We start from the raw sequence: 72,089 nt of genomic DNA on the forward strand, positions 1-72,089 counted from the left end.
ATTCAAAGAGAAGGAGGAGGAGAGTTATAAAACTGCAATTGCTGAATTTCAAGACTTCTTATAAAACTAAATTAAGGCAGTGTGGTATTAGTAAAAGAATAACCACACAGATCACTGGAGCAGAGTAGAGAGCCCAGATAGAGCAACACAAATCTTACCAATGGATCTTTGACATTATTTAGCCTTCTAAAAATAATGAAAGCCCCATGTATGATACAATATATTAATCTTGCAAACAATGTAATAGGTAAAAAAAGAAGTCACAAAAAGATAAATATGGTATAACCCAACTTATATGAGGTAATTAGAATAGTCAAAATAATAGTTAGAGAATGTAGAATAATTTCCATGAGCTGTGGTAGGAAGACTTAAGAGGTTATCAGTGGTACAGACTTTCAGTTTTACACATTGAGTTACAGAGGTGGATGGTGGTGATGGTTACACAGCATTATGAATATATTTAATATCACTGAACTCTTCCCTTAAAAATATTGAAAATAGGAATGCTTATCTGTATCTATATTAAGCTACAGTGAGTTCACATTTTTGTCTTTAACTCGATCCGTAACCATATAAATTATACTAGCTTTCTCTCTAACTTATATGTAATTTTGCACGCCAGAATCAAGGAACCTATATCCCATTATCTCCCGCCCATTACTTCAATGTTCAATCCCAGTGGAAATGTGTACTTCAGAATATTACATGGCAAACAACTTTATATGTATTTTTTATCAGGTACATCCTGATCTCCATACCACCCAAGATGCTTTCACGGTCAAAACTTGATAAATACATAAGACACATTCACCAACAGTAAAAACAGACAAAAGAACAGACTTAGATCTTCAAGAGTTTGAAATGTATAGAAACATCTGAATGAGAAACACATTTATTTAAAACATTGAGGCCAGGCATAACAACTCACTCCTGTAATCCTAGCTACCTGGGAGGCAGAGATAGGAAAGATTGCAGTTCAAGAAGAGTCTGAGTACAAAGTAGCAAGACACCATCTCAAAAAATAAGCTGGAAGTGTTGGTGTACTCCTCTAATCCCAACTATGCAGGAAGCATAGACAGAAGAATCGCAGTTCAAGTCTAACCCAGGCAAACACATAAACCTCCACCTGAAAGAAAACTAAAAATCAAAAAGGTATGGAAGTGTGGCTCAAGTGATTGAGCGTTTGTCCAGCAATCATAAGGTGCTAATTACCCCAGTACCACCAAAAATATAAAAAGTGAAATATGGACTCAAAATATGGAAATAGTATATGCAAATTTGAAAGGAATGTTCAGAGTAGAACTCAAGATGTAGAAAGTAAATATTAAAATGCAAAACAAATGACTACATTAAATGCCAGATGTGATCCAGCTAAAAGAGATTCATAAATTGGAAAATAAAAATGAGGAACTTGTGCAGATGTAATAAGGAGAGGTAGGGCATAGCACCTACTGAAAAAATGTTTAAATATACATGGGATAAAATGAGAAGAGCTGACATACACAATAACAATGATAAAGAGGAAGAGAATAAGCCTCTGAAATAAAAAAAGGACCACTTAAGTAATAAGTGACCAACATTAAGAAAAATGAGTCTTAAAGATGTTAAATGAATGCAATACTAAAATTAGACATGTTATAACGTGTTAAGATAATTATAAACTAGAATTCCTACACTCCGTTAAGTCATCATTAAAAACTGAAAGTAAATAAAAAGCTTATCTCAACAAAGATGGAATTTTTCACTCACAAACTTGCTGAATTAAAAGATTTACTTCAGGAAATGTGAATTAAATCCTAAGAAATAACTGTACTTAAAGAATAATTAATTAATAAGCATCAAAGAAAAACTAAAAGTAGTGAGTATTAAAAAGTATATGTGATGAAATAAAAGAAAGGTAATATAAAAATGCTAATAATTTTAATTTATATAAAAGATTAAATGAAACACAAGAAAACATTAGCATATAAAACAGGAGGGAGCATTAGAAATTAATGGTCAATTACCCCTAGGTCTTATAGACTGATTGTCTATGTCACCCCAAATTAAAGTATTGAAGCTTAATTGCCAATGTGATGGTATTAGAAGATAGGATCTTTGGAAGAAAATTAGGTCATGAATGTGAAACCCTCATGAGTATAATTAGTGTCCTTATAAGGAAATATGTGAAGCCTGTCATGGTGGCACATGCCTATAGAATCCCAGGACTGGTTAGGCAGAGGCAGGAAGATAACAAGTCTGAGGCCACGCTGTGCTACACAGTGAGTTCCAGGCAGCATGGACCACAGAGGGAAAAAAACCTGTTTCCAAGAGAGACAGAGGGAGAGAGGGAAGGGGAGAGAGAGAGAGAGAGTTAGGATTCTCTTCTCTCTGCCCTCTACCATGTGAGAATATACCAAGAAGTTGGCTCTCTGCAAAACAAGAAAAGAGCCCTCAGAATCTACTAGAGATCTGCTTGTTACTTGATCTTCATCTTCCTAACCTCAAAAATAATGTTTGAAATGTCTGTTGTTTAATCCATTCAGGCAGTGATACATTTGTTATAGCTGCTTAAGTCAACTAAGACAGTTAAGGGATCAGGAAAAGTGACTGATGGTGATGAACTTGACACATTGGTGAGTTATGGATTCTGGTTAAAAATGTGCATGTAGTCATTGTAAAAATATCAGTTAAAATATATATGCATCTGGGATGCCCCAGAGAAAGAGAACCATCACAGTGTGTGTGTATGCGAGTGTGTGACAGAGAAAGAGAGAGAGATTTTTCTGGGAAGGCCAGTCTTTATTCCATTGAGTTTTTCAACTGATTAATGGGAACTGCTTCACATTATGAAGGGTAATCTGCTTTAATCAAAGTCCACAGATTTAAATGCTAATCTCATTCCAGGAAAATACCTTCACAGAAATATCTAGAACAGTGTTTGGCCAAATGTCTGGGCATAATGGTCCAACCAAGTTGACACTTAAAATTAACCATCACAATGTTCAAATCCTTAAAAGAAACAAGAAATAAAGGTAATGCAAGAAGAGACAAGGAATGGAGAGCAAATATGAAGTAAAACTACAGCACTGTTTTAAGACACACTGATATAATGCCAAATATAATGTTATTACAAATATCTGTAATTGACTTACTATTTAAAAATAGAAATTCAAAGAATTTTATGTCGATCGTGTTAGTACATAAAATCATCATCTGAAAACCCTTCCTGAACAGCACAACTGGATCCTACATGAAAAAGGCTTTACATTGTAGCCCTGTGCTTTCAGAAACAAGGGAAATCCCTTAGGACCACTCACATACATTCTCTTTAAAAAGAAAAGTGGACTTCAAAATAGGTAGTGGTGAGCACAGTTGAAAGTTCTCTGAGGATAAAAACACCAAGTGATATGTGACTGGGTATGGCGACTCAAGCCTGTAATCAAAGCTACTTGAGAGGTGGCGATCAGGAGGATCACTCTTTGAGGACTTTCTGGGCAAAAATTTATGAGCCACCATCTCAACCATGGTGACAAGTACATGTCATCCTAGCCATGTGGGAAGCATGAAGCTTTTTGAAAAATAACCAAAGAGAACAGGGCTTGGGGCATCATTCAACTGAGAGTCTGTTTAGTAAACATAGGGCCCTGAGTTCAAATCCCAGGAAGATACAGGAAAAAAGACTAAGTACTACAAAAAAAAAAAAAAAAAAAAAGGAATGCTCATAGATTGGAGAGCCAAAGATGGAGCAAAGATTCAGGCTACTATTGCAGGACAAGAATCTTATAAGGGAGATAAATTGATCTTGGTTTGGTAACATCTCTATCTTACGGAAAAACAAAACACACATTAAAATCAACAAAATATGAATTTGCCACCAAAATTTTTTAAACAAGAATTTCAAATATTCACCAATCTGTTGAATGGGCCCAGGATCCCTGAGAGGAAAGGACCATATTAGATTAGGGCTGAAATTTCCATAGAACAGAAGGAACTTTCCAGACCATGGGATGGGAAAAGTAAGCATGTAGCTTCACTAAGGAGACATAGACTGCTTTGATGTGAGAACTCAAATTTAAATGATCAAAATTCAGAAGTGAGGAATATGCACAGAAAATTAGCTCTAGAAATCCAAATTCCTATGAATTTAAGCTAAAATCTAAACCATGTGCCCATAAAATGTAATTAAAATTTGTAGAAATCAGGGTTATTTGGAAACATTCAATTTCTAATCAGTGAAGATAGACAACATCATGTGAACATCGGGGCGGTAAATAGACCTTCTCTTAGAAGTGGAATGTTAAACTAGTTCTACGGCAAAGACTATTCTAGACCAACCTTAACCAAATTTCAAAAGAACCAAGTCAACATGCATCCAATATATCTGGCTGTCAAAACAAATCTCAAAACTCTTCAAAGGAAAACGATAAAATCCAGAATAAGCTTCAAAGCATCCACTACCCAATAAAATCATTAGATATGTGAAGAAGTAGAAAGATGTGACCCATAGCAAAGAAGAAAATCAGTAAGCAGAAAGAGCTTGAAAGTAACAGAGATGATGGAATTAGCAGACAAGAATTAAACAACATTTTCTACAAATAGGTTCAAGGATATAAATGAAAATATATACAAAATGTGAACGAAATAGAATATAAAGAATCAGCTAGGTGGCAGTGGCTCACACTTGTGTAATCCTAACTACTCGGGAGGCAGAGATTGGGAAGGTTGTAGTTTGAAGCTAGTCTGGGCAAATAGTTCCAAGAGAGCCTATCTCCAAAAAATCCATCACAAAAAAGGAATGATAGAGTGGCTCAAGGCATAGGTCCTGAGTTCAAACCACAGTACTGCAAAAGAAAAAAAGAATATAAAGAATCAAATGGAACTAATTGAAAGGAAAAACACAATCTCTGAATAAAAATTTCACTTGATGGATTTAGCAGCAGATCGCACATTGCAAATGAAAGGACCATTGCTAAGACATAGCAATGGAAAAATACAAAACAAAACAGAGAGAGCAAAAGGACAAAAAATTCAGACAAAAACAAACAGAAATTCAAACGTTTTAAAGGAAATCCAGAGGGCTAGCAATGTGGTATGAATAGTAGAGCACCTGCTTAGCACCTGCAAGACCCTGAGTTCAAATCTTAGTACTATCTAAAAATTAAAATAAAATAAAAAGTAAAAATAAATAAAAGGAAATTCAGAGAATCAGTGACTTGTAGCAGAATATAAAGTAGTCTATCATACAACTTAAGTTTATGAAGGAGAAATAGAAAAGAATTTGGGGGGGAGAAAATAATGTCCAAGAATTTCCAAAATTGATGAAACCTACAAAGCCAATTTCAAAATATTCAGAGAAAGAAAATCAGAATAAAACAAAACAAAACATACAGAGGCATATCATAATAAAATTAACAAATACAAGTGAATAAGTCAGAGAAAAAAAGACACTGCATAAAGTGGATCAAAGTGATGATTGACCATTGACTTTTCATTTGTGAAAAGCTAAAACACAGTGTGTGCATGCTTGAGCGCATGCATGCACACACACACACACACACACACACACAAATGACATTTGAAGGCATTAATAGGAAAAAAAGTCAAACTAAAATTGTATAACCAATGAAAATATCTTTCTTAAGTGAGAGCAACATGAAAATCATTTCTGACAAATGAAAGCTGAGAGAATTTGTGGCACACACACAAAAAAGCCTACAGGAAGTTCTTCTCTAGCTGCAGGAAATCAGCATGATGTGGACACTAAGATCAACACAGATGAATGAGAGCACTGGGATAATAGGTATATTATAGGTAGATTGTATTATATATATTATATATTATATATATATATATATATATATATATATGACTTCTCTTTAGATTTTTAAATTTCTTTAAAGAAAAAAAAATAATATTTTATGGGTCTTAAAATATCTTTAAAAGGAAAATCTACAACAAAACCAGTAGCCATAATGGGAAAATATAATAGTCTCTGATACTTCATTATAAATGAACTGGTATAGTTGAATTTAAAGAAAACTATAAAGTGAAAATAAGACATAAAGTCACTGTAGAACCACAACTAAAATATGAGACAAAACAGGAGCAGGGAATAGGAGAAGATATTATATAGAATACTGAAAAGTATTAAAAATAGCACTAAGATGAGGAAAAGGGCAAACGTGACAGGGGAAAGAAAAAGAAATCCAATGGAAGACAAGTCTAACAATATTCATAATGACAGCAATCATAAATAATTTCAACACTACAATTATAGATATTTTAAATTTTTTGTTTTTATAAAGCAAGACCCCCTCATATGTTATCAGAAAATGTACTTTAAATATTAAAGCACAGTAACAAAAAAAAATTAAAGCACATAACAAAATTTACACAGAATGGATGGCTTAAGCAGATGCTTATATTTTACCCTTTGTTGGGCTGGACGTCCAAGATTAAGGTGCCCAGGTTTTTTCTGGTGAGACTTCCTTTACTAGTCTGGAGAGGATCGCCTTCTACCTATAACCACACATTACTTTTCCTCTGTGCCCACATGAAAAGCCAAAGAAAGGTCTTTCATGTATCTTCTTTCCCTTACAAAGACACAAATATAATAGGGTTAAAGTTTACCCTTATCTCATTTACCCTTAATTACCTCTTTAATGGTCCTATCTTCAAATACATTCACTTTGAGGGTTAAGACATCAGCATAGGAATTTGAGGGAACACAATTTAGTCCACAACACATAGATACATTAAGATGAGAAAGATGGATAAAAGATAAAACATGCAAACAGTAATCACAAGAAAGAAGAAATGGTGGTAACAATACTACAAGACATAGATACTGGGGTAAAATATATTATGAGAGTAAGAGAGGAAGTTCAAAATAACAAAAGAAGCAATTTATAGGAAATATAATTGTGCATGCCCATAATTGTAGATTTTATTATTTTCAAAATAAATCAAGAAAAACTAACAGAAATTAATGGAGAAGTAGGTAAAATGATAATTTCTGTATACTTAAGGGAGGGGGTGGGGGAAGGGGGGAAGAAATGACCCAAACATTGTATGCACATATGAATAAAAGAAAAAATTAAAAAAAAAAAGAAAATCAGTAATATATAGAAAACTTAAATAACACTATCACCCACATCAACTTTGATATTTGTAAAATATTACACATGCATTAGGAGAAAAACATCAATAGCAAGTACACTTGGAATATTCAATTATAAAGGCCAGAGGCAAGACTATTTTAAAAAATCAATAAAGGATAAAATCATCCAGAGTATCTTCTGTCATCACATGATATTACATTAAAAATCAATATCACAAAGTAACATGGAAAATTCCCCCATTATCTGAAAATTAAACAACACTCCACCTTAAAAAAAAAAGCACCATGAGATAATAAAGCAACAGTGGATTCAGAGGATGTTTTGTGCTAAGTAAAAAGACCAGCACAATATACCAATATTTGTGGAATATACCCAAAGCATTATGGGGTAAGTTGAGGGAAAATGATAATAAAATAACTGGAAACAAGTGAAATAAAAACAAACAGTAGAGAAACATCATTCAAATCAAAATGTAAATTCTTATAAAGAGCAACAAAATTGACAAAACCCAAAGAGACTGGTCAAGAAAAACAGCAAGGAGATTTGATATACCAGTACCATGAATGAATGAATACACATCACTAAAAGATCCTACAGATTTTAAAAGACAGTAAGGAGTTCTAGGAATAACTTCATTCCAATTTATTTAAAAAAGAACAAATGGACAAATTCCCTAAAAGATGACAAACTGATTGACTACAGGAGGCCTAGATTGCCAAATATACTTACATCGTTTTAAACTGAATTTGTAAGTTTGAATTTTTCAACAGAGCCAGGTTCTGTGGTACACACCTAAAGACCCAGCTAATCTGGAATTTAAGACAAGAAAATCGCTTGAACCTGGTGTTCAGGGCTAGTCTGGGCAACAAAGCAAAAGCTCATTTCTTAAAAAAAACAAAGTCTTTCTATAAGGAAAACTCCAGGCCAAGATGGATATCCTCATAAATGCTTTCAAACATACAGGAGAAATAAATAAAATTTTAAACAAAATGCCTCAAAATATACCAGAAAAAGGCACTTCCTAATTTCTCATTTAAGACCAGCATTACACTGTTTGGTACCAAAACCAGGCAAAGCCATGAAAAGAAAAAAAGCTATAATAAAATGCAGACCAAAATACTTAAGAAAAATTAATAAACCAAGCAACATATTTCAAAATTGAATTGCAATGTATACTAAAATTTTAAAAATATTTTGACAAAGTAAAGGTTATATTAGAATTGTTAGGCTTTTTAACATATAAAGATCAGTTTTGTTATATAATTAAAAATAAAAGAACATCTACACGGTGGCAATTAAAGCACTCAACAAAGCTAAAAACTTATTCATAATTTAAATCCACAAACTGGGGAGAGTCAGGAGCTTCTTTATCCTGATAAAGGATAACTATGAAACACCTACTTTTAACATCATATTTAAGTGAGGAAAGATGAAATGCTCTCATCAAAAGATGACAAAAGATGCAAGGGTATTTGTTTTTGTCACCTAGAGCCAACTTCGTGGTGGGAACCAAGAAATAAGAAAAAGAAATAAAACTATCATAGTGTCTAAATGCTATTCCCCAATAAAAAGAACTACAGTCTCTGTGAAAGTTTGTCTGGTACTAGTGCTGGAACAGAAAAAGAACATTGTTGTGTACAAGATTTTAGTACCAGAAAGTTAGAGCGTTCAAAATAAGATGAGAGCATGTTAAGTGGCTTTATAAGCAAACTTGAAGGCAACCTTGAAAGATAAATCTTATACACATTGATAAATACTGACAGCAATGATTATAATGTATCAGTAAAAGAAATACTCATGAGTTCTTGCTGTTGTTAATATGCGCTATATCTGTGAGTCTCATTTCTCACTTGGAAGGAACTTACAAATTGTCCTCTCTTTGGTTTAATTAGATGATTGGCCTTTTGTAAAATAATTTGTGGTCTTATAGCATCTCATATATTTCTTCATTGTAAAGTAAAATGTCTAGCATGTGATCATTTTTTAGTAAAAATATAGATTTTTAATATTGATTTAACTAAAAATTAGCCTTCTTCTAAATTTAACAGAAGTCAACAGGTCAACCCACATACTGTTTATTATGTACAACTGAAAAGAAGATAAAATGAGCACTGTTTAGAATTTGACATATATTTCTGCAGCTTGAAAAATTAATCACTTTTGTTTCAGAAAATAGTTTATAAGCTACTTTGGTGACTTTTTTTTATTTAATGGAAAGCTTAATAATTCATTTTATTTTAATTTATACAAACAACTTAAATTTTACTAAATTGTCTAAACCTACCCTCTGCTTTCCATTTCATCATTCTATAACCGATAAATCAAAATTTAGACTAGAAAATTTAACTACAGAAACAGAAATGTCTTATTGCCTTTAAGAAATCACTTGTATATTCAGCTTACAGCTCAAGATTCTTTTAGAACTTTTTAAAAATTTCCTAATTGTATGAATTTAACTATACAAACTATTTACAAATGAGTTCCATAAGAATAAAAAAAAAGTTTTATTTCTCAAAGACTTTCCTCAGGAAGGCATAGTTTCTTACTTTGCCCATCAACCCATACAGACCATTTTCAAACAGTGTTTTGCTTCTGAAAATACAAACATATATGGAAACTAGAAAGAGAATTCAGCTGACAGGATTTAAAATAGAGTTCTCAGTTGTGGAGGATTTTGTTGATGGGGAAAGCTGGACTCTTTCCCCTTCTGGTCAGCAAAGCAAATTAGAATGGTGTTGAAATTATATCTGTCTTGTCATCCCCCTGGCAGGACACCTCTTGATAGTGCCTTCTGTTCCTCCCATTTCTTGGCAGACTCTTACTTTGGGATGTCTGGATATAATGGAACTTTCAAGACTAAATAATGGAGCCTGGCAGAGCATTTGTAGTTTTTACTTAAAGATCTAAATCATATGTTAGTATCAAGTCATTTAAAGTAAACTTGAGGCACTGGAATTGAAGCTTGCAATGCAACTTCCTAGCAATAGAATTCAGTATTATCAGTTATATTTGTAATTGCGGTTTCACCGGGAAAACAGAGATTGCAGTATATTGTTAAATGTCTCCTATTGCTTTTAAAGTATGCAATGCTGCACCCTTTAGGCAAAAAAGATAAAATATCCAGTCAGATGATTCAGTACCCATCACTGGTAAAGGATGAGGATCTGCCTGTGACGGTTTGGCTCATCCCTCACAGGCCTAATCTAAGCAGGAGATCTCACTGATTTCAGAGGGAATATTATGCCTTTGACTCCACTGCAAGTTCTTTGTTTTATTTTTTGTGTGTGTGATGCTGGAAATTGATCTCAATGTCTCACACATGCCCTACCACTGAACTGTACCCCTAACAAGAAGAGCAAATTCCTGCATGCACTTCCGTGGGACACGAGTAAAATAGGAATGGGATTTTGCTTTTTGACGTGAGTACAATTTATGTAATATTTCTGAATACATGTTCTCTGAGATGCTTACATTTTATCAATAATGTTTTCCTGAGGTGACAATTGTCCATAATGCCACTTTTGTAAACAGTGGAGGAACTTCCTTATAGTCTGCTTTTGTTGGTTTTATTTTAGTCTTGAAAAAATATGGCTGTACAAACTGAAACTCAAAAGCATTGTGCTGAGTAAAAGCAGCCCTCCAGAGTATGTATTGAATGAGTCTGTTTATGCAAAGTTCTACAACAAGCAAAACTAATTAATGGTTAAATATATGAAAAATATTTGCATGGGAATTACATGTGCATTTTGATTAATTTCTCAATTTCTTCACTTGTAAAATCACCTAATGTAGTAACCAAAACTCAAAAAGGATGCCCATTTTCAAAAATTATTACTTAGCTAATAAGTAACAAGTAATTTATATTGAAATTTTTTCTTTGATATTTGATTGCAGTAAAATCTACATATAATTTACTATTGCAATTACTGTAAGGCTTGTAACTTAATGACAGTGAGTACATATTTGCATAATTTTATATAAATATCACCAATATCTAGTTCCTGAGCCTCATCATGTCAGAAGGAAATCCCATAGCCATTATATAGTCATTCCCCATTCCCTTCTATCCCAGCATTATTTTTAAAGGCATCTTTTTTTTCACTCACTTATTGATTGACTATTTTTAAGTGTCTCCTATGTTCTGATCATGGGATAGACGAGATATGCAGTAGAATTCAAGACTGGCACACCAGATCCCTCTTTTGAGTGATTCCTTTCGTGTCTTGCCCCACGGGTAAGGCAGTGATCAGAAGGTACAGAATCCAGGCACTTGCAAGAAGTATTGTTGGCAACAAAAAATTAAATTGTTTGTTTTCTAGCAACACTATTTTAAACACATTTTTCTTTTTGAAGGTAAATTTTTGAAACTCGGACTTTCACAAAAAGTTTTCAGTTGACTTTGAAGGACTTTGAAGTGCTTTGACAAATTATTTAGTGGCCCCAGCAAAGGTAAGGAAATCGGGAACTTTTGATTCTATTCCTGTATGTTGAGACTTCCTCTGTGGGTTTAAGCAAATCACTTACTTTTTGCTGTGTTGCCTATTTGGTTGCTCTTATTTCTCAGAATGAGTAAAACAGTTAACTCTTCTAAGTTGGAATGATGTAAAGAATATACATTGCTGAATTTTATGCAACAAATATAATAACCTACTTTCTGTATGACTAACTGGCTCAGCCTTTCTCAACATGACCTATTTGTGTGGCCTCATCAGCAGTCATGCAAATCATGTTCAAAAGAGCAGCATCTGACAGAAACTGATCATAATCACAAACAAACCAGATTTTTCATGTATTCTTAAAGAAGAGAATTATCACATGTCAGGAAAGGGTGGAAAGGCACAAGAAACACCTACACATGCAGAGAGAGAGAGAGAAAGAGAGAGAGAGAGACTTTTCCTCATATTTTCCAGTTTAGCCCATCTTCTAATACCAAGTCTCTGATAAACTAAGCTTCAGAGCTGTTTCTTCCTCTGGATGGCTCTGTCATATCTTCTACTCATACTTTCATACACTCACATTCTATAGTTTCTCATAGTATCTCCACAAGGCAATTTTGAATATACAAAAAATTTAATTCAAATTGACTATGTCTTGATTCTGAATATTGCTAGTATTTACCTTAGAGATACAATTACTACTCACTATTAGGAAAAATGGGTTAGATGCTTTGTTATAAAATATTTTAATAGAAAAACAAAAATACAAATAGCATATCATATGAATTGTATATATCCATACAATAATTTATTCAACCATATAATTGAGAATAAAATAAGGTAAAACTTATACATAGTTCTATAAAAATCATTACACTACATTTCATGGAGTTAGTTTATTAAATTGTCAGATAATTATTGGGTACCTGATACATTGCAGTTACTTTTGTAAGTACTGAGATGTAGTAAGCAAAACAAAGATGTTACTATGTCAGGTGGTAATAAGTTATTGAGAAAATCATAAAGAGTTTAAGGAAAATGGGGAGAAAGGAGGCAATGTAGAAGCCAGGGTAAACTAGGTTATGCTGTGGTAACAAATCTCCAAACTCTGTGGTTTAAATCAGTAAATAGTGCTTCCACTCACATATTACTTAGTACAGGGATTTTTCGTTTAGAGAACTAGAGCTGTATGTAGTGATGCCTCATGGATTGATCTTGTTGGGGTCTCTTGCAGGTGTCCAGAAAGGCAAAGACGAGAATGGAGAATCACATACAGACTGTTAAATGCTTCCACATGTCAACTTCTGTTTACTCTCTATTGACCAAGGTAAGTCACATGGACGCAACTAACTCCAAGAAGGAAATACAATTGCATCCTGCTCCAGCCCCAGTTCCAATCCTGTGCTAGAATAGAGAGGAGAATCCAAAATATGGATGCAGAAAGCTAATGTCTACACAAGCTTATGTGGCATTAATCAAGCCCCTATAAAACATTGACATCTATGCTCTTGTAGGGATGTGAAGACAAATGGCAGAATTCCCTCTGTTGACATCTGAGCGAAGAGCGTTCTGGGCAGTTAAAACAGCAGGGCACTGATTTGAGGGGACGATGCCTATCCTATTTCAGGACAGCTCGGAGGCTGGGCTGATTGAATGCACATGGAGGGTGATGATAAAGATATTAAGATAATGCATAGAATTAGTAGAGAGTCTAGTCCCAGAGAGCCTTCTGGGCAACTTAATTTTTAGAAATCGGCTTTAATGCTGAGTGAGATGGACAAAAAAGCAAGAGCTAGTCACTGTCTAGCTTTTTATTTTTTTCTTTTATTATTCATATGTGCATACAAGGCTTGGGTCATTTGTCCCCCCTGCCCCCACCCCCTCCCAACCACCCACTCTGCCCCCTCCCTCTCCCCCCCACCCCCTCAATACCCAGCAGAAACTATTTTGCCCTTATCTCTAATTTTGTTGTAGAGAGAGTATAAATAATAATAGGAAGGAACAAGGGTTTTTGCTGGTTGAGATAAGGATAGCTATACAGGGCATTGACTCATTGATTTCCTGTGCGTAGGTGTTACCTTCTATGTTAATTCTTTTTGATCTAACCTTTTCTCTAGTTCCTGGTCCCCTTTTCCAATTGGCCTCAGTTGCTTTTAAGGTATCTGCTTTAGTTTCTCTGCGTTGAGGGCAACAAATACTAGCTAATTTTTTAGGTGTCTTACCTATCCTCACCCCTCCCTTGTGTGCTCTCGCTTTTATCATGTGTGCGTGAGCTACTTTAAAATATATACAGAATCTGACCATTTTTGATCCTCTTGGTCCACTTTCCTACACCATTATTTCTTCTGAATTATTAGACGAGATTGTGCACATTCAGGGTGGTATGGCCATAGATTCTTCTGAATTATTGAAGTCACTTCTTATGTCCCTGCTTCCATTTCTTTCTCCTGGCCCTGCTTTTTACTTCAGACAGAATGGTCTTTTAAAAAGCTAGACAGACCAAAAATGATATGTTCTCCATCATATGCAGACATTAGATGAAGGGCAAACACAACAATGGGATTGGACTTTGAGCACATGATAAAAGCAAGAGCACACAAGGGAAGAGTGAGGATAGGTAAGACACCTAAAAAATTAGCTAGCATTTGTTGCCCTTAACGCAGAGAAACTAAAGCAGATACCTCAAAAGCAACTGAGGCCAATAGGAGAAGGGGACCAGGAACTAGAGAAAAGGTTAGATCAAAAAGAATTAACCTAGAAGGTAACACCCACACACAGGAAATCAATGGGGGTCAATGCCCTGTATAGCTATCCTTATCTCAACCAGCAAAAACCCTTGTTCCTTCTTATTATTGCTTATACTCTCTCTACAACAAAATTAGAGATAAGGGCAAAATAGTTTCTGCTGGGTATTGAGGGGGTGGGGGGAGAGGGAGGGGGCGGAATGGGTGGTAAGGGAGGGGGTGGGGGCAGGGGGGAGAAATGACCCAAGCCTTGTATGCACATATGAATAATAAAAGAAAAAAAAATAGCCCAACACAAAACAGGGCTGGTGGAATGGCTCCAGTGGTAGAGCTCCTGCCTAACAAGCTTAAGGCCCTGAGTTCAAACTACAGTACCACCAATATCAGTCACAGATGCATCTGCTTAAAAACTGGCAGTGGGAGGGGGCAGGGCCATTTACTTGTATTTTACATTGTTTTATTAAAGTTTATCTTTCTTTTTTGCCATTAGCATTCTTAACTTTTAATAACTACACTGAACAAAATAGAAAATGTAGCCCTTGATGAATGTACATACTGTCAAAAAAATTTAAAAATATTACAAAATGAGGGTTGGAATATTGAAGAAATATATTTAAATTATGGGTATATGAGCTTTTTCTGTGAAAGAGAAGATTCAAGTTATAAAAAAGTAATAAATTATCAAATTGGATTTTTATAACAAACCTCAAACACATGAAATTTATTCATTAGTGCATTAATCAATTCATTCAACATACTGTTGATTATTTTACTATAAGCATAGAATTACATTAAAATCTCAAGGGGAAATTAGATGAAAGCAGAAAACAATGGCATTAAGCTCAATGGAAGCATACACAATTCACCGCTTTCAAAAATGATGAAGAATATTACTTAGAATGACATGAACAGAAGTAAAATTATTTAAAAACTCAGAAGCAACCAGTTTGCCACATTCAGCATTTAAAACTTTTGCTAAATTATTTTGTCCAGTTTGAGGCTCAAAACTATAGACAGATAGGAAATCTTGGAAACTTCATAGCAGAACCACAATGACAATTACAGGATTAGAAAGTAATGTTTATAGAAAAGGCTATAGACAGGGCATTAGTTAGCCAGCAAAAGATGTGAATGGTGGTTTAATATTGACCTTTAAAATAGCCAAAGGTTTTTAAGATTCTTCTTGTCTATCTCAACTGCAAAGAGAAAAATGAGGAAGTGATTTGAAGCTGCAACAGTTAAGTTAGACACAAGCAAAAAGGGTTGTTAGATATTGGTATGAAGTCATGGCATTTCTTCCGCAGGGGGGTTGGTCTTTAAAACGTAGATCAATTTTCATCTGCTTAAATGACTTCCCAAATCCCCTTCATCCTTCTGATTCGCTCTCTGGAGGAAGAGATTCCTTGACCTGGCTTAGCAATCCATTCCTAAGCCAAATAGCCTTCAAGGTCAGGAAGCGCTCTAGTATAATTCACCTAAATAGATCCGGCTTCAACTTGAATCCATTTCCTCTTGTTCTATCCTGAATGGAAAGAAAGAAACATTTGTCATGGAGCTCCATTTCAGAGCAGTTCAAATAATTCAAGTCAGCAATTTTGTGCTCTAGCCTTCCCTTCTCCATGCTAAATAATTTTAATTCCTTCAATAAATCACAAATTTTGTCCACCTTTTAATCCAGTTTGTTACCACATCAATCATAGCACTTCAATTTACAGTGGTGAATTGAAATACTTCTGTAATCTTTCTGTTCTTTGAAAGTCTTCTATGCAAGGGAACCAGCTTTGGTTAAGAAGCCGTATCTTCAGCCCTCTGTGTTATCAAGAGATGCATAAGGGAATCATGTTTCTAAATCCTACAAGTTAATCCATCTATTTATCAGAATAATTTAATTGCAATCATCTATATCACAGAGGTCAGACCTTGTATTGGATTGTCTGTTCTACTTAGTAAATCTTAAATGTTGGTGGCTCCTATATTAGTCAAAACCCTTTTTTTCTATAAATACCAAAACATCTATTTGAACTAGTTTAGAACCAACAGGGAATTTATGTAACTAAGACAGAGAAGCAACTATGCAGATGCGTCTCAGCAATTAGAATACAAAATTAAACATGGTCAGGACCCAGTCTCTTGACTCTGTTTCTCTCCCTGTTTCAGCTACAATTTTTCTTCCCACTGATCAACTTCAGGAGATGTTAATTCTTAAATATCAGTTATATGTGCCCCCTCCAATTTTTGATTCAACAACCACCAATCTGTTCCTAATTATCTCTTACCCAGATTAATGCAAGTTGTTCCTAAGAAATCTGTGCCTTCAGCTCCATTCCTCTTTATCTACTTAAAATGTAAATTGCATCACACACCTTCCCTGGTTATAAACTTTCAAAAGCTCTTATCCTTTGCCTGTAGAACAAAAATATAAGCTTTTACAGTATCCAAGACCTTTAATGATAAGCACCCTTCAAATTTCTCTAGTTTTAACCTTTCCTTACAATTTAACTATGGTGAAAATGATAAGCACCCTTCAAATTTCTCTAATTTTAACCTTTCCTTACAATTTAACTATTGTGAAATACTTGCGTTTTTTGATATCTGCCATAGCCTTCTAAATACTCAGAATTTTTCCTTCTACCACTTCAGTCTGGGATGCTCTCCTCTGCCTTATGTACTAGTTAAAATCATTGCTACTATTAAACTTGAATATGCAACTCAACTTACATGCTTCTTTTAATTCTGCTAGTCAAAACTAATAATTTCTGTGAAAAGCACTACTTACTGTAAACTTAAAATAGGATTTGATTCTCTTTCTCTTTTGTGTGCTAGTGAATTTTTTTGACTTTTGTTTGTTTTCATGATGATAATTACCAGCTTTTCATTTCTAGTATAGGACGAGTCCCTTAAACATTTCTTGTAGAACTGATGATAGTGACAAAGCATTTCTGCTTCTCTTGGAAATACTTTATTTCCAAGAATACTTTACTTCATTTCTAAAGGGTTACATTGGTGGGAATAGTGTTCTTGATTGTCAATTTATTTTTTTAAAATGAAAATATCCCCCATTCTCTCTTGGCTTGTAAGGATTCTGTCCTTATTTTTAACTTGACACTTTTCTCATGCTAATTTTAAACTTTTCTCTTTGCTTTGTTCTTTTGACAGTTTAACTTGGTTGCATCTACTAGGAATCATTTGAGCTTCCTAGATGTGGATGCATATATTTCCCAGGATTTGCAAAGTTTACAGCAATTACTTCATTGAATAGGTTTTCTATGCCTTTCTCCCTCTCTTGTCCAAGTACACCCACAATGCTAGTCTTCACTCAGTTAATGGTGTCTCTGTATCTAATGGGCTTTCGTCATTCCTTTTTTACTCTTTAAATTTGTTTTGTTTTGCTTTATTCTGGCAGAGCTATCTCAAAATAATCTTGTCAAGCTCAGAAATTCCTCTGCTTTATGTAGTCTGCTATTGAGCTTTTCAATAATATTTTTACTTCACTTAGTGAGTTCTTTGGCTCCAAGATTTCTACTTGGTTGATATCGGTCTTTTTGATAAATTTTTTATCAGATTATATATTTTATTCTTAATATTTTGAATTGTCTGTATTCTGTGGTTTAGGAATCTCATTGAGATTCCTAAAGTCATCATTTTGAATATTTTTTTTTTAGAAATTGGTCATTTTTCTTCTTTTTGAGGTCAATTTAAAGTTATTTCATTCCTTTAGAAACCTCACATTACCTTGTTTTCTCAACCTTCTTGTGTCCCTCTGTTGACATTTGCACATCTGGTAAAATCAGTTGCCTCTACAAATTTTAAAATGGCTTTCAAGTTCTAAATTATTAGTAGGGAAGGCTGCATTAGCTTTGGTTTCAGGTAGGTATTTTAGTGCACCATCAAGTGTCTGCAGGGGTCGAGGGGTAGCACTACCAGCTGGGATGTATCTCTCTTAGGCAGGACGGGTTTGTGAAGAGCTCTGAACAGAGTATACCCTATTCAGATGAAGCAGATGTGAGGTACCCATCAGTTCCCATAAGTCATACAAGGATGGAGCCATTCTAGCAGGCCCATAAAGCAGTAGTAGAGAAGGGATGCTCATCAGTTTTGTTTGCTGAGGGTGTGGACAACTCTGAGGGGCCCTGGTCAGTACAGGACAATGTGCTCAGTGAGGGGACAACCGTCAATGTCTGAGTGCTTCACAAGTGAGTTACAGAAGACTATAGTAGCTGACTTACTCAGAGAAGGATACCCAGCTGACTCCTGGAGCCAAGGGTGGATGGATAGGGCTTCCAGTCTGTTTCTCAAGGCCTTGACATGCAAAGCCAACAGGCAGGATGCTCAACTGCTTTCTGGAGTTGTAGGTGGGCAATTGGGGTCACCTGGCTGCTTCTGAAGGTCTTAGCAGGATAGGTCTCTCAGAGTATGTGGCCTGGGAGCTTCTGCAGGCTGCAGGATGATTGGCACACTGCCCATCTGCTTCCTGGGGCTTCTGCAGGCCATGCCACTGAAGTTGGGCTTTCTGACTGCTTTCAAGGGCAACTGTGGATAAGGCCACCCCTCTGATTTACAGAGACAGGTTCCCAGAGATCCTAGGAGCAACCCATATAGCTGCATACCCTTAGACCATTTTGCTTTCAGTTATTTTGGATAGTGTCTTATGTGTTTACCAGGGCCAGCCTGAACTGGGATCCTCCTATTTGCATCTCCTGCATAGCTGGCAGGAAAACCATGTACCAGCTTTTTAGTGGGTGAGATGGGGGTCTCATTAACTTTTTGCCCAGACTGACTTGAAACCTCAATCCTACTGATCTCTACCTGCTGAGTAGCTGAGATTATGGGCATAAACTGCCATGCATGGCCTAATAGTATTTCTGAGGCTTCAACTTTTCTCTGAAGTTTTTTAGTAGAAGTCCAAATTCATTATGAATAGAGAAATATTGGGCAATGTGTGAAAACAGAGTAAGTAATGCCACTCAAGTTTATATTAACATTACAAGGAGCTCTGCATTTATAACTGAACCAGCTGCCAGGAGAGCTCAGGTGTCTCAGAGCAAGACCCTCCATAGGGTCTCCTAGTCCGCTTCAAAGAGTCTTTCCTCTGTTAAAGCAAAGACTTACTGGATAGGAGAACAGGCATTTCAGTAGCATAAACTGAGAAATCACATCCTTTTTTCCTCTTAATAATCTTTCTACATTTCATCAGCCCTGGAAGTGGGGTGGGGAACTGGCCCTTTTTAATGAAGTATACACTAGTCTTTCTGCATAAGTATTGCAAATGGACTACATAGCTGAATGCTAATAATAATCCTGGGAGATAGCTTATTCTCAAATTACAAACCAAAAACTAATAAATATAAGCCCATGTCCTTTCCACTTTATCGTGTTACCTCTCGAAAATCTACTTTTGAGGACAAAGTAAGAAGATAGGAAGTACAGATGGTATTCATCTTGTGTTTGTACTCTTTAAGAATCAGAAAGATGGATTAAGAGTACCTTTAAAATTATTCTGGAAAAAAGCAAGTGAGGAGGAGGAGGAGAGAGAGAGAGAGAGAGAGAGAGAGAGACTTGCCAAGAAAGAGAGATCTAGTGTAGGGAAGTGAAGGAAAGTGAAACAACTTGGGCTGTGATCATTCCTACCTATCTGACTTGGAGTCAGATATTTTATTCTCACTGCTGCTAATGGATGTATGAATTCTGGCAAAATATTTATCTTCTCTGAGCCCCAATTTACTCATCTATTTAAAAAAGAATAATGTATGTATCCTAGTATTTGTGCAAGGATGAAATGAGATAATTTGTAGAAGTTAAGAGTGAGCACAAGTTCCAACAAAGAGTTTGTGGGTGGGTATAGGAGCAGAGTGAAAGGACAAAATATGTATGTCTCTGTGTGCGTGTATGTGGAGAAAAAGAAAGAAACAGAAAAGAAAATCTGTGTATATGAAATTCCTCCCTTTTCTCATGAATTTTCAAGATGTATCCATGTCATCACCAAGAGGAGAGGAAATAGGATATGCATATGTTGTAAATCTTATAAATCTTGTGGCTTGTATACTGGCAAATATCTTCAAGATAATCTACTTTTGTGTCCTTGTTTTACAGAGTCACAGTACCTGGAAAGTTAATCTTATTCATCTAAATGTGTCTGTACTATGTCTTCTCTCACCAAAAACAGTCAGAAAACTGCTTTCCTCCCAAACATGATGAAGAATAAGGGAATTGAACTGTTGATAGCATAGTTCTTTACTGCACATACATTCATAGAATTTATGTATAGTCAAGCCGTAATAAGCTAAATAGCAAATGAGAATATCCTCCCATCTCACAGTTTCTCTCTTTAATAAGGAGAATTATAATGACTTATAACAAAATCGTAGTTACAGATATATGTCTGAATGACTTGAGTGTCTTGCGCATGAAATAGTAGGATAAGGCTCTGTCCTCTCTTTCTTAAGTCTTATACTTACTGCATTATTGCTGATTCTCTACAGGTAAAACACTGTGCCAGTATTTGTCTCACAGGCAGGAGACTGAAGCAGATATGTCTCTCCTGGTACCTTTTTGTCCTATGTGTCTAAAGATTCTTTAAAGAGTTAAATTTCTCTAGCCTTTGAGGGAAAACATTAGCCATGCTGTGATAAATTTCTTAATAGAATGTTTGAGTTGGTCACAGAAATATAACAGAATTATAAAAGTTTCTCCCTTTTCTTAAACTTGCCAATCATTTCTTCTAGCTCTAAAAATGCTTTCAAGGAGAGTGGAAAATGTTGATGTTTTCCTCTAAAATTTCTTCTAAAGATTTAGCAAATTATTTATTCTGTTTCTAGTCAAATTAGAAAAAAAAAGTGTCAACTTCATTGTAAATGCATGCCTTAATCTTTTTATCCTTTTGCCTTTCAGTATCATGGTAGAAAGCCAACTTTGTGCTTTTCCTAAGGGAAAGCATTTAAACTTTTTGCCTATAAAATGAACAGCAATCCAACCAGATGGCATCTAAAATTATTCTATTATAGACATTCTACTTTCAAGTTGATTATAAACTTCTTCTGAAGAAAAATTTCAATGTGCTTACTAGGAGTCCCTCAAATTCTCCCACCCTACTGTCATTGCTCCTTCCCCAACAAAAATCTTCAACATGTGTGTCCCATTGGTTTGTCATCATTAGTCCCTAGATTTCTTTCAAAACAGACATTGTCTATATAAGAAAGACTTAGAGGAAGCCTGAGGTGAAGACAGAAGGTTTAAACTATCTTGTAAAAAGTGAAACAGAAGAAGTATGGTACTCACCCCTTCATCAAAAGCAAGTGTGACACAGATTTACAGATTACCCCAACCATGACTGTGTTCTGAGAGAACATGCTGGAAACGGAGCAGGAGGCCCAATGGCCCATCAAGTGACAATAGAACCTAGAATGGTTATGAGTTGTAATTAGCACAGTTTGATTAACAGACATTCCAGAAAGCAGGGTGGTAGGGCAGCTACTTGTTCTTTGTCTGCCCACGTCCACCTGGACCTCTGCAGTGTGCTATCCAGCTATAGAGATCAAGGCAAAGACTCAGCAGAGAAAGTGTGGCATGGTGGCCTTACATCCCTCCCTAGGCCCAGCCTATTAGTGTTTTTGTGTTGTGTTTGGTTTTTCATTACTTACCACCACAGAAAAGCCTTAAGATTTACTGACTGCTTCTGATCAATTTATTTTTTCTTTAGAAAATCCACTCTCTTCTCTAAACTTTTGTTTTATAACCTTCTCCTCACATTCCCTTAATCTTTCAATAACTTCTCACTCTCAACCACATAAACAAAACTGCATTTCATTTTTCATGCTCCCCTCATAAATGACCAGATTCAGACTTAGACCTGGTTTGAATCTGGAATGGTAAGTCTCTGCTCTTTAATGCCCTTGGCAAAGACACTCAAACTCTCATTTCACAGAATGAGGCAATCCAGCCTTGAGATGTGGGTTTCCAGAGAAGGTGTTATTAAATTCCAACTCTGCCACAACAGTCCTCAGATCATGAAGCTCACCCCACCTCTCACCATCTCAGTATAATCAGCCCTAAAAGTGAAAAACAGATCCCTTCTTTTGAGGGTTGCAATGAATGTTTAATTTGATAAAATAAATGGACTTACCACAGTAGTACATAGTAAAACCTAATGAATACAATATGCAAAAATAGAAAATCTAAAAAATATTAATCAAATGAAACAAAGAAAGAATATTTATTGTCTTCAAGGGATTTATAATCAAATAATGGTACGTTTTATATTTTCTTATGTACATTGCGGGAATGAATTAAGAAAAAATAAACTATTTTTATTGATTCTAAACAATATCTATGCCAAAACCATGTCTGTCAATAATAAGTGATCAATAAACATTTGAATAAATGTCTCTCCTTAAACTTGCTCTCAAATCAGGAGAGACTGAAAGGTTTCCACTTTATTCTCTTTCCTTGTGAGCAAATTCTACAAGCCTGACCAAAACTTCTGGTCCGAAGCTCCATTCCCTCCCTCTATTTATTCTCTGTGCTCTATAACTTCTGAAAGTGCAACCTTCTGATAGGGAAGCCAATTATCTCCTCTATTTGTGCACTTTGGTCCCTGTCAGGAGATTGAGGTGATTAGGCATCTTTGAAGTACAGCATTCTGGCCATGGCAGAGGTAATCGTGCCTCTCTCTTATAGACAAAATTGCCCACATTAGCACTCTCATGCCCAATCATGAGTGTCCATTTTTAAAAAGAGCATTTAAAAAAAAGGAAGAGAACTAAGTGCAATGTGTTATTTTGGACTGGATTCTGAGATTTTTTTAAAAAAAGGGATATTAGTGGAAAATCTTATGAAAACTTCAAGTATGATGTATTTGATATACTGTAAGAACTTCTGTAAATGCTACAATGTACCCCTACCCACCACAACAATATTTTTATAAAAAGCTGATGAAGTCTATAATCTAGTAAATATTGCACCAATGCTAATTTCTTTTAACAATCAGAGATTTGCTTACCATGTGAAGATTAAAGCCAGCTCAGTGGAAGGTGTACTTTAATGCTCTGTGCTATCTTTGCAAACTTTCTGAAAGTCTAAAGTTATTCCAAAACAAAAACAGCATTGAAAACTATCAAGGACAGAATCCTAGATGCTGGCCACTTGGCCAATATGACAGTAGCTACTGTAGGGAGCCACACAGATTAAAGACCAGTAGAAGAACAAAGAAGAGTGGAATGATGAGTATACTAAACACGTACAGAACTTGCAAAGTGCCTTATCTATATTAAATTTCTCAGTCATCACAATAACTTATAACATAGAAAGTATTTGTCTACACATTTTGTAGATAATGAAAGTGATGTTCAGAATACTTAAACTACTTCTCAAAGTTACTAAATTAAGGAGATGTAAAACCAACACTATCAACTTCGTTGGTTGAGCTCCCAATCTTGTGCTATTAACACTAATCATATTGTAACTGACTGAAGTTTAATAAAAAGTAAAAAGAGGCTAAAGACATGTGTATGAAAGATGAATCAGAAATAACAGTAGCAAATGAAGTAATGCATATTAATTTAAAAAGAAGCAGCAGCCTGGAGAGAGATGACCTGGGTTTTGATTCCTGCTCTACCATTAACTAGCTTTCATAACTTCATCAATCACTTACACATTTTAAGCTTCAATTTTCTTACTTTTGAAAAGATGATGGTGATGATAATTTTCCAGATATGCTGCAAAGTTCTGCTTGTACCATTTTAAGGTCTAGTATAAGTAGCCCCTTCACACCAAAATGGGTGGCTGTGTAGACAACATTAGCATAGGGAGTTCATTCATTAATTTAGTTAAAAGCCTAAGTAATTCAAATTTAAAAAGATGAGTCTAAGTATTTTGTAGAGTTATAGAAATAAAGTAATTATAATTAAATAGTAAATATAGCTAATATTATACTTAATAGTTAATGCCACAATAATTCATTAACTGAGTGAAAACTTTTGGATCACTTAAATGTGTTAGGAAGAGGATCAGAGCCAGAGGAATAGCTACTTAACAATACATGATGTCTAGCCTTGATATTTAGAAAATATTTATAGTTAGAGGGACATAAACTTAACAAATGACAATAAAAGGTGATAAGTGAGACAGAGAATGGGCTGAAGAGGAAGGACCATCTTAGTCACACAAAAGAAAAGTGAAGAACGAGAAACATTTTTTTAAGTGAAGAGGAGGGAAAGAACAGTTTAGAAAAAAGTATGCAAATAAATTGGGATGGGGGTATCAATATAAATTTAGCTTGATTGGTGAAAACCAAGAAAGGGAATCAAATGAGGTCTGTAAGCAGGAAGCTACTTTGATTAGATTTGATTTTGAAGAATGGCAGTAACTATACTATTGTACACTGGCCTAATCAGGTCACATCTGGAATGCTAGGTTCAATTATAAGCGTCCCATTTTGAGAAGAGCACTGATAAAACAGGAGCACAGGAAAAGAGGCTACTAAGATGGGAAATGTGCTCAATGCCCTCTTTAGTTATGATTTTTAGAAAATAATTTTAAGCTCTTTTTTGCTACTCTTTACCCTTCACTTCCAAACACATATCCCTGACAGTTAAAACTGGCATTTAAGCACATATCCCTGACAATTAAACTAGAACATTAAGTTCTGTTCATTTCCATGAATTGGAACTTTATTTTTCATAAGCAGGAAGGCAGAAAGTTGGGACCAATGCAAATGCGTAAATGAAGGAAAAGGTAATAAGAGAATGGAGAAGGATAAAATAACTTCTTATCCCACAGTCTTTTGGACTAACATGGGACCCCTTTGGGAACAGGAGACGAAGCTGATAGAACTATCAAGGCACACAGAATCTGAAGACAATTTAAAGTAGGAAGCTGAGGATCATGTCCCTTGCCTTTTCTTCTTGTGGACTTCACACAGTTGTTTGTTTGCTTGCTTGCTTGCCTTTTATCTTGGTAGTATCTGAGATATTTTCTCAGTGTGCTTTTGGGTTTTTCACGGTAGTCCAAACAGACATGAGACACACAGTTATATGGGTAAAAACTTGAAAATTCCTTTGAAAACTTCCAGATAGAACCAAGGCAATTTGAAGATATAGAGCAAATCCAGTCACCTCACAGATGGAAACAATCAAGCCAATAGACAGTGAGTTACCCACTGAATTTGGCTCACCCTAAAAGACAGTAAACTAAAAGAAGATGGTTAAACCCTGTTATGAAGAATGAAATACTGCAAAATATAGGTCAGTTACAATGGATAAAAATAAAACAGTGGCAGATTTCAGATGAATAGAAAATAAACTAGAACTTAAACTTGTATAACATCTAATATTAGAAAAAGGTCTCTTAGCAGGAAATATCACTGGAGGTATTTAAGAAATTGGTGGCTGTCCATTCAGCATTCTATGAGAGAAATCTTGCCTCTTGAAATTAGTCTGGATTTTATGCTCATCTACAGTGTACTGGCTGTGTAATCTTGAACAAATCACTTCACCTTTTAAGGACCTGGTTGATTAACCTATAGGATTATCACAACGTTTTAGTTATTTTTAGAATTAGGAGTATTTATGAAGCATTGACCACAGTACCTGACATATAGAAAGGGTTCAATTGATGGGTGTTTCCTGTTTCTTTTGCATATTATCATAATAATCAGTTCAAACAATGAAGTAGGAAATTTACTTCTCACAGTTCTGGAGACTAAATATCCAAGGTAAAATCAGTGTGCCAACATGGTCAGTTTCTGGTGATGGTGCTCATCTTGGCTTACAGATGACAACCCTCTGGCTATGCCTTCACATAGTCTCTTCTTGGAACATGTGTGTAGAGAGAGATATCTCTCTTATTATAATGGCACTAATCTTATGAGATTAGGGACCCACCTTTATGACCTCACTTAACCTTAACTACCACCTAAAAGCTTATCTCCCAATGTAGTCACATTGAAGGTTTAGGACTTCAATATAATTTTGGGAAGCTACAACTCAGTCTATAGAAACACTATGGACTTTCTCTAAATTTTCAAATTCCAAAGCACTTTTCAGCTGTCAAATCCCTTATTCCTTTTAATTTAATTGTTCCCCCACCCAGTCTTGCCACTTCTATACCCACTAACTGTCAGTTATCACAGGGTTTTATTAATCTCTCCCCAAGGATCACTTTCCTAAAGTTGTAGGCTAACCAAGATGTCTCCTGAGGCATTCACATAACACTCTGTATGTCACTTTTGCAGTACTTCACAAAATCATAGTAAACATCTTTGATATTATCTAAATGTTTCTCTCCTCTAGTAGCACTGTAAGTTCCATTGAGGTACAGGCAGTTTCTGCATTTTCCTCCTCTGTATTTCCTGAGTCAACATAGTTTTAAAACATAACATTTTCCATAAATACCAATTAATTAACAAAAACAGTAATGTAGTACAAATTCCTTTCATATCACTAACCCCCCTCACTCTTGTTCTTCCTGTCTATTTGAAACCTAACCACCAAAACTTTATCTCCTAAAATAAATCAACTGCTTCCAAGATCATGCCACTGATCATAATTACTGTATTTATGTACTGTCATCCTAACAACAAATTGTAAATGCATGAAGAGACTTGTGGGGGGATTCTCATTGACTTCTTTAATGAGATTAAGTTACTTGGTGTTTGTAGGTCAAATCTCAAACAGTCTGAACTTTACTTGGTTTTAAGCCTCCCAAATTTAAGCATGACCACTTGCTACAGGGTGGAAGAGTACTGCAGACACCCATTAGAAAAGATCCAAGTTCCAAGTGCCTGACTTTCAGTTAAAGTCAATGGGGGTTGAAAAATAGAAGAATAGTAGACTGTTGTATAATGATGAAAATGGTAACTTCATAAACATAGAAAAATGCCATTCATTAATCCTTTACAAAAACAAATAAACACACATGCATATGTGCATGCACACACACACACACACACACACACACACACATACACTTCTTTGAACTCCAATGGAGGCTTTTGGCCATACAATTTTCCTGGTTCCAAAAACTGACAATTCCTGACATATAAACTTATTGTATTAGTAAAATATTTATGTTTGTTCCTATAGTTTGACTACAGTTTGGCATGATCATCTCTTTCCAGCACTTTGCCAACTTTTCTGCCAAACACTCATAATTTTGATTTTCAGCAGTTAGACCAACTGATAGGAATATAAAGATAGGAATATACACAAAACAGTAGGGTGAATGCTTCCAGCTAGCAATCTGTTTATTCACTGTAGCACTAGACATTGATGTTTAAGTTTGTTAGAGTCTGAGACTACACATCTAAAACATTAGTTCCACTAGTCCCTCAGAGTACCAATGACACAGTGCAGTAACATCTCTTGAAGCATCTAAATCCTTGTTCCTAATACAAAGATGAAAGAGTATACCATGGGATCCTCTGACATACATAGAATGTGAGATTGCCAGTGTCAGCCTGTACACTATAGATTAGTATACTATACCTCTCTTACTTTCATTAAAAATATGAACTACAGAGCATTTCCAAGATGGCGGCAAGAGGTAGGAAGCAGAAAGCGACCCTCCTATAGTGAAATCTTGGAGAGACACTGGAGACACACTTTGCAGGCATAATCACTGAGAAAAGGCATAACTTTGACCCCTCCACATCTCCAGCTGGTGCAGAGAATCTCCACTTCACGTTAAACGGAGAAAAGAGGAGGGACCCCAGGGCCACCAGTGGCCGGCGCCCATACGGCTTGGGAAGACGCAGACCAGGTGAGCTTCGCAGTACCGCGGTACCCCCACAGACAAGCCTGGGCCAGAGCAGCATAACCCTCTGGACAGACTGACCTCCACCCGGGAAAACAAGAGAAACTGAGTAATAAGCAATAAGAACAGTTAAGACACGCTGGAAAGAAGGTGGGGCGCCCTGAGAGCTGAAGATTGGGGGAGGGAATCCTTCCCGGGACTGTAAATAAACAAGCTGGGCAGGCTGGAGAGCCTCTGGCAGGAGCAGGGCGCGCACCCAGCAACCAGGAGCGGGCAAGCTTGTGAGAGTGGTGGAGGGAGGAAAACTCCACAGGAGAGGAGGAAAGACCCACTTCCCACCTGAACTGTAAACAAACATGGCGGCTGGCAGGAGCAGCAGCACCGCCCAGTAAGCAGGAGCAGGAAAGCTTCTGAAAGTGGCAGTGGGAGGAAAACTTCAGAGGAGAGGGGGAAGACCCACCTCCCACATGAACTGTAAATAAACACGCAGGCCTGACAACGCGGGGCAGTGTCACCTTTCCCAGTGCTTGGAAAGGGGAAAGCCTGTAGCAGAGGCTCCCGCACAGGAGAACTCTGAGCAAACAAACCCTGTAGGACCAGGTGAGTCCTAGCTCACCCCTGAGATCTGCATAAATAATGCCACCAGCTACAGGCTGAGAGCAGCAGGCAGGCAAGCCACAGTTGCAGATACCACTCTCAGAACTGTCTCCAGATGCTTTTCTTTCTTTTTCTCCCTACCTTTGATGAGAGAACAACCGAATTACACCTGCAAGCCTGAAAAACTTACTGAAACTGTATTGCATTTGAACTTGGGACACTTGGTGGGGCTTTTGTGTGTGTGTGTGTGTGTGTGTGTGTGTGTGTGAGTGTGTAGTTTTGCTCTACTTTATGCATCCCCTTTGATGAAACAACTACAGAACAACATCTGAGGCACCAACTCCAGGACTGGAGATTGAGATGGACACCCAAATTATTAAGACTGAAACTGCATTGCATATAAACTTGGAAGTTTTTTGGGGTTTTTTTTTTTTAATTTTCTATTTTCCATTTTATTTTAATTCATTTTTATATATAGATATTTCTTTCATTTACTTATTTTTTATTTTTTTTATCTTTGATTTTCAATCCTCTCTCTGTCTCTCTAATGTCTGTTCAGCTTACTGTCGATTAGTACACTAACACTCCCTGTTTATACCTTTGAAACTCTCTTGTCTGATACCTTGTTCTGCTTTCTCCCTCTTGTCTGTATATTTGTTTTCCCCTTTTCTTTAACTTCTTGCTTTCCATCTCAGCTCACCCTTCCATTCTAAATATTACCATTGTTATTATTACAAGCTAGAAAATACTTAATTGCACACAGTACAGGGACAGTAACAACACCAAAGACAATGACAGGAAGACAGTAAATACAGGGAAACCAGTTTCCCCACATCAAAAAATTAGTACAGGAACCAGAGGGGAATGAAGAGAACAGAAACTCAGATCCAGACTCCAACAAAATGAAGATAAACTATGCCAAAGGACCCAATGAAGCCCACAAGAATAATTTAAAAGAAGACATACTACAAGTACTCAATGAGAATTTTATAGAGATGATACTGGATAGGGTCAACCAAAATGTACAGGAGACACTCAAGAAATTCCAAGACAATAAAAATAGAGAATTTGAAAAAGCATAAGAAGAAATAAAGGAAACCATAGAAGCACTGTATAAACACCAAAGTGAAAGAGAGAACACAATGAATAAATGGATAAATAAACTCAGGACAAAAATAGACAACATTAAAGAAGAAAACTGCCAGGATATGGAAAACCTCAGAAAAAAGGACGAAACAGAACTACAAAACAAAACGGAAGGCCAATCCAGCAGAATAGAACAAACAGAAGACAGAATCTCAGAACTTGAAGATGAAATGGTAATTAAAGGAAAAACCGAAGAACTATTAATTAAACAACTCAAGACCTGTGAAAAGAAAATGCAAGAACTCACTGACTCCATCAAAAGACCAAACTTGAGAATCATGGGCATCGAAGAAGGAGAAGAGGTGCAAGCGAAGGGAATGCGTAATATATTCAACAAAATAATAACGGAAAATTTCCCAAATCTAGAGAAAGATATTCCCATACAAATGCAAGAGGCCTCCAGGACACCAAACAGACCAGATCAAAATAGAACTACTCCACGACATATCATCATTAAAACAACAAGTTCAGAAACTAAGGAAAGAATATTGAAGGCTGTAAGAGAGAAAAAACAAGTAACATACAAAGGTAAACCCATCAAAATCACAACAGACTTCTCAACAGAAATATTAAAAGCAAGAAGGGTGTGGGGTGAGATCTTTTGGGTACTGAATGAAAATAAATTCAACCCCAGGATACTCTACCCAGCAAAACTATCATTCAAAATAGATGGAGCAATAAAAGTCTTCCATTATAAGCAGAAACTAAAACAATATGTGACCACAAAGCCACCATTACAAAAGATTCTGCAAGGGATCCTGCACACAGAAAGTGACACCCAACTTAACCATGAAAAGGCACGCAACACCAAACCACAGGATAAGAAAAAGCAAGACAGTAGAGAGTAACATCAAGTTAGGTACACACAATCAAACCTTCAAACAACTAAGACAACTAAATGGCAGGAATCACCACATACCTATCAGTACTAACGCTTAATGTTAATGGACTTAATTCACCCATCAAAAGACACCGTTTGACAAAATGGATTAAAAAAGAAGATTCAACAATTTGTTGCTTACAGGAGACTCATCTCACCGACAGAAATAAGCATATGCTTAGGATGAAAGGCTGGAAGAAGATTTACCAAGCCAATGGCCCCTGAAAACAGGCAGGAGTAGCAATACTTACCTCTGACAAAGTAGACTTCAAACCTACATTAATCAAACAAGATAAAGAAGGACATTCCATACTAATAAAAGGGGAAATAGACCAAAAGAAAATAATAATCATCAATCTGTACGTACCCAATATCAACGCACCCAATTTCATCAGACATACCCTGAAAGACCTAAAAGCATATATACACGCCAACACAGTGGTTGTGGGAGACTTTAACACCCCATTATCATCAATAGATAGGTCATACAAACAAAAACTCAATAAAGAAATCCAAGATCTAAAATATGCAATAGATCAAATGGACCTAGTTGATGTCTACAGAACATTTCATCCAACTTCTACACAATATACATTCTTCTCAGCAGCCCATGGAATCTTCTCCAAAATAGATCATATCCTAGGGCACAAAGCAAGCCTCAGCAAATATAAGAAAATAGAAATAATACCGTGCATACTATCTGACCACAATGCAGTAAAAGTAGAACTCAACAACAAAAGTAAAGACAAAAAACATGCAAACAGCTGGAAACTAAATAATTCATTACTTAATGAAGAATCGATCATCAATGCAATAAAAGAGGAAATTAAAAAGTTCCTGGAAGTCAATGAAAATGAAAACACAACCTACCGGAACCTATGGGACACAGCTAAGGCAGTCTTGAGAGGAAAGTTTATAGCCATGAGTGCATATATAAAAAGATGAAAGATCCCAAATCAATGACCTAATGATACATCTCAAACTCCTAGAAAAACAAGAACAAGCAAACCCCAAAACAAATAGAAGGAGAGAAATAATAAAAATAAGAGCTGAAATCAATGAAATAGAAACCAAAAAAACCATACAAAGAATTAATGAAACAAAAAGTTGGTTCTTTGAAAAAATAAACAAGATCGATAGACCCCTGGCAAACCTGACTAAAATGAGGAGAGAAAAAACCCAAATTAGTAGAATCAGGAATGCAAAAGGGGAGATAACAACAAACACCATAGAAGTCCAGGAAATCATCAGAGACTACTTTGAGAACCTATATTCAAATAAATTTGAAAATCTAAAAGAAATGGACACATTTCTAGATACATATGATCATCCAAAACTGAACCAAGAGGAAATTCATCACCTGAATAGACCTATAACACAAAATGAAATTGAAGCAGCAATCAAGAGTCTCCCCAAAAAGAAAAGTCCAGGACCTGATGGATTCTCTGCTGAATTCTATCAGACCTTTAAAGAAGAACTGATACCAACCCTCCTTAAACTGTTCCACAAAATAGAAAGGGAAGGAAAACTGCCAAACACATTTTATGAAGCCAGTATTACACTTATCCCAAAACCAGGCAAAGACACCTCCAAAAAGGAGAACTATAGGCCAATCTCCTTAATGAATATTGACGCAAAAATCCTCAACAAAATAATGGCAAACCGAATTCAGCAACACATCAAAAAGATTATTCGCCACGACCAAGTAGGCTTCATCCCGGGGATGCAGGGGTGGTTCAACATACGAAAATCAATAAATGAAATAAATCACATTAACAGAAGCAAAGACAAAAACCACTTGATCATCTCAATAGATGCAGAAAAAGCCTTTGATAAGATCCAACATCATTTCATGATAAAAGCTCTAAGAAAACTAGGAATAGAAGGAAATTTCCTCAACATTATAAAAGCTACATATGACAAACCTACAGCCAGCATTATACTTACGGAGAAAAACTAAAACCATTCCCTCTAAAATCAGGAACCAGACAAGGATGCCCACTATCTCCACTCCTATTCAACATAGTACTGGAATTCCTAGCCAGAGCAATTAGGCAAGAAGAAGGAATAAAAGGAATACAAATAGGTAAAGAAACTGTCAAAATATCCCTATTTGCAGACGACATGATCCTATATGTTAAAGACCCAAAAAACTCTACTCAGAAGCTTCTAGACATCATCAATAGCTATAGCAAGGTAGCAGGATATAAAATCAACATAGAAAAATCATTAGCATTTCTGTACACTAACAATGAGCAAACTGAAAAAGAATGTATGAAAACAATTCCATTTACAATAGCCTCAAAAAAAATCAAATACCTAGGTGTAAACCTATCAAAAGATGTGAAAGACCTCTACAAGGAAAACTATACACTTCTAAAGAAAGAGATTGAGGAAGACTATAGAAAGTGGAGAGATCTCCCATGCTCATGGACTGGTAGAATCAACATAGTAAAAATGTCGATACTCCCCAAAGTAATCTACATGTTTAATGCAATTCCCATCAAAATTCCAATGACATTCATTAAAGAGATTGAAAAATCTACTGTGAAATTTATATGGAAACACAAGAGGCCACGAATAGCCAAGGCAATACTCAGTCAAAAGAACAATGCAGGAGGTATCACAATACCTGACTTCAAAGTATATTACAAAGCAATAACAATAAAAACAGCATGGTACTGGCACAAAAACAGACATGAAGACCAGTGGAACAGAATAGAGGACCCAGATATGAAGCCACACAACTATAAGCAACTTATCTTTGACAAAGGAGCTAAAAATATATGATGGAGAAATAGCAGCCTCTTCAACAAAAACTGCTGGGAAAACTAGTTAGCAGTCTGCAAAAAACTGAAACTAGATCCATGTATATCACCCTATACCAAGATTAACTCAAAATGGATCAAGGATCTGAATATCAGACCCCAAACTCTTAAGTTGAAACAAGAAAGAGTAGGAAATACTCTGGAATTAGTAGGTATAGGTAAGAACTTTCTCAATGAAACCCCAGCAGCACAGCAACTAAGAGATAGCATAGATAAATTGGACTTCATAAAGCTAAAAAGCTTCTGTTCATCAAAAGAAATGGTCTCTAAACTGAAGAGAACACCCACAGAGTGGGAGAAAATATTTGCCAATTATACATCAGACAAAGGACTGATAACTAGAATATACAGGGAACTTAAAAAACTAAATTCTCCCAAAACTAATGAACCAATAAAGAAATGGGCACGTGAACTAAACAGAACTTTCTCAAAAGAAGAAATTCAAATGGCCAGAAAACACATGAAAAAATGCTCACCATCTCTAGCAATAAAGGAAATGCAAATTAAAACCACGCTAAGATTCCACCTCACCCCTGTTAGAATAGCCATCATCAGCAACACCACCAACAACAGGTGTTGGTGAGGATGCGGGGAAAAAGGAACCCTCTTACACTGTTGGTGGGAATGTAGACTAGTACAACCACTCTGGAAAAAATTTTGGAGGCTACTTAAAAAGCTGGATATCAATCTATCATTTGATCCAGCAATACCACTCTTGGGGATATACCCAAAAGACTGTTACTCCAGAGGCACCTGCACATCCATGTTTATTGCGGCACTATTCACAATAGCCAAGTTATGGAAGCAGCCAAGATGCCCCAGCACTGACGAATGGATTAAGAAAATGTGGTATCTATACACAATGGAATTCTATGCAGCCATGAAGAAGAACGAAATGTTATCATTCGCTGGTAAATGGATGGAATTGGAGAACAACATTCTGAGTGAGGTTAGCCTGGCCCAAAAGACCAAAAATCGTATGTTCTCCCTCATATGTGGACATTAGATCAAGGGCAAACACAACAAGGGGATTGGACTATGAGCACATGATAAAAGCGAGAGCACACAAGGGAGGGGTGAGGATAGGTAAGACACCTAAAAAACTAGCTAGCATTTGTTGCCCTTAACGCAGAGAAACTAAAGCAGATACCTTAAAGCAATTGAGGCCAATTGGAAAAGGGGAACAGGTACTAGAGAAAAGGTTAGACCAAAAAGAATTAACTTAGAAGGTAACACACATGCACAGGAAATCAATGTGAGTCAATGCCCTGTATAGCTATCTTTATCTCAACCAGCAAAAACCCTTGTTCCTTCCTATTATTGCTTATACTCTCTCTACAACAAAATTAGAAATAAGGGCAAAATAGTTTCTGCTGGGTATTGAGGGGGGGGGAGAGGGAGGGGGTGGAGTGGGTGGTAAGGGAGGGGGTGGGAGCAGGGGGGAGAAATGAACCAAGCCTTGTATGCACATATGAATAATAAAAGAAAAATGAAAAAAAAAATAAAAATAAAACTGAAGCTAGAAAAAAAAACAAAATATAAAAAAAAATAAAAATATGAACTACATACATGGGGTACAAATAAAGCATTTTGGAAGGAACTGCTCTCCAAACCTTTTGATTATCCACCACATCACTAAGCATAATTTAAATGCAATTCTCATGTGTTTATGTGGTGTATTTATTTTGTATAGATATACATAATCATGCCAGTAAGGAGCTTATATTATGAAATATCCACAAAAATATATCAAAAGAAATTAAATACTAGATGAACATTTGTGAATACTTTTATTGTATTAATGGTAAAACATCAATGATGCTCAATTTATATGAAAATGTAGAAACTTAATGATAAAAATGAAGGCTGTAATAAATATAGTAACTTAATATTTTTAATACCTAATTTTAAATTGTATCAATGCTTGAAAAGAAACTTTATAAGGGCATGTATATACAATGAAAGAAGTACTTTGTTAGCCATTTTTCATTCCCACCTACAGATATTAAAGGTTTGCAGTTTTAATTGGACTGGTGAAATTGTATCTTCTCACATATTAGATAAAAAAATTATTTGTCCAAATTAATACAAATGTGTTACATTTTTCTATTTCTAATGAGCTGATTTAAAATATACTGAAACAACTTTGAAAGATTTTTTAAAATTTTATTTATAGGTTTCAAGCTATGGAAATTTGAAAGTTTTCTTTTTTTTTTAACTGAATTCATATTTGAATGCTATTCAGCAGCAAATCTACACAATTCTAGGAATGCTTTTCAAAATTGTCTATAGTATAAGTGAATGTATACCATATTAGAGAGTATACCATGGGACCTTCTGACATAAATAAAATGTGAGATTGCCAGTGTCAGTCCATGCACTATACATTAGTATACCAAATCTCTTTTACTTCTGTTAAAAATATGAACTACATACATAGTAAAATTTCTTTCTCATCCTCACCTTAATGGAAAATCTTAAGTATGTGTATATTTTCACAACTATTTGTGTAACACCATATAAAAAGCTATTAGTCTTGTGCCTGCTTAGCACATACTCAGCTGTATCCCCAGACATTTTGTCCTAAAACTCTGTGTGTGTGTGTGTGTGTCTGTGTGTGTGTATGATCTGAGCCCACTAAAATATGATGGCATAGAGGCTGAGTCACATCACTTTATTATTCAGAGAGCCACTAATCTTTGGATGGGCACATGCACAAGTAGTTAATATTAACATTTTTTTTACTTTTCTTGCAGCTGGATATATCCATTAGCATAAATTCTGACAAATGGAAAAACAAAGTTTAAGTAAAACAAGAGACTTCCTGACTATAATGTCTGTTTCCTCAGATCTCTTTGTTCTATGGCTAGAGAATGAAACTACCTTTAATCAAGCAAAGGAGTGAAACACATTGATGATTATGTAAGGATACATACTGAACCCAAGTATTCACCATCAGTAGACTGCCTTACTAGCTGTGGATTGCACAATTTAGATTATTGTTTAAGAAACAGAAAAGCAGGAATAAAAGTTCCAACATATTCTTTGTGCCCTGAAATGGACTATCTTCAACAGCTGCACTTTGGAGAGCACAGCTCAATAAGACTCACTTTAAGCTGGGAGTGGTGATGCATGGCAATCCCAACACTGGGGTGGGGGGAGGCTGACATAGAGGATTGAGAGCTCAAGGCCAGCCTGGACTACATAGCAAGGTGCTGTCTCAAAAAGGGAAAAAGTACTAAAAATTTTTTAAAGAATATTCACTTTTTTAGGAATCCAGATATGAGCACCTGGTTTTAAAAGAGGAGTTAAAGAGAACTCATCTGAAGGACTGGTCTAGGGAAATGTTCTGGGTTTTTTTCTTTCTTATTGCATTTATATTATGCTTTTTCAAACTGTGTTTTTCCTGTTAATTTTACCTCAGAACTTAACTCTAAATAATACAATTTATTCAAATGTGACTTTATATGGTTTTATTTTTTAAAAACGTATAGCTTTTAACCAAAATTCTACAATGCAAATAGCTCATTCAAATATCTCATATTGTTTGAAGAACAATTCATTTAATACTTTTATTAGTAGAGGTTCTCCAAAGAAACAGAACCTACAGGGAATATATAGATAGACATTTATGATGTGACTTGGCTCAAGCAATTATAAAGGCTGAGAAGTCTCACAAGATGCCTCCTGTAAGACGAAAAGCCATCCAAGTTTCTGGTGAAATTTAGTATGCATTCTATAGGTCCCGAAGAACTTTGGAGAAATCAATATTTAAGAACTGATGCTCTGAAAATGTCCTTCCTTCCACAAAGGAAGCAGTGACACCCATTTGTCCGATATGTGTCTGGCCCCATGTTACCAAAGTAATCAAACACAGAGGCTAGACTCAAATCCAGACCTCTCTGCTCCTATTTCTCAAAGCTGAACTGGAAAGACAGGGTATATATATATTTTTTCAGCACACCAAAACGCAAAATGATGGAAAAGACAAGGGAAGTGTGGTGGCAGGCAATAAAGGCGAATGAAGGAGAGCAAAGAAAGATAATTTTGACTCTAGGTCTCAAAGTGGACACATGCCACATAAGACGTACAGAATATTTTTTTTTAAATAAAAGGATTCCAGAAATAAGCAGAATAACAGAAAATATAGTCCCTAAACCCAAGGCTGCTTTATTCCTAAAATCTCCATCTCCATGAAGTGAATGTTTTAACAAAGGACATAATCCTTTCAAAAGAAATAAATCATAAGTTACATAAACACAGCCTGCTAGTTAGCTTCCCGTTATTTAAAGAACTAGGGCACAACAGTCCACTTTGAAGGAGAGCAATTACAGCTGAGTGCCCTTAGGACACACTCAGTGCATTTCATCATAAATCAAAGCCTATCTCCAAAAGAGAAGTACTACATTCCTTTGTAGAAGTTAAGACCTCATGCTTGTTCATCATGTCCTAAGGAAAGGGGCAGGACAATTTTGAGTTAAAACTCCCTTATTTGTTTGAGTCAGTCCAGAATGTTTTTCAGATTCTTGTTTATTAGTCAACATTCCTGTGGAATTGTATAAGGTACAAGGTAAAGCTGATCAGGGGAGAACATTCTAATAAACCTGTATAAAATTTCTGAAGCAATCTGCTCAATGCCATCACCATTCCACTGGTACCTGGTGGTAGCTCACTTGAAATTCCATGTCCAGCAGGATTCATGGAAATGGAGAGTGTGAGACTGTCAGGAACAAAACAGACCACAGTTCAAACAAGAGACTGAGGCAGCACTCTTATCATATTAGTTGGTGTTCAAAGGGCTGGTGGAGTGGCTCAGATGGTAAAGCACCTACTTAACAAGTGTGAGGCCCTAAGTTCAAACCCCAATGCCACAAAAAAAAATAGTTGGTGTTTAGCAACCACCACTGGGTATGCAATAAAAAGAATATTTAAAGAAACTACTAACAATGCGTGAACATAAAATAGCCAACATAATTGAAACTAAAACACTCAAAAAAATTATATAAACATTTAGAAAGTCAAAATTTTCCTAAATAAATCAATTTTAGAACATCCTCTATAATCTTAGAATATCCTGAATAAAAAATTCCTCTATTTCTTCTATTTCTCCTCTCTAAAATATATTATCATATTTGGTTTTGTTTTCATAACATTGATTATGATCTAAAACATATTTACTTAAGTACACACCTGTAATCCCAGCATGGGGAGACGGGAGCAGGAGGATCATTACATGGAAGCCAAAATGGGCCACATAGTAAACCACTATCTTAAAAATGAATTAACTAATTGATAAATAAATAAAGTAGATCTATTTGCTTGCTGCCCACACTTAGAATATAATAAACTGCAAGAATAGGGCTCATATACCTACAATACATAACAATGCCTGCCACACATAGGACCTGAATAAATATTTGTTGAATACACACATTATGAACTCAGGATCAATCTCTCCTCTGTGTTCAGTTTCCCCTTCTCTTCTCTCTTCTTGCCAAATCTCATCAGACTGTCTCACACTGGTAGACACTAAACAGGGACCATATGGGAAAGAGGTTCTGGGAATACAGTGCCATATTTCTCCTCTGCCTAAGAATGTGAGCATAGTGAACCTAAATTGAAAATACACAATCTGTCTTAAGGGATATGGAGCTGTACTCTGGGTCTCCCTGCAGGCTCCCTTCATGTTACTTCACCAAAATACTTTTAAAAGTTCCCTAATATCTCCAAGAGGCCATGAAATATAAATGCACAAGTCCAATTGTCAAATAGCAAAAGGCTCTGAAAGTACACAAGAAAACAGAAGACCTCCTAGACAGGCATTATTTAATTGAAGTGGTACTGAGTGCCACAAGAGCAGAAACCAGAAGTAAAATAAAACAGGGCAGAGCAAAGACAGGTTGTTGTGGTTGTCTTTGTGACTATTGTTGTTTTAATCATTTTTCTAATGCTTAATGAGCAGCACTCCTATGTCAAAACAGGCAGAAGAGGAGCCTGGCGCAAGCTACATGCAGGTGTGTAAGCAGCTAATGGAAATGACAGCTAAGATGACATATAACCAGGGTGTTGAAAAATGAATTATCCATGTAGTTTAAATGGGCCAAATGATATATTGGAACACCATGTGGTTGAACACAAAGCATGGCATTCAAGATGGAAGACCCAAATCCTAACTCTGGCTCTAACACAGACCACTTTTATGAGACTGAATGAGTCATTTAAACCACACCATGCTGTGGTTTCTCCCTCAGTCAAATCAGTGCAGCAAAGTGTATTGCCCAGTCACAACACAGGATGTTGCGAGGAAACAAAGTAGCAACAAATGTAGCCACTGCAGCACACTACAAGGTGCATGTACTGTGCAAAATAATGGCCTGTGCATGATTGTCAAGCCAAGACTCCTGCAAATAAATTCTTTTCTCAATCTGAAAATTCTACTTCTCTAGACTGGTGTAATACATTAACAATATTAAACTTCATTGCCATAATTCTACATTCCCTCTCTTTATATGAATTTACATGACATACTACAAACACTCAGAATTGAACAATCTGTTTTTAGTTACACCAACTGTTGCCAATAATTTGCACTGTTTTGCCATAGCCTGCAAGATCCCCTCAGGCCAGAAATATGCGTCCTTGTCCCTGTATTCACAATCTTATATTTAGACTTTGCCAACAGGCCGTTTAGGTTGCTCCAAATCAAATAAACTCTGAAGCCCACACAGTAAGTATTAGATCATTACTGAGCTGGAGGTACACAGGCTGGAGGTGCAAACAAAACTCAACGTAAAAAGGAATCACTAGACATGAATTAGGCAAAGAGGCAATTACTGCATAGTGGAAAAAAGAAAAAGACAAGGAGTCAAAATAGCTGAGGTTAAATAGCAGCCCTGTCACTTATGGCATGACTTTGGGCCTCGGCTGTAAAATTGGAATACTAGATTAGACCAGATGAACAAAAGCAAGAGGGCATGCATTAATCAACTCAATCAACTCACCGCACACTGAATGCCTGTAAGAGGACAAGCTTAGAATCACATGTCTTGAGGCTTAATTATAACACTAACTTTAACAGTGTGAGATACTTAATCACTGAGTAGTTTTGATATCTCTAAACCAAAGACAATAATAGAGGCCTCCTTTCAGATGCTTTTGTGAGAATCAACTGAAAATCTGTGTAAACCATTTAGAACAGTTTGTGGCAAATAGCATCATAATCATTATTATCATTATTTGCCAGGCATAGAGAACATAAAGATATAATCAGCTGAAAGAAGATGCATAACCAAAAGAAGTCATAATATATATCAAATGATCCCCCAGATTCCTTCAATTTTAGACTTGCTATCTCATTTCTTTCCTTATAGCCAAGACAGTTTCATGAAAACTGGGAGTTTGTTGCAGGAGAATTTGCAAGCTTTCCCTCCCTTATGACACCAGTGGCAGCAACTCTAATCCTTCTAGAGTAATCACTGTATCACAGAAACAAAATGCCAGGGAACCAGGAGCAATAGCAATGATAGGTACACAAAAGTCAAAGCAGATTTAATAACCTTCTTTTTAAAAGTAAGAGAAAACGAGCCAAGAACAAAGAAAAAGTCTTTTTATTATTTTCTTGAATCTGCTTTTGGTTGAAAAGTCTCATGGGTTAGGAACAATAACCAGTTTTAATGAACTCTAAATTAAAGACTCTTTGAAAACACTGCTATAGTAAATTTCCTAATCCAATATTTCATAGTGATGATTCTTGTCTTAGTTTGTTCAGGCTACTATCACAAAAATACAATAAACTGAATGGCTTATTTAAAAAAATGCATTTTTTTCTCACAGTTCTGGTGGCTGGGAAAAGCAAGGTCAAAACACCAGCAGATTGTTGTGACTGCTGAGGTCCCTCTTCCCTATGGATGACACCTTCTAGCTTGTCCTCACATGGTGGAAGGGTCAAACAAGCTCCCTCAGACCTCTTTTATGAAAACAAAGATCTCATTCATGGGGGCTGTTCCCTACATGACCTTATCACTTCTCAAAGGCTCACAAACATTCAGTCCATGGTAACTCAAAATCCTTTATCCTCTCCTCAGACCTCCAGCCTTCGTACTACATTTCTCTCAGCAGACATGCTCACTGAAAGCCCACATTTTTTTGTGATAAGCATATTCTATTGACTTCCTATAAGCAAATCTACAAGTATACCTTCATCACTTCCTCTTCTTTATTTTTGTACATCTTCTGACTTAGATGGAAGAACTGTTCCTTTTTTCCACTAAGGTTAAACCTGTGTATAGGTACCATCTAGTCAAACCTGCTGAATGTCTCTAATATTTAATTATACACATCCTTCTCTGTAGCTACCACTAGCTTCTCCAGGCCAGTATATAAACTTAGTAAAAGGCCTCATATACCATAATGTAAAACAAAGAAAAGAAAAAAGTATCCCTCCACATGCTCCTCTGGCTTCAGCTCTACTTTTTCATCTTCTTAAAAGTTGCAGTTCTCAAAGTATTTATCTACAGTTGGCATCTCCATTTCTTCACTTCTTTTTTTTCTTTTTAACTCATTTAGAGCAGGTTTCTGTTTCAGTGAAACTGTCTTGCTGAGATACACAATGATCACTCACACACATATCACTAAATACAATTCACTCTTTCTTGACCTAGGAATAGCATTTGACATTAAACCACTTCCTTTTAAAAAACATTACTCAATATTGATACCACACTTTCTTGCTTATCCACCTACTTCTTTAGTTGTCTTCCCTAGTTCTCTGTTGGCTCTTTGTTGTCTATCCATTTCCTAAAGTTTGCAATTGATCAGCACTATCCCCATGACTCCATGCTGCTCCCTCTCTACACAGCACCCCAAAGGATCTCAAATATTTCCATGCTTCCAATAAGTCTCCAGTCTAGACTGATCTTATTTGACCTTTGAGCCCATAAAGTCAAATATGTGGTCCACATCTTTACTTGAGATATCTTACAGGCATCTTCAACTCAGCTTTCCAAGGGTGATAATAGTATCTCCATGATCACAAGTGCCCGACCAAAGAGCGATCCTTGACTGCTCCTTTTAATCATGCCCGCTATCCAATTCCTAATCAAGGTATTTAAAACTCAACATTTATCAGATTAAACATCACTTCCTAAGAATAGCCTTTCTTAGATCAAGAGATATAATCGTCTCCCTTCCCTTATTCTACGTATATGATCCTATTAGTAGTTCCATCTTCTTCAGCTCTTTATAAATGCAAACCACCATTTCCTTATGCCCATATTTACATTCATTAGAATAAAATATATTCAATATATTGGTAGGGCTTCCTACCAGTAAACTTAAATAGTCGGGAAGGAGAGACATGTGGAAGGGAGAAAAGAAGGATGCATGGAAGGAAGGAAAAGGAAGGGAAGGAATGAAGGAGGGAAGGAAGGAAGGTGGGAAGGAAAGAAGAAAAGAGGGAGGGAGGAAGGGAAGGAAAGGAGGGGGAAGAGGAAAGGAAGACAGGTGGAAAAGAAGGAAGGAGAGAAGGAAAGAAGGAAGGAGGGAAGGAAGAAGGGAAGGAAGAAGGGAAGGAAGAAAGAAGTATGAACAATAAATAATACAGAGGAGAAAGAATAATGAATGTTAAAAATCAATGGTTCAAGAAAATACCAAGAAAAGTCATGATCCTTGAATGAAGTCGTTATATTTGTTCAACAGTTTCATTATTTATTACCAAAATTAACACATTTTAATTATTGAAACATTAGAAAGTACAGTATAAAATAACACCTGCAATCTAATACCACCATCTAGAGTTACAAATGATAAAATTTGAGCTTGACATTATTTTTCTACTTCTTCATGTTATTGAGCTAACAGTCTATCATACCATATTTTTGACAACCCATGCAATAAACATTTTAATTAATTTAGTAAATTTAAAATATTTTGATAAACTTTAAATCTTTTTCAAACATGATTGATAAGGACTTTTTATCACATTAAATTATGTTCCATAATACAATTGTCCCTTTTACTCGATGTGTTCTAAGGCCCCCAGTGGATGCCTGAAACTGTGGATAGTACTGAATCCCCTAACAGTTATCTTCAACTGTTCTCACTTAAAATGAGAATTTGGCATAGAAATGGCAGAGGGAAGAACGTGTATTAAATGAACAGTTTTTACCAATAACCAGCATTAAACACAACCTGATGACTGACTAATCATTTTAGGCCCCTGAAAGAAAATGCACAAATATATACAATATTGGCACACAATAGTGGGTTTAAAATCCCAAAGCATATTGTGTTTCTGTTTTACAAAGATAAGTCAGGTGAGGAGGGATTTGGCTAAGGGAATGGGGTATTGAAGATGAAAAACATGTACACACCAGATATGCATATGCTTTTATGTCCTGATCAGTAACTTATCTTTTATCCTGAAGGCAATGGAAATTCAATAAATGTTTGCTCAATGAAATTGATTTACTCACTTAGAGTTTACTTCCTTAACAAAATTAGATTGATAATGGAATATCTAGGAAAGGCCCAGGTGAACTTGTTCTTTCTTCAAGATGTATACCCTATTGTCATAGCTGAAATTAGAGGAAGTCCTCATATCTAATTTAGTTAATTAATTCTCCTAATTATTAAGTTAATCAAAAAATGGTAGTCACAAATGCTTTTTATATGACATACATATTGAGTATTTATTTTTTAAATTTAAACAAATGTTTCACTTACAAACTTTTGGTTAGTATCAAAGCCTTTTCTTACATAGGGATTCATTTTTTTTTCTTTTATTATTCATATGTGCATACAAGGCTTGGGTCATTTCTCCCCCCTGCCCCCACCCCCTCCCTTACCACCCACTCAGCCCCCTCCCTCTCCCCCCACCCCCTCAATACCCAGCAGAAACTATTTTGCCTTATCTCTAATTTTGTTGTAGAGAGAGTATAAGCAATAATAGGAAGGAACAAGGGTTTTTGTTGGTTGAGATAAGGATAGCTATACAGGGCATTGACTCACATTGATTTCCTGTGCGTGTGTGTTACCTTCTAGGTTAATTCTTTTTGATCTAACCTTTTCTCTAGTACCTGTTCCCCTTTTCCTATTGGCCTCAGTTGCTTTAAGGTATCTGCTTTAGTTTCTCTGCGTTAAGGGCAACAAATGCTAGCTAGTTTTTTAGGTGTCTTACCTATCCTCACCCCTCCCATGTGTGCTCTTGCTTTTATCATATGAGGGATTCATTGATCAGAGTTCTACCCACTACTCTTTTGCATAAACCACACCTACAATTCATTATACATGTGATCCATTTTTTATGTATTTAAGATGCAGCAAAGGTTTTAAAATGTACAAAATCCTCTAAATGCAGACTCTAGCATCAAAACTTTCATGAATAATTCAATGATAATATTTGCATTACTAACTCACATCAGTTCTTTTCAAAAGCTAAACTCAGCTTTTTTATTTATAAAAATAAATTTTATACTCATATTCATTATTTTACTCAATATTTCATTATTTGAATTATTATATTAATTATGGAAACTGGCTTGATCAGGTTTGCAAACTATTACGGCTAGCTCTTAGCATGAATCACATAAATGGTCAGCTTGCTGTGGACTTCAGTCTCTACTGATGGAAAGCAGGGCATTGGGAAACCAGGTCCTGCATCCCATTGACAGTAGAATTCTGTCAAGGAAGTTACCAGGAGGACTGCTCCTTCCTTCAAACTTCTGAAATTCTTTATTTAAAACTCTTGTCACTGTCTATGCAAATAAAATACTTTGATGATGATTACCACACTTAAAAATCTTTTCCTAAAGAAAATGGGGATGACTGTGATGAAAGTACATTGCATTCATGTATGAAAATGCCATGATGAAACCTATTAAAATGTATAGAAAATCTATTTCTGGTATATGTTTGTGTCCAGCATACAAAATACATTTTTTATCTTATTCTTGGTACATCTAGTAAGTTGAGCCAATTCCACATGGACTTCAAAAATAGACATATTGGTCCATCGATAATGACTTTAATATGTATTTTATTACTACCTTGTAGAAGTGTTCCCACATGCACTCTAGTCATTTAAAGTCTTATGCAGTTAATGGTTATATACTATAGATTTTTATGGTTGGGTGACTTGATATTATTTTTAGGAAAAATATGCAATGATCCCAAAAGAGATAATAAAAAAATGTTTTAAGACAATTAAGAACAGACAGTCTTGTGTTAGTTGTTTTACCTTTGCTTACTTCTGTCTTATTATAATCTCTACACCTCTGTTTTGACTCCTAAGAGTTACTTCAACTAATGTGCCATATTCCAGAAGCCAGAGAGAGTTGGCCAACTGCAGACACTGCAGTCAAGGAGTTGAGGATTTAGCTCAGTGGAAGAGTACCAGCCTAACAAGCTCAAGGCCCTGAGTTCAGTTGCTCCTTTCCTTTCCAACCTTCCCTCCATCAAAAGAAAGGAATATTCAAAACTGAACAGGTATTGGCTAATTACCTTTTTTCAGGCACATTTCCAAAATATGTACATTCATAAGTTCAGTTAAAGTTCACAACAACTTTTATGAAGTAGCCCTATTATCTTCCCCATTTAACTGTTATGAAAATAAAGGTACACATGAGGTTAAGTGATTTTCCCAAAGTCACACAACTAACAAGTTGTGGAGCTAGTATTCAAACTATTAGTTTACATTAAGGACCCATATACTTAATCACAACAACACCACCTACATGCTTTCCATGAGATGCAATAATTCAGGAATGGTTTGATATAAAATAAGTTAATGTTACACAAGTCCTTATTCACAAATTATGCAAAGTGAATTTAAGGATTATTTTTATTTAAATTAAAATAGCTCTTTTTTACTGGGAAGCAAGCAACCCACAAAGAATTTTCCATATTTTTTGTGTAAATTTCTATTAAGACTTATAAATTTACAGATTTACTTCCATCCAAGCTAAAACAGCCAATAATTGTCTTTGAAATATTCAGCCAAGGAAACACTTCAGTTTCCAAGATGTCTCCTGGTAGATGCCAAAACCATGATTTAAAAAAAGGTCAAGGTCATTCTATCTTCTGTGGAAGGAAAAAATAGTTAGGATTGACTTTGTAAACTCAGAAAAGAATAAAGAATACCAAACAATTTAAAGGGCTTGTGCAATGGCTCAAGCAGTAAGAGCACCTGTCTGGCAAGCATGAAGCCTGAGTTCAAACCCCAGTACCACCAAAAAAGAAATCTTGAAGTCATGTTTATAATTTCAGATGTTTCTCTTGTTAAGTATGACCACAGTAGACTTGTTTATGAAGAATCAATCATTGTTAGGCCATACAGGCTTGGTACCCAATAAACAATGTGTTAGAACATGTTAGCTTGACTTCAGAATTTTCCTTCCACAAGTTCCCACACTTTTGTATCACTTCATCTAACATTAATCAAGTCAACATTGAGTTTTAACAAGAAGAAAGATTTTATAATTTTGCCATAAGTACTTTCCAGAGAATGGTATAATTATGGCAAAAAAAAAAGATCACTCTACTGTGCTCTAAGGTAAAATCACTATTTAAATTGTGACTATTTACCAGGGAATAAAACATGATATAATTTCCTAAGAAATTATAATTCTTACCCTAATTCATTCAATTAAAAATATGACTTTATCTCTAAGGCATTGTTAAGACACTGAAACAAATTATCCTTTGTTTTTAATTTTGCTTTGGGTTTTATTTTGCTAACAAGGGTAACTCAACATATTGCATATTGCTTTATCTGAGAAATTCCTGAAACTGTTAAAACAGATTCCTAATATGCCTCAAATATAAGAGAAGAAAAATAATACATGAAACTGTAACCCATTAGCAAATTATCAATTTCAAATTATCAATTGAATATATAACAAATAAAAGAGGAAGGAGACACTTCGGCATTTAATTTTACTAAATAAACTGAATTCACTAAGAGAAATGATGGATGGGACATCCAAGTTAAAACTGAGAGAGGGATAATTATTTAAGAGAATATCAGTTCTTTTGCTTTTTCTCTTCTGTCTGTTCTTCTCTGTGTAGTCATCCATTTAGGGGTCACAAAACATAAGACCATTTTCCAGAGGTAAGAGTATGTGGTCTAGAAGATAAAGATATAAAACTATCAGTTCTAAGATAAAATATTTACCTATACCTAGGAGCAAAGTGGTCAGATAGCCAGATTATGTTTGAAGCAAAAGACCAAGTTAAGAAAGAAACATCAAGAAACACTATGATTTCAGACTGACTGCTCAAGGCCATCTGTGATTCTTCCATGATGGAACTACTGCCTTGAATAGGTGCAAAAAAAAAGAAAAAGACACCAACTTTTCACAGTATTAGCTATGTCTTAGCAGATGATTGTTAAATTTCTGATGTTAACCTCACCCCTAAGGTTCAGAAACATACAACCTGCTGCTTTCTAGACATCCTAACCAGAATCCATAGGTACCTGGCTCCAAATTATGTGAACTATTTAAGGTATGGGATTAATCCACCCAAGCTGAATCTTACCTCACAACATGGAATCCCTCTGATTCTTCATAATACCTGTATCACGCCCTTATGTTGTGATAAGGCGAATACTTCGTACTGAATGCAATGCACTCAGTGCAATATTTAGCATGAAGTTCATGCCAAATGAATGTTAAGGTATTATCACCATCATTATTAGCACAATATTCATATTAATGATATTGATATTGAATTAATATTAAATTCAATATACATGAAGTAGAACTCTTCAGTCCCTAAAACCTGATAGTGTTTCTGCATTTTCTTATCTTGGTAGATTGCAGTATAATATACATACATATTTCTACATCAAAATCTTTGAGGTATCTTCTCAATCAGTTCCTCTCTACCCTACACTCACCTCTTGTTCTGACTGACACACAATTCTTTCTTACCAAGATTTCATTGCAATGTTCTGTGCTATCATACTATTCACATTGTACTAAAAACACATCTCTAACTATTCTCTCTACCTAAAATCCTTGTCCCATCTTAGTTTATTGTGAAGTCCTACTGTTAAAAAAAAACTTCTTTAGAAAGATTTTAAAACACCTCATCAAGTCAGGCAGAATTACTTATTCTTTTCTGCATTCCTTCCTGTGAATACCCAAAACACACACAATCTACATCCAATATTACAGTAACTGCCATACTAAGTTGGAATATTTAGCTTCTCATTTATATCTATGCAGAAGCGTTACGGCCTGTCTTGTTTACTTAATTTCTTAATATTCCCATTTATTTCAAAATGTGCTTCTCCCAAGAAGCACTTCTTGTATTTCACAGAGTTCCTTATTCACAAATACCACATGAATCTGTGATTTTGATAAAATATTGCTTACGTGAATATTTCTGTTGTGCTTTACACCTTCTGAGATAACATCTTTCATTGCCATCAATTTATAACCAAAAATATGAAATGTCTCAAAAGAAATGCCTCATACTCTATCTAACTTCCTGGCATTTGACAAAATTAAGTTACAGAGTTTAACCAAAGAGGAAAATATTTCTAAATTGAATCTATTTGTGATATACTAGTTTAAAATTCAAAACTGCCAACATATTCTGTTTACTCCCTTGGCTTCTGTTGCATCTGCCAACTGGTGGCCAAAATTTAGAGCAGACTTAACTAATTAGAAGGGTCCCCATCTGGTAGCTGAAATTCTTGTTTATGCTTCCTTTACATTCTAAGTACAGAGACTCGAACCAGAACTTTTGTGGTTTGCAGTGGAGGAGGCTCTCTTTGGCTAGCCTCTTAGCTATTGTCCTGCTGAGCTGAACTTGGCTCAGATGGAAGTGTTCTCTGTATTTTATGGCCTCCCTCCCTATGTTCCTCTTGGGATGAATCATCTTTGCCACAGGAGTTTCCATTGTCTCTCAGAACACTTTTTTTTAATTCATTTTATCTCTCTGGGCCTGAATCTAAGACTACAAATATTTTATTGAGAAAATGAAAGCTTCCAAAAGGAATCTATGATTTGGTAAAGTCCATACTATCTTTGCTAGGAACAAAATTTGTAGGAAGAATTAAACTAAAACATCTATTGTAAGTTTTTCCTGGTTTTTATTTAGTTATTATGAGCATAGTTTCACAATAAAGCCAATATTTTTCCTGGCAAAATTATGTAGTGGTTACACTCACAGATTAAGATAAAAAAAACTTCTATTAATACCCTAGACCCGGTTGCTATTGTATGTGTGTCCCTTGACAAGCTGACCTCACCTAGGAATACGTCAGTTTCCTCAGATGCAAATTTAAAACAATATTAAATTTAAAACAATATTTTAATTGCTGCTTTCATAGAATCATAAGAACTAAATAAGAAATTATGTGCAAAGCAACAGTACCTGGTAAAAAGAAAACTGGTCAAAAAAAGAAAGGAAAAGAAAGAAATAGAAGCTTTAAATATTTTTAAAGGATTATAAAACATATTCTTTTTTATTTTTTAATTTTAACTCACATAAACACAGAAAAATATACATACAGTGGGCTACACTGTATATATAATGCATACATAGTATTTTTACATTGTATAATTTGGTTGTTTGGAAGCACAATTATTTTGTTTTATATTTTAAGTTTCACCTAGAAACATTTTGATTTCCCTGTGCATATTTTATTCCATATGAAAGGAAGATAGTAACATGACGTGTGGCTAGAGAAAATAAGCATGACATTAATATGTTTAGAGAAATAGAATTACTGTATTCATATTGCTATCTTTTTATTTTCTGTTGCTAATTTCCCCCCTAAGCAGATAAGAAGTGATACTAAATTTGAAACAAACATACTTGGAAGATGTTGAGGAATTATTCAACATCTATTAAATACCAGCTATAAGCTAGCACTGTGTTAAGCCTGGGATATAAAGATAAGTAAGACATGATTTCTAGCTTTAAGAAGTTCATGGGTTGAGGGAGAATCAGGTATATGACAAATAAATAGATGTCTGTATAATTAACTCAAGCCTGTGGTGTAGTCTGGGAAAACTTCTGAGAAAAGAGTCTCCTGGGATGCATTCTAAAGTGTTCACAGAAGTTAGAGGAGCTCTGTGTGATAGATGAAAGGCATTGCAGCTAGAAAGAGCAAGGTGAGCACAATCATGAGTGGATATTGGGAAAAGGATGTTGTTTTTTGAGTTTATCCAGGGACCTAACATGCATAACAGGTAGAGTAGACGCTGAGAGAGGCGAAGAGGCAGGACCAATTTGAGCAAGCCTTTTGTAGAGTTCATGGAATGAGAAGCTGGCCAAAGGCCTGGAGCTTTGAAAGGACATTTCAAACCACTCTTTCAGCAGCATTGAGGAGAACAGATCTAAAGAAGCAGTCAAGATGGACAGCTGCAACTCACGGATTAGCTAAGGAAGAACAGCCTCAAGTAGGGCAATTATAGTATGAACAGACTTGCTAAGATAGACTCCCAAAGGGGATGTAAAATAGGAGGCTTAGGTGTTCTTTAAAAAAAAATGGAAATTTTGGCCAGGCTCAGTGGCATACCATACACTGGAGGAGGCTGAGGCGGGAAGATTGCGAGTTCAAGTTCTAGCTGGGCTACATGGTGAGAACCTGTCTGAAAAAACAACAAAAGCTGGTGGCTCAAGTGGTGTAAGAGTGCCTGCCTAGCAAGTGTGAGGCCGTGAGTTCAAACTCCAGTTTGAACTGCCCCCCAAAAAAAATAATCCAGTCAATAAACAACAAAAGCTGGGTGCTGGTGGCTCACGTCTGTAATCCTAGCTACTCAGGAGGCAAGAGATTAGGTGGATTGTGGTTTGAAGCCGGTCTGGGCAAATAATTTGTAAGACCCTATCTCGAAAAACCACTTCACAAAAAAGGACTAGTAGAGTGGCTCAAGGTGTAGTCCCTGAGTTCAAATCCCAGTACTATAAATAAGTACATACATAAATAAAATGAACAACAAAAATATCAGAATGTAAGTATTGGATAGGGTATCATACAACTTTTGCAAACACATAAGCAAGGAGAATGAGCTTGGGAAGAAGAAATTTACTCTACCCACAGGTCCCACAGAGGGGATCACATGTGCCACTCAGGGCACAAGGGAAAACACCACTGTGCATCAGAAGGTGGCAGATGACAAGAGCTAGGGGAGAACTTAGGCTATGGTCTTTATTGAAGTTTCCTCAGGAAAGTCAAGATAAGGAAGGTAAACTATACAGGATTGGCTAGTTTGAATAATTTCAGCAGACTCTGCTATAAGCGTGGTTCCTAGTTGTCTGGTGCCTAATCCTAAAGTGATTAAGGCAGAGGAATATTGTTGCATGATATATATGAGCCAATATGAAGGTTAGAATATAGATTGACTGATGTGCCTCAAAGGCATTCTTCCCAGTGAGTCCTCTGCTGTCTCTAGAATTGACTAGTGACAAAATTTCAACCATTGTCTATAAATACTTAAATAAAACACTAACATAATTTCTAACACCTCAGTGCTACATACCTACAATTACCCTAGTTCCTCTTAATGCACTTACCTGAGAAAATCCAAGGCTGCTAAAATAATTTACTGTTTGTCCCAGTCGAACCTGAAATAGGTCCCTATCTCCCAGTTTCTGCGGGAAGAGGGAAGGAATCAGACTTCACTCAATACCAGTTAGCAAACACAAATAGGTATCAAATGGACAACACCCCCTTCCTACTTCTCTATTTTTTACTTCTTGACTCTACTGAACCCCCACTCACATCCCTCTTGTCTCCTCATTTTCTCCTTAAAGTAATTCTAATCACCTTTGTGCAAATTGAAGTTGAGTTCAGCACACATTGAACTCTTTTCCCTATTGCAAAAGTTTATAAATGATTAAAATCTGCCCTTACTACGTTAATGAGTGTCTGGCTTTGTTTATCTTTGACACGAGCTCCAGAAGAAGAAGTCTCAGTCCAGTCAGAATGTTTTCCTAAAATGCCAAAACATTAAATTACACAGAAAACATAAATTAGACATAGAATACACTGGTGACTAATTAGATCTGGGGCACATGTAGTGTGGTCAGGAAAGAAAAAAGATGATAGCTTCATTTGTAGTTGAATGATTAGGGGGACTGTGAGGCCATCCATGGAACCATAGGACAGAAGAAGAAAAACCAGGCTGAGCAGAAGAAAAGGACTTCAGTTGAATTTGAAGTGCCTTATTAGACATGGGGTGGGACAAGTTTTCAGCATATTGTTTATAATCAAAATCAGGGGAATGAATGAGAAGATCCAGAAAATGGGTAAATTGAGAAAAGTAGTAATTCAAGAATGAAAATGGGGTAGAGGGGTGATGAATTTTAATGAGCACAAAAGAGAAAAATCCACAGAGATGACACTTTTTCCCCTAAAAACGTTAGTACTATAAAATGATCCCATGGTTTAAATTTTCTAATTAACAATGTGATCTCTGCAATTGATTATTTAATTGTGATAACTGTCCCTCAGGTACTGGTATGTACCTTAGCACCTATACTACAAATGAGGCATAATTTGAAAGACAATGTATTAGTTAGCCTTTCCTCACTGTGACAAAATATCTGAACTAACTTAAAAGGAGAAAAGGTTTATTTGGGCTCATGGATTTCAGAGGCTGGCTGGTTCCATTGCTGTGGACATGAGGCGAGACAGGTGGAAGGAACATGTGGCAATGGAGGTTGCTTTACCTCATGGAAAACAGCAATCAAAAAAAGAGACAAGAGGAGTCCAGGGACAAGATATATCTTCAAAGCCACAGTCTTGGTGATTTCTCCAACTAGCTCCCTCCCCCCTCCAGCTCCCTCCCCCCACCCAGCTCCAGTTCATTAAGCTATGAACTCATTAATCCACTAATGAAGTCAGTGTCCTCTTGATCCAGCCACCTCTCAACAGTGCCACCAGCTGGAAACCAAGCCTTTGAACACTTGAGTCTTTTTGGATGTCACTTCAAGTCCAAATCATACAAGGCAATTTATGGTCAATTTCTATAATCACAGATCTAGTACTCATCAATCTAGATAATGTCTTTAGATACAATGGAATTTAAAAAATTGCAGTCATGTTTTGATGGATCCTTGAAGGAGAATTTATCATATTATGAGCAACACATTTCAGACACTTAGAATTGGTTCTAACATGGAAACAATAGTTCCTTGCCTGCCTAAATCTTCTATTCTCCTGTCCATAAATTTAGATACAAACTACCTCTCAGACAGAAGTCAAGCAGGAAAATACAAAACACATAAGAACCAAAAGGAGGAACAATATATAATAAAGTCATAAATACAATTTAAGTGTTACTATAGATCAAGTGCATTACATTAGGTCTTATACTCAAAACATGCCCTCAAGAAATATACTCAATAGCAACAGAGACATAACCTATCAAAAGATGAAGAAACCACACCATCATCAACCCCTCAGAAAAGAGTCCATGAAGATTTTATTAGAGAATAAGTATTTAATAAAGAGTAACCTTTCAATAAGCAGATTGATTCATCAGTATGCATTTGTATGTTTGTGATATATCTGGCATCATTTTTCAGGTTGAAGACTAATGGGGAAAAAAAGAATTTCTCACAGGCAGTGCCAGGTATATGAACCATCCATTGAGTACTTCTAGGAAAAGGAAATAGACTAGGCAACGACCTGAGGCTTTCCATTAAGTTAATAAATCATAGCATGCTACAGAAAATTAAATGTGATAATCAAAAATACTTTACAGTAAAAATAACCAAGAGCTGAATATTTTATCAGTGAAACTATAGCCCATTTGATATCATCACAATTGATAAAATTTACATCTCATTATTTCATTATTACTGACTTTAATATAATTTGTCAAAATAAAATAATAGATGGTCCAAGAATCTAATTTATTCTGTGACCACTATTATCTCCCTTACATAGTCTGGGTTATCCTTAGTTGCTATGGTAAACAAGCATAGCATAAGTTTAAAAAAAGAACAACAAAGACCTTGACAGAACACTGTTACTGTGGGCAAGCACCTCCCCCTACCTCCATTGCAGGTCACGAAAATTAATGGTGTCTAGAGAGTTGTTTGTTCTGCCTTTTGACCCTATGAATTTTTTTTTTCAAATTTAGATACAAGTTGCTGTCAGTATTTAGAGACACAAACTCTCAATAAACCAAGTGTAGCACAAGCATAATCATTGAAATTACAGACTATATTATTCAAAAATACTTTAAAATATTTCTATATGTGTTTGTATTATTTTACAAAATGTGGTGTTTTTAGCATTCTAAATAATTTTTAAAATACATACTCAGGCTGAATTACATCAAATTGCTATTTTGTACATCAAAAAAAGATGACTTCATATGGCCCAACCCAATATAAAACCTGAAATATGATAAACAATGTTGCAAATATAATATAGAGTGCACATATCCACCACCCAAATAAAGGAAACCTTACAAATATGATTGAACACTTTACCAAAACAATGAAACTCTTCAAGCAAACAGGTGAATAATTTACCTGTGTGCCCCTTCCAGACCTCAATCCCAACTCCCCGCAGTCCCAGCACGGTCACAGAGGCAACTACTGTCTTAAATGTGTTGCTTATCTTCATAAGCATTTGTTTATGTTTTATTCAAACAAACCATTCTGTGCAAGTTTCCCCAAACAAATGCATGAGTTCCCCTAAGAAAATATCAAAGTGTGGAGGTACCGATGTACAGTGTATACACATTTTCTGCATCTATGAATGGTACTTGTGCCTCTCCAACATTGATATTCTAATTTATATTCTCAGTAGCAGTTAAAAATTCACATGGATCCACATCTGAACCAGGATATCATTTTCAATTTTTGAGGTCATTATTTTGATTGCTTCCAATTTAAAGGGTATAAAATGCACTGTCTATGTGGATTCAATTTTTACTATTTGCTAGTTAAATAATTATGTATTAGGTATAAATGTTGCAGTTTCCAAACTTGAGCATAGTATATATGTTTACTCTAAGTTTATGAATTATCTAAGTATGTCTAAAGTACTAACAGAAAGGGATCACTTGAAATCTATCTGAATGAGAGCCCTGGATTCTTTGGGGAGACTGAATGCCTGTGCACACACTTAGCACATGCTAAGTGTGTATCATGGTTAAGGAGAGAAAATGAAGCAAGTTGTCTTATTGACTCCTCTGTATCAACCTTGTGAATGAAATCAGAGACAGAGACAGAGACAGACAGAAAGAGCAAGCAAAAGAGAGTACAACATAAAAGAGTCTTTTATCCTAAAAAAAAACTCTCCAATTTCTAAGACACTGACAACTAAATGTCAGTTTTGAAGTTTTCTATAAGAGGGTATCACATTAGAATGGCGCACACATGCACACAGTTCCTGCCACTCTCCCTTGCTCTTCCATTCCTGGCCTAGCTAGGGTCTAGAGGACTTTGATTCTAGTGCCCCATGGCAATGGAGGGCAGAGATTGCCAGGCTCACCCCAAAGTTTGAAGGAGAATTCTTCCCACAGTTCATCTGTTCCAGATGTGAGGGTAGTTTGGCTTCTCCTCAGACCGCTCTTCTCTCTGATTCAACCTCTCCCTTTCCATTGCCTTCCATCATTAAAAATGAAGTAAGTTGTATGCTCAACCATTACACATATCTCATTAATATGTAAATTTTTATGTTGTGTCATTTAAAATATGAAAAGAGCTACCCTTTCCAAACACAAAATATATAAAAAGAAGGGGGAAACATTGAGCATCATGCTCTCACATGATTTGAAGTAGTATTTCATTTATGTGCCTAAAATAGGCAAAGGAACAATTGGAGCCACTTGACTATGATGGCCAATTTTGAGAGATTAAGAAGTTGACAGAAATAGAAAAAAAAAAGAATTTGAAAGAAAGGAAGAAAACGGGAGGAAAAGTAGTAGACTTAACATTTGGAACTGTTCTTCAAATAGACTAATCTTCAGAGCAAGCAGCACACTTTGTGTCATACCCTGTGTGTCTTATGGCCCCTACTCATGGCATCACAGGTCCCCGCTAAGCACTTGTGAGTGATAATGTCAATAAACACAGCAGATTTTTAGTTGTTATTCTTGTTGCTTGAGACAGAGTTTCTCTATGTAGTCCAGGCTAGCCTTTAACTCAGGATCCTTCTGCCTTAGCCTCTCAAGTGCTGGGATTACAGACATGTACCACCATGCCTGGATTTAATAAATACCTTCAAATCTACATAACTAGGTAGATTTGGAAGAATTAATTCTTAGCCCTTTGGTTCTGCATAAGAAAAATGGGTTGCTATTAAGTAAAAAAGTAATTCAACAAATTCACATGACAAATAACTACCTCTTTGGGACATTATTATAAGCCAAAGCCAAACACTGTTCTCCTTCTGTCTTTGTTTCTACTTATAAAGTTGGTTACTTAGGCCTCTTTACATCAATCTTTTTCCTTCTCGGCTCTGTGATGCTGGGGCTAGGATTTTGTAAACCACATTTCTCAGGCTCACCTGCCACGGAAGGCCTGACAGGCTATCAGAAGCAAGAGATGAGCATAAGGTTTTCTCTCTCTATCTCTCTCTCTCTCTCTCTCTCTCTGTCTCTGTCTCTCTCTCTCTCTCTCTCTCTCTCTGTCTCTCTCTCTCTCTCTCTCTCTCTCTCATAGCCTTCTCCTATTTGTCTGTATTGCTGCTTCTAGTATGAATGTTACAAAAATACTTCAGAAAACCTAGCCTTTGCAGTCTCTTTCTTCACAGTCTCAGAAGGAGTTTTTGCCCTGGCTCTGGGGCGTCATCTCTTTTCTTTTCTCCTCACTCTAGTAACACTGTCTGCCATTACTTGTCTCTGGATTACCTCACTTCCCTCTTTCACTTCCTCAGTGCTTTCAACACTTGTGTAACTAATTCGCTGCTCTCTGTAACACTCTGTTTTATGTTTTATGGGGCTATTTTTTTGACTGGACCTTGCTGAGGCACTTGTCCGTTAATCAGTCCTTCTCAGTCTTTCGCTAAGCTTAACAGGAAAGTGCAAATACAAAAACATCCCTCCATATAAGAAGCTGCAGATTCCCCGTCATATCTCTATGTATATGATACACACATGTTAAAGGAGCATTCTCTTAGAATAATGTCATAGTGTAATTCCTTCTATTTAAAAAGGCATGTGTACTCATGCACACAAACACACAGGTTTCCATATGCATCTTCACACGAACAACCATTTTCTCATGGCAGCAAACATTAATGGTTTTACTCTCATTTTTTAAATAAAATGTATTATTTTTGTAATTTTACAAAGCCATTTTTATTTTGGAAAAAGTTCACATATCTTAACAGTACATAAATATTTTGTAAACTATTTCACACTCATTAATTTATTACATTAATAGGTTATAATATCTAATATAACTAATAGAAAGTAAAATATCAGATAGAATGTAAAATAATGTAACAATGTGCCTTCCTGATAATAGATGTAATAAATTTTGTTAAATTAATATCATTTTGACTGTTTGAGTCAATTTCATTGCCTTGGGCCATTGTCATTTCTTCTGTTAAAGTATAAATTCTCATAGCTGTGATCAGCTTTAATGTAAGGCATCCTTGTTTCCATTAATCTGATACTAACTGAGTTAGATGATAAATGAACAAAAGACTTTGAAAATAAAATAAAGACCCAAACATGAGATTGGTAATTACCTCTCCCAGGCACCTGTTTTTATTGTACCTGAACAGCAGAATGCTACGTGATTCCAAAAAATGTCTAAAGGAATAAAGCAATTTCCACAGAACAAGTTAAAGATTGAGTGACTCCATTTTCTTGGTTTGTGCTACAAACTTAATGCTATTTAAATGTATTTTTTATAGTGTGTTAATAACAGTAATAAAAAAAGGAAAAAAAATGACAACATACAGTGATGTTATAACAAGCAGATGGTGGCTAGAGATGGGCTGTTCTCCAACTGTTCCCATTCTTTTCCAATTCATGATCAGTAAAAGAATAAACATTTGTGTTCCCCAGTCTGCCATAATATTCCAGCTATAAGATGCAGAACTTCAGTTCCCTTTGAGATTAATATTCTATACAATGCTTATTTACTGTTCTGAACTCTGAATTGCCAATCCAAACCATAAATAGTAATCTAGAAAGTTCAGGAATGTCCCTGTTTGAGGATTATAGCCAACATTTTGCCTATAATTAAGGTACCTCCATTAAAAAAGACTGATAACAATAACTAATAGACATGCATTTATTAACAAAAATACATTTTTATTCCCTCCCAAATTTTTGGTGGTAATATGTTTTCATGAGCATCATGATGGATTATATCAGCTATAAATATTAAGTCTACATATTTGTAGTCTCGTTTATTGAGTATTTTTGGAGGCATGAATCAGCACTGGCTTATAAAAGACACGAGTACATATGTAAGGAAACATACAATGCACGTCAAACAGATTCACCTCAATCAGAAGGATTCAGTGCTTACCAGTTGGTTTTATGCCACAAATACATGTGTTCTCATTATTTTCACAATACCTGGACTTACTACATTCTTGACATCTTATTAGATTAAGCCATTCCAAAAAAACTATGGTATAAAAGAAGTTTTCCATCCATATAGCATTATTTCTGAAAATGTGCCCAAATTGTATACACCACTTGTTATTACCAGTAAGCAACAGAAGTCTTTATGGCCCTCTTCATCCTTCCTAAAGGAACCTACCCTGTGCATAGGGTCTGATACACATTCACATTAAAGTGTAAATGACTGTCATGCAAATGAGTATTACAGCTATTACTGCAATTTATGTTTAACTGATTGTAAAACATGTCCTTTATTCCATGACACTGCTACTATCCCAGCCCAGACTCTGACAAATTCTCAGCTGAAGTCCTACAACAGCCTTTAAAACAATTGCCCTTTCTCCACTTCCTACTGCCCCTTTAAGTCAAATCAGACTATACCATCTTAATCTTTTTAAAAAGAAAATTCTCATTCTGCCTCTTTCTGCCTTAAAAGACTCCCATCTCAGTACTTAATAAAATCTAGAAATTAACTTTTATATACTTTTCCAATCTTATCGCCTGCTATATTACTCTTACATTGTAATACCCAAATTTACTAAATTGCTAGAAAATTTTAAACACTATAAAATGTTCCATGCCACATGTTTTATTCAGATGTTTGTTTTACTTTGTTTGGCTGGAATAGGTTCCATCTTTGATCCATCTGGTGTATTCCTACTGGTCTCCAAGATTTAGCTCATGTAGTCTCCTCTCTGAAGCCCACCCCACCTTGGCACCTGTTTATGAACAACTTCATCCTTCTTGACAACTCTGTTACACACTGATGTTTGTCTGTTTCTCATACTAGAATATAAACCCTTTGAGGCAAGGGACTATGACTTAATCTATGTCTTGTCTATATATCATTTACAACTGAGAACTGTAAGATTGATCTACACAAGTGTGTTATGTGTGTGCTGAATAACCTGAAACATAGCTGCAATTTTTGAATTTCAAGCATTATTAAGCCAATAGAGGAACATTCTTGGAAATGGAAGCTTCACACTTAAGCCATAAGCTGTGTGCAGCTTCTTAATCATAAAGCTAGTGTACAGTCTGCATTCTTCAATTCTATAGTAGCTATTTTCTGAATATCTTCCCAACATGTATTTTACTACCTCTCCTTTTATAAATGAACATGAGTTCTACAGCTTTGTAGTTTAGATGAAGTAAATTCATGTCTATTGAACAGGGTAAATTTTGCTTTGTTACCTTTTAAAAGAAAATCTCACTCCCTAGATACTGTGGTTGGTTCAGACACATCGTATGGCACAAGTCGAAAACACTGAAACTCAGTTCTGGGATTCTATTGAGCTACCAAGGAAGTAAATTTTGTTTTTGTTTTCTTGTAGATATGTACATGTAAGAAAGACATATCCCAAGGAAGTAAACCCAATCACTGTGGCACTGAGAAAAGAATCTTCTCTGGAATAGAACCAGTACTATGAAACTAGAACCAACTACAGAGACAATCTACGTTTTAGTATTATACATGAACTCCCGATCAAGCTACTCCTGGGAGGATTCTTACAATCCATGTATTTCCTTTAGTTCTTTTTATATTTTAATTTTTTATAGTAGCTTTAGGTTTCTAGAAAATTATATCAAAAATATAGTGAGACATGTATTTCCTCTCTGCCTCGAATACACTTGTTCTGTTCTCCTTGGATCAATTTAATTTCCTATTTACTTTCTTTGCCTGAAGCAAAAAATATCTGGATGAAACCAATGGCATAAGTCTCAAAAATAATCTCTCTTCCAAAATGGCAGAGCTGAATTCAATGACATGTTCACATGCTTCCACCTAATTCATTCCCAAACATTTAATATGTTATGTAATTTAGCATAAAGAATACCCATTAGTTTTATGTTCCTATGCATTAATACTTAGCAAAAGAAAAATAATGCTTAATTTTAGTGTGCAAAATGGATTTCCTCTGAACAAATTGAGAAATCCAGCAGGGGACATTGGACTCTTTCCTCAGTATTTTCTGTTCATCTCCTCCTATGCCTAAGTGTTTCCTACTTTTTTAATCCTTTCAGGCTTCAAGAAACAGATCTTCACTCAAATAATCTTTTGGCTCTCTCATAGTGTCCTTATGCCCAGAGCTTTCTTGTGTGTTCTCTTACCTTTTTGAGGCCAAATATAAGAGTAATGTGGATGAAGTACAAAAATATTTCAATGTGTATTCCAATTCTTTATTTTGCTGAGGGAGATTTTAGCAGACAAATTAATCAAAATGCAAATACCTATCAAGTGGTTGTTCTGCTAAGTGCATTGATAAAATCCTCAAGAAGCTACAAAGAAAAATAAAGATATATTCTTGCTTTCTCTATATATTGTTTTCAGTGCTTACTTTTCCTTAAGATTTCATAACTTCTATTTAACTCTTTAGCTCAGATAATTGTTGCTTTTTCATGCTTTCCTACTTCTAAAATCTTACCTTTTCTTCTTTCCCTTTTAACTTTTCTTCTCTGCTAAATATCAACTTTTTAGTTGCTACAAAATATCAACTTTTGCAATTATTTTATAATCACAAAAATACATCAGTGAAGATCTAAATACAAAGAACTATAAAAGAATCAGCACTCTGGACTGATGGGATGGCTCAAGTGGTCAAGTGCCTGCCAAGCAAGCACAAGGCCCTGAGTTCAAACCCAAGACCTGCAAAAAAAGAAGAAAGAATCAACACTCTGAAACTCAAAACTGTATAGAATGTGCTCATTGAAGCAACTCATAAATACATTGAAATGTATCAACAAAGAGTAGGACTACCCAATATGTGCAGATGTGACAGACATCAAGCTAAGTCAAGTTCATTCTCTCAAGAAGCTTGCAGTTTACTAGAATATGATAGGTATAAAAGCAAATCCAATATCATATTGTGTACATGGGTTCCATCAATAGATAACTGGTAAACTAAGTCATATTGTATACAACTGGAGGAATTTAATGCAAGGAATTTTTAGGTGGCTAAAAGTGAGATGAGAACAAAACAAAGATATTTTAGATTTAGGTAAATCAAACAATAACAACAGCAAGAAGTCCATCACTGAAGGTCAAAAGGGTCAAAAGCTTTTTTAGTCTGTCTTCTGCTGCCAGAACAGAATACCACAGACTGATAAATAATAAACAATAGAACTTTAACTATGTTACATTCTGGAGGCTGGGAAGGTCCAGTTTGGTGGGCATATCTGGTGAGGACCTTCTTGCTACACCATACCATGGTGGAAAGGCAAGTGAACATGTGAAAGACAGAGAGGAAATGGAGCCAAATATATCTTTTTTTAACATCAGGAACCCACTCCTGCTACAACTGTCCCACTCCTACAATAAAGGCATTCACTCATTCATAAGGTTAGAACCCCATAAGATAAAAGCTCCACTTTCAATACTGTCACAATAGCCATGAAATATGAACATTTATTATGAAGGTCATTCAATTCATAGCACCAGTTAAGCGAGAGCTGAAGCTGTAGAGGTGACAGGAAAAGAAATGAGGCAGAGAAGAGGGTAACACCTTGACGTTCTCAGTCTTCCTTTCCAAATCTTCAGCCAGCATGCTCTATTGACTAATTGACCATGTCCAGTTGGAAGTAAACTGACATGAGATCATGAAAACTTATCCTACATAGCAGATAAGCTCCCTACATCACAGAGCAGAGCAGAGAAAACAGGTCAGAGGGACGATTGGTACAGAAAGGATACAAGTGTTATGCTAACACTCTGAACAATGGAGAGAGGAGACATAAAAATTGATGATTTTTGGCCAGACATGGTGGCTCAAGCCTGTAATCCTAGCTACTCGGGAGGCTGAGATTGGGAGGATCATAGTTCAATGCCAGTCCAGCAAAAATTTTACCCATCTCAACCAATAACTAAACCCAGTGGCACACACCTGTCATTCCAGCTATGTGGGGGAAGCACAAATAGTAAGATTGAAGTCCAGACCAGCCCAGGCATAAAGTGAGACCCTATCTCCAAAGTAACCAAAACAAAAAGGTCTGGGATGGGGGGAGACTAGCACAAATGGTAGGGCACTTGACTGCCAAGCACCAGCCCCTTAATAAAACCCTAGCACCATCAAGAAAAGAAAAATGATAAATTCTGAAGAGAAAGAGGAGAGCTATCAGTAAATTCTTCAAACCAATATCTCAGAAAGAAGACAGGAAGGAAGGGAGGGAAGAAGCAAGAGAAAGAAGGAAGAGGTAAGAAGAGAGAAAGAGAAACTAAGAATAAAGGCCATTTAAGAATCAACATTACTTAAAACAAAAAGAGGAAAAATGTGTTATAATTTAGTATCTATATTCTCTGTTAGTGAGAAATAAATACTATATACTAAGATATAAACTGTTGCAGAGACAGCATTTCTATGAGAGTGACAATCTAGGAAATTCCACTATGAGATAGAACCTTTCCTTTTGTTTAGCATTCTAGTAGTCACCAGTAAACGTGGAATAGTAAAATTTAAGAAGGAAATTTCAAGATTTATTCTTTAGGGTCCAAGTGACTCCAAGAATGATGACAGTTCAAGTCTATAAAGGCAACCTGCACTAAAAGTGTTCTTCACAGCCCTCCAAGTTAAAGGTGTTAAAGGCCTCCCTACACACACACACACACACACACACACATACAGCACACACAGAGCACACACACATATAACACACATACACGACACACACACAGCACACACACACACTCACATCATGCACACACACAGCACACACAAAGCACACACACACACACAGCACACACACACACAGCATACACACACACATCATACACACACACAGCACACACACACAGCACACACACACAGCATACACACACAGCACACACACACAGCACACACACACACAGCATACACACACTCACAGCACACATACACAGCACACACACACACACAGCACACACTCACAGCACACACACACAGCACACACACACACAGCATACACACAGCACACTTACAGCACACACACAGCACACAAACACAGCACACACACAGCACACACACACACAGCACACACACACAGCATACACACACAGCACACACACAGCATACACACACACACAGCACACACACACACACAGCACATCAAATCTTTTGCATATCATAACTCATTTCATACCCAAAGCCCAGAAGAATCAATAAATGAAAGGAAAGTGTTGGGGGCATGAGCTGTAGTCGAAACTAAATGAGGTAGAGCTCAAAAGCTTACAAAACCACAATGGGACAAAGTTGTTGAGAGTATGAGTCTATTCAGTACAGTGCACAATAGCCAAAAAAGAAAATAAATTGAGAATCAATAACCTCAAATTCTGAAATTGCCTGAGAACTTTGAACATTGATATTTATCTTTCTTTTTTAAAGCAACACAGGGAAGGGTCATGAAGTTGCATGGAAACCACTGTGTAGGAACTTTCATCTTTCCTGATGCCGTCACAAATCTCATTTTGCTTCATGTCACAAACATTGTCATGGACATGATATGTGAATCATGCACCTGAAAAGACTGGAATGAGAGGTTGAGGCACACTGTAATATTCATATATATTATATGAATTTATAATTCATATAAATTTCATTTATATGTTTCAATATTTTCTTTTCAAAATGTGTCTGCTTGAAAGAGAAAGAAATGTAAATAATTACTTTTGATATCCTGTTTCTATTGTTTATGTCTTCTTCCTTGTAGGACAAAGGCAGAAATTCTCAAAAGATTAATGAATCCATGTCATCAAAAATACAGCTTATTTGAGGCCAACAGTTTTAAATAAGAAAAAAAAATTCCATGATTTAATGCTAAATCCCTGGATTTCATGATTACCCGCTTTGAGGATAGTCTGTCTCTCAAAATGTTAAAAGTCCTGAAGTCTCTTTGATGGTCACAAATGCCCTTTTAGAAAGCATCTTCCTTAGTGGATTCAAAAGAAGTAACATATGGACGCTATCACTGTGTCTACAGATAGGGTGACTGCAGGACTATATTTGGAGAATTAGAAAGCTGTCAGGGAGATGCCTACCTTGATTAGACTTTTGCTCCTACCCAACACTTACTGAAAAAGATTTAAGACTGTCTGCCTCAGGATCACTAGGGAAGTGCTCTATCACTTGAATCAGGCCCCCTAGTCCTTTTGCCTTTTAGTGTTTTTTGAGATAGGGTCTCCTGGATTTGTCTGACTGGCCTCAGACTACAAATAGTATGTCTTTTAAAGATTCCTGTGCACATCTTGAAGTAAATGAAACAAATCTAAGGGAAAATTTGCAAAGGATCTTGTTCCTCTGAAGTGACTCAGAAGTGATATTCACTATGGACAAGCATTTTGTATCACAAGACAGGATAACTGCAATGCACTGAGTTTGGAGGTTGTATAGCTGCTGAGTTGACTGTCCATTTCAATCGATTTTATCTCAACGTGGTCCAGACAATTCAAATTGTTTGCCAGAGTACTACTGTAGACTTTAAAAATGTCAAAGAAGAAGCTGCCAAGCTTTCTCAGAGCTCCTTCCTTGCAGAATATTCATCACCCAAAGAGCTAACCACTTTCTCCTGAAACACAGAGACTACAGAGACAGAGGTAAAGAGCACAGAATTTGAAAAAACATCTAGTTCTATCCTTCAGATGGTGAATGACTGAATCATTCAGAGCAAATAACTAATTTCTAGAGGATCTCAGAAAAAGAAGAGATGGGAGAGAATGGAAAGATGCATGGAACACCAAATGTATGGAATCTCAACACCTGTAGTATCCCTTGATAGTGAATTCCATCACCTTCACAATACAAATTTTCTTACTTGTGCCTAATTTTAATCTTTCTTCCTTTATTTTTTCTAAAGTTATTATATTTTGTTGTCTAGAAACATAAAGCATAACTCTTAAGCAGACCTCATTTAATATATTTGCCCAAATGAAAACCACATTCAAAGTATCTTTTAGATTTCCCTAAAGTCATAATCAAGTAGAGTTAGCCATTCTTTACATACTCCATTTTCATTCTTTTAATTATCTTGTACTTTGCCATTTTTGTACACCTTTATAAATATGGGAAAATAAAATAAAGTTGAACTATTATTTCATAGTCTTCAACCTGTTGTATTCTTTTCTCTACACTAAGACAGTAAGTAGACTTAGTTCTACAATGACATTGTATTGTTGACCCTTTCAGAATCTACTCAGTCAATCCCCAGGTACTTTCCTTTTTTATTCTTGTACACAGACAGTCCTTTCTCTAACTGTCTTTATAATGTATATATTTTTGTCCCTAAGTAACTGAGCAAACAAAGTGTGGTTATAGCTAAAGGAACCAAAGGTAACCTGTTTTAAACATTCACAATGAGAATTTCTCTAGGTTCCCTCTAGAACCAAATTGTCAGAGGAAGTTTCAAAAACTTTTGAAATCACTTTTGGTAAACATGCCCAATATTTTTATTTTTATTTTTGTTTTCTTCTTTAACATTTTTATTCATTTATTCACATGTGCATACATTATTTGAGCCATTCTAAACCCCTGCCCCCCACCCTCTCTCTCCCCACCCAACTCCCCTCACTTCCAGGCAGTACCTGTTCTGCCCTTATCTCTAATTTTGTTGAAGAGAAGACATAAGCATAAGAAAGACAAAGAATTTTTGCTAGTTGAGATAAAGGATAGCTATACAGAGAGATTCCTAGGATTGCTTCCATGTACAAATGTGTTACAACCCAAGTTGATTCATCTCTACCTGATCTTTTCATGAGTTCCTGATCCCCTTCCCATATTGACCTCTGTCACTTTAAGGTTTCTATATCAGCTCCTCTGCAGTGGGGACATCAAATACTTTCATGTTTTGGGTTTCCTACCTATCCCCAATACCTCCTGTAACTGCTCTCCACATAGCATGTGACTCAAATCCATCCACATTGCTGTATTTGCCCTAGATCTAAAGTCCACATGTGAGAGAGAACATACGATTTTTGGTCTTCTGAGCCTGGCTCTAAACCTCACTCTGAATGATGCTCTCCAATTCCATCCATTCACTTGCAAATGATAAGATTTCATTCTTCTTCAGGGCTGAGTAAAATTCCATTGTGTACAAATACCACATTTTCTTAATCCACTCATCAGTAGTGGGGCATCTTGGCTGTTTCCATAACTTGGCTATTGTGAGTAGTGCTGCAAGAAACATGGGTATGCAGGTGCCTCTGGAGTAACCTGTGTCACATTCCTTTGGGTATATCCCCAGGAGTGGAATTGCTGGATCAGATGGCAGATCTATGTTTAGATTTTTAAGAAGCCTCCATATTTTTTTCCAGAGTGGTTGTACAAGCTTGCATTCCCACCAGCAGTGTATGAGGGTTCCTTTCTCCCCACATCTTCTCCAACACCTGTTGTTTTTGATGATGGCCAATATTTTTAAATTAACATCTCACTGATAAAAGGAAAAATCTTTACATAATCAGCACATTACTCAACTGAGCTTAGTTCCTTCAAGAATTATACACTGAAGATTTATAGAAATAAATGCACAAATAAAAATTGATCAAAGTTTATATCACAAATAAAACCTAAAAATGTGGCAGCCAGTATAAACTGTGTATTTAGATTAACAATAACTACAAAACAAAAGAAATCCAGAGATACAAAAGCAATTCCTCCTAGCTCCTGAGAGCTCTCCAGTCTGCATATGGGATAGAGCAATATAAAACAGAAGATAAAAACAAACACAGCCTTAAATCAAAACTAAATAGACATCCTTTTGAGAGCAGATATGTGTGCCTCAATTAAATTCTACCTTTTTTTCTAGGGGTACTGAGATTTGAACCTAAGGCCTAGTACTTGCTAGGCAAGCACTTTACCACTGAGCTACATCCCTAGTTACAACCTTCTTATGTGATATGTACCAATTTGGAGGTGTACTCTGCTTTAATAATAGTAAGAAAGTCAATTGCATCAAGTAAGATTGACAGCAATTACTTTTACTTTTGGGATTACATCCAGATTGTATACTAAAACATCACTCAACTTTTTTCATAAAATCAAAATATATAGACTTTTAACAGATTGAGTTTATTAGAACCTCACTCAGCAAAGTGCAGGAATTTAGACTTTGTTCTTCCTTTGACACCAGTATTCACATTCATATCACTCACTCAAAATTTCACTAAGACACGTCAAAGTTTAACTTGAATTGTTTCTTATTAAGTACTTTCTCTGTTCTTCAGTAGGCAACACATGATGTAGTTTCTAATTTCAGCAGTCTACTGGTCATTTTCAATGTTTCTCAGGCAACTTTTATGACATTAGGCTATCTTCTTGCTGAAAGAGTGATACTTCTTAAATATTTCTTTTATAGCTTCATTTTTAGCACAAATTTTTTAAATGATCCTGGTAATAATATTTTTATGTAAAAAATTGTGGTGTGATTGGCCAATAATGATGTTTAAATAGTATGCCCTGAAGAAGCTCAAAATTCTGCCAAAAGGCCTCTGGGCTACTTCTGGGATCAAAAGAAGAAAAGAAAAAGAAAAGGTAATTGACCAATACAAATCTGAATCATCAATTCCTCTTTAATAAGAATACCACAGTTTTTACCAGATATATATTTATATGGTAAATATCATGATACTTACATATTAAGCACAGAGTTTTTTTTTACCCTAAGGCAGATAAATATTCTTCTTTGCAAACCTATTTTTATTACTTAATTATTTTTGAAGCCAAATTATAGAAAAGGCATTAGATTGGAACTCTTCTCAGATATTATTGTAAAGGAAAGAAAACTGGAAAACTGTCTGCCATGTATGCAAGGAAATCTTTTCTTAGAGAAGATGATTTATAGACAGGTACATACAAATGATGGGAAAGGGTAACTTCGGTCTGCACTTAATGTTCAAGCCCCATATTTTTACCTTCCTGAAGAGTATTTACCACTTCATACCAAATCTTACAGTGCCATAGGGATAGGAAATGGTAAAAATTCTTGAATTCCCCAAGCTTTGTCCACACCCATCCACCAAGTTTTTAACTCTTGTGTACTACGTGTTTCTTGGTATTTAGGATCTTAGAACATTTTCAATAGACAGAAAACTAACCCCCAGGTCTAGCACACAGTTTTAATTTGAATTCCAAGTGAACACCTACTCAATCCCTCTGTGAATAGTCCTTGCCAAAGTTTTAACATGTAAGGTGAACTCTCCCAAGGCTAGTCCTTTTTCTTGGCAGAGGAATATCAAGGGGCTGGAAAACTATTTGAAAGAAGGACCTAAGGTTTTTCCTTTTTTAAATTTTTACACATTAAACCTTTAGCTTTGGCAAGTGTGTCTTCAAGGTTCAGCCTGCAATGTCTAAAGAACAGAAAGTTATGCTCCTATGAGCTGTTGCTACAACAGTATCCATTAAAGGGCTACATGTGATTTATACCTTCAAACACAGCCAAAAGACCCTAGCACTCACATTTCCAACCTGTCTCCACTGATCATTTTTCTTTTACATTTCCTCTCTCAGAATTTAAGAGCAGAATCCACATTGCTGTAATATTTCACACATTCTTTTCCTCCTAATTATATTCCTCATTTGTGATTATTCTGCTCTTCCATTTTCAAAATTCATGTTACTTCTAATTTTATTTCTTTTGCACTTTATCAAAGCACCCATTATACTCTTCATACATGAAGAAAAATTATTAACAAACCACCAATTCAAGTTATTTCTTCTGTCCAAATCCATGATTCCTTTTTCTATACTAACCTTTATTTTCTTTGTATTTTATTTTCATTTGTGACTTCCATCTTAGCAATGTATTAACATACTCCATATAACTCCTCACTTCTTTCAAAGAAAATTACTTGTTCTTATCCTTAAATCTTTAACTAGGTAGTGTTTTAAATAATAAATTTGGGAAGATACATGTTATATAATATGACTAATCTCCAAAGCATAGTGGATTTATTTAGTCCTATGCAAAGAAAATTTTTCATTTTAGTAAACTGTTTGTCAATGTTTGTACTCTCCAAATAATGAGGACATAAAATAGTAGCTATCAAAGGGAGAGTTTCAAACATTCAGTTAGTAAATTCTACCAAGAGTAAGCATTCCCACATGATCAATATCTAAGGTGAAGGATTGCTCTACCTTACTCTTTCAAGATCCTTACTCTTCTGAATGCATTATGTAGTTTCTTTGCCTAAGACCCAATTCCTTAACAAGATTACAGGTTACAAAGGCATAAGGACTGGATAGTTTAATACCAGTGGAAACAAATGAAGTATACAAATAGCATTTCAAAGATTACACAATTACGATAGAGAAATACAATTGCTACAAAAATACTTTTATATTTAAAATACGGTGAATAAAGTGTGTAAAGTAAAATGGAAGTTACTGCTGTTGCTGAAAGTAGAGAACTTCAGAGGAAATAAAAAGATCCATTGGCAAGTATACCATATGAAATAATTTGGAAAATTCTGGACATTTGCTTAGGGTGGAAATAAATGAGTAGGCTCATATTTATAGTCGCAGCTGAGACACTTTACAGAGAGAAATGACAGCATCATTAATAATTATATTTAGATGACAGGTATAAACTGGGAATGCCCCCAAACAAATTGAACCTTATAATGATCCTAAAAAATTACACATAGAACTCATTGACTTGTATTTAGATATAAATGCAGCCAATAATTCCATAGATTTTTTTAACTGAAAAATCTTGACAGATCCTCAGATACTATAAACAAAGTAGAAAGAGCAAAAGGAAGATAAATTACAAGGTGACTTAGTTTCAATGAAAAGCCGACTGTTGTAATTAGGAATCACACTATCAGTATACTGGAATAGAAAAGACAAATGGACAACAGGAATAAAAAGAAGTATCTTGATTTATCATTCTATTCCAAATAAAGTTGAATTCTAAAATGGAGATGCTTAAAATAGCTCAAATCCAATTTAATACGATGGAATAAAAATAAAAATATGAACTCATCACTGAAAAGTGTCAGTCACTTTACTGCATACCTGGACACGTTTGTATATTTCCTATTTATAAACCCATGCATAATTCATAATAAGCTTAACATTTTTCATTTCTTTCTTTTCTTTTTTTGTTGGTACTGAGGATCAAACCTAGGGCATTGTATATAATAGACAAGAATTCTACCAGTGCATTATGTACCCAGACTAAAATTTTTCCTATTAACTAAAAGAACTAAGAAGGAAAGTGCTTCTTCTATATATTTATATCCTAGAGTTAACACATCCAATGACTTTTTTAAAAAGTCACTATTTTCAAATAGGCTAGAATTTGTCCTACAAATATTATTAAGGTCTAGTCCTTTTAAAAAAAAATAGCAGCAGTGTTCCTTCTATAGAAGATCTATCATAATGGTTTTAAGACTCATAGAATTCTAGGATAGAATGGGGATCATAATTGATTTTCCATCAAGAAAACATTAACCTTAATATTAAAATATAGTGGATTATTAATACAAAAATAATATTTTTAATTTAATATACTATTCCAATCATGTGTTCTATTTAGAAAGGCTTATAAGGCTATAATATTTATTTTTTATCACCAAAATAAAAGCTAAATATTTAAAGTGCCATCTTACAAGTTATTTCTAAGACTATGTTGTGATTTATATAATCTTATCTATATTTAACAGGCTGTGAGCAAATACTTCATTCTACAATAAACAAATTTAAATTTATGAAAAAGCATAGTTATAAATCAGTTTAGACTCCCTACATATTCTAATTTAATCACTTGAGCCAGGCAAAGTTAAATTATCCTTTATTTTATACTACAAATGTTTTTCAGTAAACACTAATTTCAGAATTTCCTACAGAAATTTACAGATTTTTTCACAGGTAAGACCAAGGTTTTCCTGTTTTTCACTATACAAAAAACATATTAATAAGTAAGGACATTAACTCCTTCACCAGAAAAAAAAAAATCACAAACGAATTTTAACAGAAAGTACGGGAGAGCTATGAAGTTGGATAGTTTCCTTAAAGATCAGTACACTGATATTTCCATCTGAAACTCTGAGATGTTAAAATCAACTATAAGCAATTCCATCAGAAG

The 72,089-nt window shown here is 35.6% G+C and overlaps 1 long non-coding RNA gene across 2 annotated transcripts; it reads right to left on the reverse strand.

The window, feature by feature from the left end:
• Window positions 1-14,536: 14,536 nt before the first annotated feature.
• On the reverse strand, window positions 14,537-52,227 carry LOC141421720 (uncharacterized). 2 transcript variants are annotated; one of them, XR_012446392.1, is made up of 4 exons: window positions 52,009-52,227; window positions 21,559-21,678; window positions 16,560-16,686; window positions 14,537-15,805 (listed from the first exon to the last, which is right to left on the reverse strand). It is a non-coding gene; the product is annotated as an uncharacterized lncRNA (long non-coding RNA). The 2 variants fall into 2 exon arrangements; XR_012446391.1 differs by lacking the exon at window positions 16,560-16,686.
• Between the last annotated feature and the right edge of the window lie 19,862 nt (window positions 52,228-72,089).

The sequence above is a fragment of the Castor canadensis genome, chromosome 3 (genome assembly GCF_047511655.1).
Source record: "Castor canadensis chromosome 3, mCasCan1.hap1v2, whole genome shotgun sequence".
Taxonomy (NCBI): domain Eukaryota; kingdom Metazoa; phylum Chordata; class Mammalia; order Rodentia; family Castoridae; genus Castor; species Castor canadensis.